Raw genomic sequence first — 65,071 nt, 5'->3', positions numbered from 1 at the left:
TCTGCCTTGTCTTTATTAATGTGGTTTATATGGTTATTATTTGGTTTCAAATAAGTACAGTTCACAGTATGGCTATTATTTGGTTTCAAATAAGCATAGATATCACCTGTTCCTGAAATCTGGATTTCTGAGCTCTGAAATTCAGACCTGGGATGATTTTTCTGGCCCTGTGGCTCCCAGCACACTGTGATGGTCCTAAGCATGGGCTGTGTTCTGCCTTGTCCTTATTAATGTGGTTTAATGTGGTTTCAAATAAGCACAGTTATCATCTGTTCCTGAAATCTGCATTTCTGAGCTCTGAAATTCAGACCTGGGATGATTTTTCTGGCTCTGTAACTCCCAGCACAGTGTGATGGTCCTAAGCCATGGCAGTGAGCTGAGACAGCAGGAAAAGCTGAGGCAGCAGCAGGATGTGCCAGGCAGGAGAATCCTTGTCCTAATCCCTGCACTGACCCTGACAACTCTCTGTGGCCTTGGCTAAATCCTGCTGGAGCCTGAGGGGTGCAGAAATGGTTCCACTGGGAGAAAAGAATAGAACAACTGAAAATCTCAGGGATTTTCATTTGTTCTCTTGCACTTCTCCTTTGGTGGGTTGGAGAATCTGGAGGGGTTTTCTCCAGCTTGTGACAAGAAGTTCTCTGCATGGAGCAGCTGGGCTTGATGAAGACCTTTGAAAGCCACCACAAGGTTCTGTGTCCAGAGATGATTTCCAGAGCAGGATATAGAGCAGAGCCCAGCCCATCCATGGCATCATCATTAAGAATCCTTGTCCTAAAACCTGACAACTTTTTGTGGCCTTGGCTAATTCCTGCTGGAGCCTGGGGGCTTCAGGAATGGTTCCACTGGGCTCCCAGGGGTTTTCTGTTGTTCTCTTGCACTTCTCCTTTGGTGGGTTGGAAAATCTGGAGGGATTTTCCCCAACTTGTGACAAGAAAGGGGCTATTCTCTGCATGGAGCAGCTGGGCTTGATGGAGACCTTTGAAAGCCACCACAAGGTTCTCTGATGGAGCAGCTGGGCTTGATGGAGACCTTTGAAAGCCACCACAGGGTTCTGTGTCCAGAGAAGGTTTCCAGAGCAGGACATGGAGCAGAGCCCAGCCCAGTGTGGTGCCATCACCCAGCCCATGTCCTTGGGGAGCTGTGTCCTGTCCCCCCAGCTAAGATGGCATTAGCCCAGCCCCTGATGCACTCAGGCAAGCAGATTAGCTGTAAGAACTTAAGACAAAAGAGCAGCTGCCCAGCCCACCCTGCACACTGCTGAGGATGCCTGCCATGAGGACCCTGCTGGCCCTGGCCCTGGTCACGTCCCTGGCTGGAGGAGGTAAGTGTCCCTTGGCTGGAGCTGTGTTTGCCTGCTAAAATTTGGTTCCTCAAAGGTATAATCACAAAAAGCATGGTAAAACGGGGGTGGGTGCGCTGCTCACGGCAATGCCATGGAATTGGGGCAGCTCTGGCTGTTTCAGGGTTTTTGGATCAAGGCAAGATGAACACTCTTGTGTTGTGAGGTCCCCAGGATGAGGTGAGAGATGAGAATTTCATTCCATGTTCTCAGAAAGCTTACATTACATTACATTATATTATATTATATTATATTATATTATATTATATTATATTATATTATATTATATTATATTATATTATATTATATTATATTATATTATATTATATTATATTATATTATATTATATTATATTATATTATATTATATTATATTATATTATATTATATTATATTATATTATATTATATTATATTATATTATATTATATTATATATTATACCATATTATATTATACCATATTATATTTTCATTATATCATATTATATTTTCATTATATTATATTCTAAAACTATACTAAAGAAAGAGAAAGGAGGCATCAGAAGGCCAGAAAAGAATGAATAATAAAAACCCATGACAGACTCAGAGAGTCCAACACAGCTGGACTGGGATTGGTCATTAATTAAAAACAATTCACATGGAACCAATGTGATGCACCTGTTGGTGAGCAACCTCCAAACCACATTCCAAACAATCAGATAAATATTGTTTACATTTTTTCTGAGGCTTTTCAGGAGAAAAATTCTGGGCAAAGAAGATTTTTCTAAAAATATAGTGACAGAACACGGCTGTACTTTTAGCTCAGGGCAGATGAAAGGCTGTGAGGAACAAAAAAGGAGACACAACACAACCCAGCAGTGGAAGCTTGGTCATTGTGGGCTAGTGGAAGGAATTTAGTGGGCTCTGACCCCATGAAATCCCAATTTTGACCCCACCATTGCTGGGTTTTCTCCCTTAGCTGGAGGTGGAAGCTCCGGCCCCGCTGCCACGAGAGGGCTCTGCTCTGTCAGCGAGAGCCGAGCTCCACCTCCAGCCCCAGCGCTGCCTTATCCAGCCCCGTCAAAATCAAAAATTCCTCATTTCGGGCAGAAGCAGCATCTTCAGGTCCGGCTGTTTCTGGGGAGTGTTCTGACCGTGTTCACAGGGGTCTGAGGATGAGGGAAGAGACGAGGATCTGACTCCATGTTTCAGAAGGCTCGATTTATTATGATATATATGACATTAAAACTAAACTAAAAGAATAGAAGAAAGGATTTCATCAGAAGGCTGGAATAGAATAGAATAGAATAGAATAGAATAGAATAGAATAGAATAGAATAGAATAGAATAGAATAGAATAGAATAGAATAGAATAGAATAGAATAGAATAGAGAAGGAATGATAAAGGTTTGTGGCTCGGCTCTCTGAGCCAGCTGACTGTGATTGGCCATTAATTAGAAACAACCACATGAGACCAATCACAGATGCACCTGTTGCATTCCACAGCAGCAGATAACCATTGTTTGCATTTTGTTCCTGAGGCTTCTCAGCTTCTCAGGAAGAAAAAATCCCAAGAAAAGGATTTTCATAAAAAGATGTCTGTGACAGTGTGTGGATGCTTTGAGGGGTCACACAGCTCTTGCACCACTGTCAGTGGGCTCCTTAAAGGACAATCTGGAGATGGTTTGTCCTTCCTGCATCTTCCTGTCACCCTCCTTGTCCCCAAGCAATCCCTTGGGCTGAATTTCCTGATTACAGGGAGCTGCTCCCACAGGTTGGATGGATTCTCCATTCTCTCCCCTCCCCAAAATACTTATTAAAATGAAATTTGGCACAAGACGACAAAGATCTAGGATGGTTTTTAAATATTATGTCTAGCTGTTTTTACTGTAAAAGGAATTCCAGGACTCTCAGGGAGTCTTTGCAGGGCAGGTTTAGCTGTCATCATTTTGAGTCACACCTGGAAGACTTTTGCATTAATTTTGTGGACAGATTCTTAAATTAATAATAATAATCAATTAATAAATTTTAAATTAAAATTGGGGATAGATGCTGCATCCTGCTGCATGCCATGGTAGCTCCTGCTCATGGGGTGCCAACCCTCACCTCCCTGGGGTCACCAGTGTGTGATTGTCGGGGCACTGGGATGGTGCATTGGTGTCACCCTCACTCCTCCTCCTCACCTTCACCCAGGCAAAGCTCTGAAATGCCACAAATGTGTGGCATCCAACGAGAACGAGTGCAACCAGCAGGGATCCCACAGCTGCCCCCAGTACGCCGACGCCTGCTCCACCATCACTGCACCCAGTGAGCGCCTGGGCTGGGGGGAAAGGGGGAACACCAGAGGGTCTTGGAGGGGATCAGAGGATCTTTAAGGGGTCTTGGATGGGACCAGAGGGTCTTGGAGGGGACCAGAGAATCTTGAAGGGGTCTTGGAGGGGGCTAGAGGGTCTTGGAGGGAGCCAGAGGATTTTGGTGGGGACCAGAGGGTCTTGAAAGGGAGACAAAGGGTCCTGGAGGGGACCAGAGGATCTTGGAGGGGGTCAGAGAATCTTGAAGGGGTCTGGGAGGGAGCCAGAGAATCTTGGAGGGGGCCAGAGGTTCTTGGAGGGGACCAGAGGGGCTGAGAACCAGAGGGTGAGGAGAAGCAGGGGACATGAGGAGGCAGTTTCTGTTTGAGGGGAGGAGAGAGATGCGTTAATTCCGCCCCGCACTGAGCGGCTCCTTCTCCTGTGCCGGTGACACCCAGGACAGTGCCTGACCCTCTGTCCCCTTGCCTTGCCTTTCCTCGCAGACAGCATCATCAAATCCTGCTCCTACAAATCCTTCTGTGACCAGGCCCGGCGCGGCGGCTCCGGCGGCGCCACCGTGCGCTGCTGCTTCAGCGACGACTGCAACGGGCCGGCGGCTCGGGGCTCCCGGAGCGGAGCGGGGAGCATCCCACCGACCCCCGGCGGGCTGCTGGCCACGGCCCTGGCCGGGACAATGCTGCTGGGCTGGCTCTGAGCCCCGCCTGCTCCTGCTCTAGCCTAGGGACGGGCGGGGATGCTCCAAGGGAGGGTCACAGCACCGCCAGTCCAATAAACGCTGCAGTGAGAACCGCGTCCGCAGCCTCTGCTTGATGGGGAAAGCAAAACTGGAAAACTGGGAGAGAATGGAACTGGTTTGGCTTCTGGTGGCACCCCGGAGGGCTTTGCTTTGCTTTTGCAGGGATTCCCTCCCCTATGGTCTAACAGAGGCGTTTTTGGGCTGCTCTCTGCAACCTGAGGCTGTGGAGAGAGACATGGGGGAGATGTGACGGTGTTCACAGGGGTTCTTGGATGAGGATCTGACTCCATGTTTCAGAAGGCTGATTTACTATTTTATGATATATATTCTATTAAAACTATACTAAAAGAATAGAAGAAAAAGTTCTCATCAGAAGGCTAGCTAAGCTAAGAAAGAAAGGAAATGATCACAAAGGTTTGGTCGGACAGAGAGCCCGAGCCAGCTGCCTGTGATTGGCCATTAATTAGAAACAACCACATGAGACCAATCACAGATGCACCTGTTGCATTCCACAGCAGCAGATAATCATTGTTTACATTTTGTCCCCGAGGCCTCTCAGCTTCTCAGGAAGAAAAAAATCCCAAGAAAAGGATTTTCATAAAAAGATGTCTGCGACGGTTTGGCTTCTGGTGCCACCCTGGAGGGGTGCGAGAGGAGCCTGGGTGTGAAAACCCTAAAGCAGTTTAGTGTTTGCAAAGGGAGGGATGGGGAGACAAGGAGGGCTCGGGAGCTCCGGGATGCCGGGGAAGGCAGCGGTGGGACTGGCGTGGCACGGACAGGGGCTGCGAGATCCCTGCGCTGCCTTGGTTTCGCTCTAAATCTTCCTCTGCACCAGGATGGGTTTCACCGCGCCGGGAGAAAGCGCATCGGGGCCAGACGGAGTTTCGGAGAGAAAGTGGGGCTCCCCCGGGGTGTTTCCTGCTCCCAAACCCACCCTGCAGCAGCTTCCCCAAGAGATGCCCTTGCAGGAATCGCCAAGGGGGCGGCTCATCTCTATCAGTGCCAGCCCGAGTGGTTTCGTGCCGAGTCTGGGGGGATCCACCGGGAATGGGGTGAATTCCCCGCCTGGGGGATGCAGAGGATCCACAACAGGGAGGGCACCGGGCTACCCCTACCCTTCCCACCGGCTGAGCCCCCCGGGCCCGCGGGAGGGAGGCGGACAGACAGGCGGCGGTGGGACGGACAGACGGACACCGACCCCCCGCCCCGAGGAGCCGCCCCGCACTCACATCCGGGGCCGGGTTTGCTAATGACAGACGTAATTAACCCGGAAAGAAGCGACGGCGGAGCCAGGGGCACACCCCCTCCGCCTCCCTCCTGGCCGTCCGTCCGTCCGTCTGTCCGTCCTCCTCCTCGCAGCGCCCGCCGCCCCCCGCCCGCCCGGGGCGCGCAGCCCAGGGACGCCGCGGGGTAAGTGACACCCGGGGGGACACGCGTGGCCTCAGAGCCGCCTCCAGAGACCCCACGGGCCGGGCTGGGAGCCTTCAATGTCCCATCCCCACCCTCCCCGAGCCTCCCCGGGCTGGAGGGTCCGCGCCCCGCGGCTCCGGACAGCGCTGGTCCCCCTGTCCCTGTCCCTGCAGCTGCACCATCCGTGCCGGGGCTGGAGCGGAGCCCTCCCGGTGCCAGCGGCTCCATGGGGGCAGCGAGGGGGGCTCTGCCCCGTGGGAGCTCCGGGAGTGCTGCAGGACCATCCTCGCCCAAACTCTGTGGGGTTGGAGCCAAGCGTGTGGTGGGGATCAGGGGTTTGGGGCTACTCTGTGTTCTCCCACTCCTTGTGGCTGATGAAGAGCTGTATGCAGCCTTCCTCCCGACAGGCTGATAGTTTCATGAAGGCAAAGAGCTGCAATTAGTAGGAGCGAGTTGCTGGGTGTCTGTCTGTCGTGGATCGGGACGGACATCGCTCCTCGCGGTGCCAGCGGCTCGATGGGGGCAGCGAGGGGGGCTCTGCCCTATGGGAGCTCCGGGAGTGCTGCAGGACCATCCTCGCCCGAACTCTGTGGGGATGGAGGCTCGTGGAGGGGATTTGCAGCTACTCTGTGTGTGGCTGATGAAGAGCTGTATGTATGAAGAGCCTCCTCCCGACAGGCTGATGGTTTCATGAGGGCAAAGAGCTGCAATTAGTAGGAGCGAGTTGCTGGGTGTCTGTCTGTCGTGGGAGCTGCTCTGCGAGCGCAGGTGAGAGGAAGCGCTGCTGCAGCCCTGCGGGGCACCAGGCAGCTCCCAGTGCTCTGGAACGGAGGGAGGCTCATCCAGGTGTGAGAGAGGAGGAGGAGGAGGACGCTGTGGCTGCCCGCAGGTGCGCTGGGTGATGCGGAGGGAGGTGCCGAGGCGATGTGATGCTCCAAGTGCCGGCTCTCCCATGGCCTCGGGTTTTTCAGAGCAGGGCACAGGCAGCCGTGACCGTGCGGAGCATCCTGAGGTGCTTCCTGGAAAGTCTGGCTGGGTGGCTGCACACGAGGCCTCTGAGCCACCCCTGGGTGCTGCACAGACAGTGCCCTGCACCTCCTGCCTCTCCCTGGGGAGCACTTCCCTTTGGTTCAGGCTGACAAGGGGGTGGTTTTGCTGTAAATCTTCTCCTGCAGCCCAATTGCTTGTAATGCCATTCACTGAACCAGGAAAGGGGTGTCTTTTTTGATGGGATATCATGATTTAAAAAGCTGGCAAGTCAGTTGCTTCAGTGGTAAGAAAGAGTCCTGGAAGTCTCTGATAGGCTTCACTAGGAAATTGAGAATTTTCTGACCCTCCTGGATGTTCTTAGCACAGCTGGAGATGCTACTTTTATTATTTTCTTATGGAAAAGTGCAGTTCTGGGTGGCTCTAAAGAGACCATTTGTGTTCTGTGGGCAGTGAGGGGACAGGAACCTGGCTGACTTGGTGCAGAGTGTGGGGCAATCCCAATCTCCTCTGCCCACAGCTTTGGGCATCTCCAAGTGCAGCCTGAGGTCAGTGTGCACAGAAAGGATGAGTTTGTAATGCAGGATGGTGGTGGAGGGGACATGGAGACCCCAAGAGGTGTCCCATGGGGCTGGGGGCTCCTCTCTGTGCTGCCTGTGGCACATTCTGCTCCTTCCTCATCCATCCCCTAAGCAGAAATCACCAGACCTTTGCTGTCAGCAGAAGGAAGGGTTTATGAGGTTTGCTCTGAACGTGTTGGTATGGTTGAAGGGATTGCCTTTCCATGTGCTTCCCCACCACAAAAATCACCCCACAAAAAAGCAGTGAGACTTGAAATGCCCACAGAAAGCCTTGTGCCAGGGCACTGTCGTTGGTTTAAAACAATCTCTCCCCTTGCAGCAGCATGGTCCCCATGATACCCATCTCTGAAATGGTGGTGGTAGCAGCAGGTTGAGTTGTTTTCTGCCTCCTCTACCTTTGCAGCTGCACCCCAGCTCTTGCACAACCCTCACCTCCCCGGGCCCCACTCCACTGCAGCTCAAAAATAGTATTTCCTCCTTTTGCTGCACGAGTTCTTTTATTTGTGTAGCTCTGCTTCTGGCACCTGCGTGATCACCACTCACTCTCCTGCCAGACAAACCACACTGGGCTCACTCACATCCTTTGGGTAACGGCTGCTGTCATCCCTGCCCTCCACCCTGTGCCCTGGGCAGGGGGACACATCCTGCACCCCTGGGCCCCTTGGTGCTGGTTCTGCTCCTCATGCAGGGCTGGGAGTGATGATGGTGCTCAGGGGCAGCCCAGGGAAGGATTCCTCCTGGGTTGGGGGTGCTGGTTCTGCTCCTCACACAGGGCTGGGAGTGATGATGGTGGTCCTACAGCAGCTCAGGGGTTTGAAGGATCTCTCCTGGATGGGAAGTGCTGGTTCTGCTCCTCACACAGGGCTGGAAGTGATGATGATGATGTTCCCACTGCATCCCAGGGGGTTTGAAGGATCCCTCCTGGGTAGGGGGTGCTGGTTCTGTTCCCCATGCAGGACTGGAAGTGATGATGGTGCTCCCACAGCAGCCCAGGGGGCTTGAAGGATTCCTCCTGGATGGGAAGTGCTGGTTCTGCTCCCCATGCAGAGCTGGAAGTGATGATGATGATGTTCCCACTGCAGCCCAGGGGGTTTGAAGGATCCCTCCATGCCCCTGGCAGAGCTGGGGGCACAGCGTGGCCCTGCTGGGATGGGTCATTGTTTTCCCTGCTGACTCGACGTCCTGGCTGCAGGGATTTTCTGCTGGAGTTGCAGATTGTTCCCCGTTTCCTGGGAGTGTGCTCAGGCTCTCTCTCTCTTTGGGATTATTTCTCAGCACAGTTCTCAGGGATCTGGTGTCTCGTGGCACATCCTTTGTGGCTGCTCTGGCCTCGCTCATGGGGTTTGGTGGCTCTGGGGGCTGGGAGTGGTGGGTTGGGTGTTGTTCCTCCCATTTCCCTCCAGAGAGCTCAGCTGTGGCTGAGCGGCTGTGGAACACCTGGGACAGGTTGGGTGCCATGGATGTGAGGGCAGAGCACCCACCTGCCCCTGCCTGCCCCCATCCATCACAGGGTGATGCCAGAAGGAGCCCGGCATGCCGTACCTGGACCGACAGAACCGCATCTGTGGCTTCCTGGACATCGAGGAAAATGAGACCTGTGGCAAGTTTCTGCGGAGGTATTTCATCCTGGACACCCAGGCCAACCACCTCCTGTGGTACATGGACAATCCTCAGGTGGGCATGTCCCTAAAGCTGGCACTGAGTCTGTGGGCACATCCCTGCTGGGGAAGATGGAACAGGAAAGCCTTATCAATATGATTGCCTGGCAAAAGATTTTGAGAATATAGAAACTATAAGTGAGATTGAAATGAAAGCAAGCTTTCAGATACCTCAGTTACTGAACAATGAGAAAATGCTGTGCCTGGCTGAAGGTAATCTCTTTTTGATGAAACAACACTCCCTGCTTGCAGACAATTCCAGAAGTTAGAGCAGACCCCACTGGCTTGGCAGAAGGGGCCCAAAGAGGAGTTTTTAGGGTTTAAAATATAACACAGTATGGTAATGTAATGATTCTTATAGGCTGTATGTAAATGCTGTAGGATTTGTATCTTGTACTAGATTGGTTAGTGAGAAGCAGAATATTCAACACAGAAGAAGATTTATTGTATTGTAATGGGAACTTTACTCTCTTACCCTTTTACTCTCTTACCCTCTCATCCTCTCTCCCCCTCTCTTCTCTCAGGCCTGCTCTGAGCTGTGGCTGGCAGCTCCCAGCAGGGCCCTTTGCAATAAACCCCAAATTCCACCACCTGGCTGCAGAGATCTCTCATCTCCATCCATTCCAACCATCCTATCCCCTGACCTCCTACACGTCCCTCCCTGCAGCAGGCATCTCCCCCAGCTCTCCCCAGGCCCCTCCCTGCTGTCTCAGAGTCTCTCATGACCAGGCTCCAGCCCTTCTGTGACCTCTGTGGTTTCCAGGGCTGTCCCAAGGAGCACAGCAGGGCTGCTCCCTCTGCTGAGGGGTCTGGGCTGAAGCAGGTGCAGGACAGGGAAGTGGCTGAGGATGGCAGCTGCTGCCTGAGCCCAAGGGCACAAAGGACAGGCTGGATTGCCCCTGCCACCTTCTCCCTGTCATTTACCTCCCACTGCTCCTCCTGTGTGTTGCAGAACCTGGCCATTGGAGCAGGTGCTGTGGGATCTCTGCAGCTGACCTATATCTCCAAGGTAACATTGGGGTGGGGCACAGGCAAGGTGAGTGCTCCCTGTTTTCCCCTTATCCCTGTGCCATTCCCTGGACAGAGAATGGCTTGCCCTGGAAGCACCCGAGGCCAGCTCCTGGTCCATCTCCCTGGGATGGAGCTGAGCAGGGCTGTGGGAAGCAGCACAAAGAACCTGGAGTGGCACGGGACAGGGTGCAAGGCTGGGCTGCAGGAGGAAGAGGAACTGCTCTGCTGAGGAAGGACACAGGGGTGTGTGGGGACACTGTGGTGTCAGTGTGAGCTGGGCAATCAGCTGAGCAGCGCTTCAGGAGCACCCCTGTGCTCAGAGGGCAGTGCCCTGAAGGATGAGACCTTCCAAAGTCACCTGTGTGTCTCAAGGGGGTTCTCCAGTCTCCTTGGGAAGGCAGGAGCAGTGCAATAAGGCAGAGCTGTGGCTGTGTGTGGAGAGAGGAGCTGCCACCATCCTCCTCCTCCTCCTGCAAGTGGCCCCTCAGCTGCTGGGGGCTGGTGGCTGCTTTATCCTGGAGCTGGATATAGCCTTGGACAGATCTTCCTGTTCCTGCTGAATCATGATTTATAAATTAAGCGCAGATGAAGCAATGCTGGGAGGCCGAGCCTTCCCCATTTTGGAGAGCCTCACAAATTACATAGGTTTTAGTTTAAATGGAAATTGCTGCAGGACAGCATTTGGTCACAAACTGTGGGGTTGGGTTCTGTCAGTGGCTGGAAGTACCAACAGTAAATACACCAGAAAAAGGGAGGTTTGCTTGAGAAAACATATTTAAAGCATTATGGACTGGCTTTGAAGGAGGAGGACTGTCAGAATAAATACTCCACGAATGTTGTTTGTGGAGCCTCAAGGAATATTATTCTTATATAAACGATTCCTACTCTTCAGGGAAAAACCACCACTATTTTCCCTCAATTCCCTTAATTGCTGATGAGAGGGACTGTGTTAATCCAGGAGAATGGAGGATGTTTTCAGGTCCTTTGAAAGCTTTCTGTCCTCTGCTGTGCAGCTCAGCCAGTGCCTGAGGGGATGCAGGGCATGAAAGTCCTGGCTCAGTGCTGACCTTCCCCTGGGAGCCAGCACCCTGTGCTGCTGCGTGTGCTGTGACACGGGCCAGTTCCCTCAGCTGCCACAGCTGTGCTGCAGCTCCAGCTGCCCCCATGTGTGTGGGGTCCTGTTTAGGGGTCCTGGCTGGGCTGGCAGAGCCCAGGCAGGGAGTGGGATGAGTAGGTAGAAACTCCCAGCTTTTCTGCCCACCGTTAGCACGTGCTGTTATCTCTAATTTTTCTCCCTTCTCTGATTTTTTTCCCTGATTTGCTCTGTCACAGGTTAGCATTGCCACCCCAAAACAGAAGCCCAAAACTCCGTTCTGCTTTGGTGAGTGAAGGGATCTCGGTGGGCTCAGTGGGGGGATACCTTCCCACAGGAATCTGCAGTGTGGGTGCCCCATGAACCCTTCTGAATCCTCCTCTCCTTGTCCTTCCCTCTCTGGCAGTCATCAACGCTCTCTCCCAGCGCTATTTCTTGCAAGCCAGTGACCAGAAGGACCTGCAGGACTGGGTGGAGGCGCTGAACAGGGCCAGTAAGATCACGGTGGGTTACTTCATGCTCCTCTCAATTGTTCCCTCCAGCATCCCCAGGGATCCTTATGGCTGAGGTTTATTTCTCTTCATTCACCCTCCCAGCCCAGCTGTGCCCCAGGAAGGTCCTGTGGGAGCCATCCAGGCCCTCCTCCTCCTCCTCCCGTTGCTGCTGCTGGCTGGGATCTGGCCTCACTGTGCCTGTCAAAGGCTGGCTTTATTGTGCTTCAGTAACTTATTTATTCAGTTTTTATTCTCCCTGGAATGCCAGCTCTTGTGACGAGGCAGCGAATCACTGTGGGGCACATCCAGAGGGCTTCATCTGCCATCTCCTGTGCTGTGCTGCTGTGCTCACAGGGCCGTGAGCTGATGGGCACTGACCCGGTGCCTGCTGCTCCTGGCAGCGTGGGATGTGCCCTGCTCCCTCCTGGGCACCACCAGGGCATGGGCTGGCAGGAAAATGAGACCTGGATGGTTTCTGCCTGCATATAGGGGGTCCCTGGGAAAGGGCTGGGGGCTTCTTCTGGGGGCTCACCTGCAGAGAGCAGTGGGGTATTGTAAATCAAAGGTGACTGTGAAAAAGGGGAGAGAATGATGCATCTGACTCCATCATCAGAAGGCTAATTAATTACTTTATTATACTGTACTATGTACTGTGATGGTGTTCACAGGGGTTCTTGGATTGGGGAAGAGATGAGGATCTGACTCCGTGTTTCAGAAGGCTTGATTTATTGTTTTATGATATTTATAACATTAAAACTATACTAAAAGAACAGAAGAAAAGGTTTCATCAGAAAGGTAGCTAAGAATAGAATAGGAAGGAATGATAACAAAGGTTTGTGGCTCAGACTCTCTGTCCAAACCAGCTGACTGTGATTGGCCATTAATTAGAAACAACCACATGAGACCAATCACAGATGCACCTGTTGCATTCCACAGCAGCAGATAACCATTGTTTACATTTTGTTTCTGAGGCCTCCCAGCTTCTCAGGAGGAAAAATCCTAAAGAAAGGATTTTCCATAAAAGATGTCTGCGACAATGTACATTGTATCCAAACTGAATCTGCCCTGCACTCACCCTTGCTCACGACTGTTCACACTGCACTCATCTCTGATTCTCCCATGACAGTCCCACACACACCTGGCCCTGACAGGCCAAGGGAACAAAACATCCTCACTTTGGGTAACCAATCTCCATATTGCATTCTACTTTAGCACAGCAAGCAAGATAAGAATTGTATTTTCCTTCCCTGCTTGTCTCACAGTTCCTCTCTGTTCAGAGGGCCTGTGAATACCACAGAGGGCCAATGCATAATGTGAGCAGTTTTATTAGGTCATGCACTGACGCGTGCTGTTTATGGTGTGTGAACTAAATGTGAGGAAAAGTGATGTAAACAGTTTGATTGGGGCTTACCCATGGGTTTTTCCTTTAAAATCCCTGGAGTGCCATGGTGTAGTCTCTGTGGGAAACTCATCTGCAAGATCAGGCCTAGCTTGTATTTTCTTTCTTTGTCTGCAAATACATTAAGTGTGACAACCTTTGCAGCTGCCACACTGCTCTGGCTCGTGCCTTCTCTTTTTTGGCCACAGACTCCATCTCCAGAGCTGTAGCCAGATTCTCCCTGGGCTCTGTGTCTGGCTGTACTGTCAGCAGCATCCTCCAGGGTCGCTGCCTCTGGGGCAGGGGGATTCTGACAGGAGAATAATGAGATGCATCTTCTGCTTCTGCAAGCAGCCGTGGTGCTTTCCATGGCCTGATTTTGGCCAGCCCTTCCCCACCCTGGCTGTGTCCCAGCTGGCCAACCGGCTCGTCCAGCCCTTCAGGGAGGAGCTGTCCCTGCCTGGCTGGCAAATCCAGGGATGTGGTGCTGCTGTCACCCTGCCCTGCTCGGGGGGAAGGCACTGCGGGGTGGCATTAGGGCAGCTGAAGTGCAGGGATGGGAAGGGAAGCTGGTTTTCATTGCTTTTTACTAAATTGCATTTTTTTTCATTCCTTTTATTAAACTTACATGGAAAATGCCTTTTCTAGGTGCCAAGGGAAGGAGAGGGGAGGATGGCAGTGTGGGAGCTGTGTTGGTGCAGCCCAGCCTCGGCCCAGGGGTGTGGGGCCAGCTCTGGGGTCACAGCAATGCCTGGCTCAGCCTCGTTAGCCAGCCCCAGCTCCTCATTAAGCCTGGCTGTAAATGGAGCGGGGACAATTAAAGGAGCACAAGTGTCCCACAAACTCACTGAGCTGCAGAGGCAAATCCCAGGCATCTGTGAAGGGATGCTTTAATCACTGAGCTCCTCTCATCTCTCCTCTGGGTGGCTCCTGCTGCCCAGGGGGGTTCCACACCCTCCCTAACTGGGGTGCTGGGTCAGGAGCTGTTTTCTGAAGGGATGTGGCTGCATTGGGCAGAGATGGGGTGCCCAGCACTGTCACCCTGTGCCCAGGGGGTTCCACACCCTGGGTGCTGGGTCAGGAGTTGTTTTCTGAAGGGATGTGGCTGCATTGGGCAGAGATGGGGTGCCCAACACGGTCATCCTATGCCCCTCATCCCTTCCTTTCTCCCACAGGTGCCAAAGGGTGGCAGCGTCCCGCCGGCCACAGAGATCACAAAGCCTCCAGTGGTGCCCCAGGCCCAGGAGAGGAAGCCTCAGGTGGCCTACAAAACTGAGATTGTAGGGGGGGTGGTGGTCCACACGCCCATCTCCATCAACCAGGTGAGCTGGTGTGCACTTTCATTCCTGGAAACAGTGTGCTGCAACCCCTTTCCTCTGCAGGTATGAATGGCTGCTCTGAGCACCCTGAATCCCTCTGCTTTTTCTCAGTCTGAAATGTGATGAGATGAGGGGGTGTGAGGAGGAAGAGAAGGTCATGAATCTGCTCAGCTTCCTGGCCATCACCACCCGCCCACGTGTCTTGGGTGCAAATCCTCTTTATGTACCCAGGGCCTGGTGTCTCCACCACAGCAGCCACAGGGACTGTCCCAGGGCTGGTGGCACCTCTTGCTGTGGCTCTGCATCCCTTCCCTGGCACGCAGCTGGGCGTGCACGTGGCCATCAGCATCTCCCATGCTTGGGCACTTGTCCAGCTCTGGGTCTCACTTCAGCTCTTATCAGTGGCAGCACTAAAAATAGAGAGGAGAATTAGATCATTGCAGCGGTTTCTGCTGGCAGATGCTTTTAACACTTCCCTGACCACAGGGTTCAGCAGGTGGTGTACAGAGGGTTGTGGGGTACAGAGGGTTTTTTTGGAGGTGGTTCATTGCGATGGTGTTCACAGGGGTCTCAGGTTGAGGGAAGAGAGGAGGATTTGACTCCATGTTTCAGAAGGCTTGATTTATTATTTTATGATATATATTACATTAAAACTATACTAAAAGAATAGAAGAAAGGGTTCTCCTCAGAAGGCTAGCTAAGCTAAGAATAGAAAGGAATGAAAACAAAGTTTGTGGCTCGGACTCTCTGTCCGAGCCAGCTGGGCTGTGATTGGCCATTAATTACAAACATCCTCATGATGCACCTGTTGCATTCCACAGCACCAGACAATCATTTTTTACATTTTGTTCCTGAGGTCTCTCAGCTTCTCAGGAGGAAAAAAACCTAAGGAAAGGATTTTTCATGAAAAGATGTCTGTGACAGTGCATCAGCTGCCACAATATTTCTGTGCTCTTGCTGCTTCCCCACCGTGTGAAATGGCCATTCCCCTGCTGCAGCTTCCTGGGTGTGTCTGTGGTTTCCTGGCTGCAGGGGGGAGTCCCACGCTCAGGAGCATCACCCCAGCCCCGGGGTGTGTGACACTCCTGGCTGCAAGAGTGTCCCCACTCCAGGGAAGTGTCCCCACCTCTGCTCTGGATACCCCCTGTGCAATGCCCAGCAGAGCTGGGTGTGGGTGGCATCCCCATCGAGGTGCTCCAGCTCTCTGCAGGGCTGGGCAGCACTTTGAGGCCACACAAGAAACTGCTGCTGTGTCCAAAAAGCAGCTGAGGAAGGTGCTGGGCGGGCAGGTTCACCCAAACCACAGTCCCCACTGTGGGGCCATATAAGGCTGGCAGTGGCTGCCATGGCAATGCTCAAACCTCAGCCCAGGGAGGAAGGGCTCTGAGGAGTGGGGAAGAAGTTGAGTGCAGAAGAGGGTTCATTTCAGCCATCCTCTGTGCTGCTGGGGGGAAGGGAGGGTGCTGCTGGGGTGGGTCTGACTTTTGGGGTGCACTGGGACCCCAGTGCTGCTGGGGTGGGTCTGACTTTTGGGGTGCACTGGGACCCCAGTGCTGCTGGGGTGGGTCTGACCTTTGGGGTGCACTGGGACCCCAGTGCTGCTGGGGTGGGTCTGACCTTTGGGGTGCACTGGGATGTGCTCAGGAGAGCCAGGGCTGGGTGCTGGGCATGTGGTTGTGACCACAGCCGCTCTGTGCTCACTGCACTTGGGAGGGACAGCTTCCTTTTCTGAACTCCTAACACCCAAGTTAGGAGTGTCCTTGGGAGAACTTACCTCTGAAAATGAGAATCAGAGACTTAATGGCTTTTCTGAGCAATTTATTCTCATGGTATACTGCCTTCTCCTGTTGGAAAGGATTCCTTTCCAACTTGTGTTTGTCTGGTGGTTCTTGTTCTCCTCATACCTTCAGTGGTGCAGCTGAGTCACCTCTGAGCCAGGCAGGTGGGCTCTGTTAACTCCCCTGCTGCAGGGGATTGCCTTCAGCCCTCTAATTGCTTCTCTGCAGCCCTTCTCATTTCTTTTATTTAACACATGGTTGCAGAAGTGGGAATAGCACCAGGGAGCTGCACACAATGACAGAACATCACTCTGGGCTCATTCCCTGCCCCGTGTTCAGCACTGCCACAAGCCCTTGGCTCACACATTTCACTCAGGGCTTGTGTCAGGTGGCTTTTCCCTGGCTGTCCTGGGTGCCTCCCTGCTGATGGTGGCTGTGATCTCTCTCTGCAGGACGGGGAGGGCAGCGAGGTGGGCACACACCCTCTGCTGCGGCGCTCACAGAGCTACATCCCCCCCTCGGCCACCAAGCCCCCAGCCGGGCCAGCCCCGCTCAAGAGCGGCTTCTGTGTCAAGCAGGGCAATGTGGTGAGTGCCGGGCATGGGCTGGGGCTGCTCTGGGGGTGCTCTGGGTGCAGGACATTCACAGAGAGGGGCAGGCTGAGCACTCAATCTCCTGCTCTTTTCCAGAGGAAGAGCTGGAAGCGACGGTACTTTGTTCTGGATGAGTTTTCCATCAGTTACTACAAGTGTGAGCAGGTGAGCAGCTTCCCCAGGACCCCAGCAGGGCTCTGGCACCTCCTCCTCCTCCTCTGGGGGAGGCACATGCCAGCTCTGGGGCCAGCCAAGCCCAGCACTGTCTCCTCTCACCTCTGCAGGACAAGGAGCCTTTGCGTTCGATTCTCTTGAAAGATGTTTGCAAGACCCACGAGTGCCTGGTCAAGTCTGGGTAATGCTCCCACCTCTGTTTCTCTGCCCTGCCAGAGGGAGCTTGGGCTGCTCCAGCTGCTTGTGTGGGGTATTTTCAGGGTCCCCTGTCTGAGGAGGCAGGAAATGAATCTGATTCCATGTTCTTAAAAGGCTAATTTATTATTCTATTCCATTCTGTTCCATTCTAATTACATTCTATTCCATTCTATTCTGCTATACTAAAACTAAACTAAAGAATAGAGAAAGGATACTTACAGAAGGCTAAAAAGATAATGAATAATAAAGAAAAACTAAGGCTAAAAACTATACTAAAGAATAGAGAAAGGATACATACAGAAGGCTAAAAAGATCCCAATGAGATCCAAGGTTTGCCTTCAATATGTTCCTCCCTGGCACACTCCAGAGATGAAGATAAATACAGGGATTTTTCTATCCATGATGGCTGCTGGGGTGTGACTCTCTCTTTCTCACTGTTTCTAGTGACCTCCTGATGCGAGACAACCTTTTTGAAATCATAACGAGCTCCAGGACCTTTTACATCCAGGTGAGCAGCTGACACCGGGATAATTTTGCGGCAGAAAGTTCAGTCCTTCACCAGTGAACATGAGCAGATGGGGCTGTTACACACGAGCGTGAGGGAGAATTGTGGCGGATTTTCTTCTCCTCTGGGATTATTTATAATAGAAGCTGTTTGTGGGAGCAGAGCTGAACTTTGGCAATGCCAGGACAGTTGACCCTCACTGGGGCTGCTGTGTTTGCAGGCAGACAGCCCTGAGGAGATGCACAGCTGGATCCGGGCAATCACAGCCGCCGTGCAGGCCCTGAAAACCCGCCCCAGGGTAGGTGACAGACTTTCAATTTCACATCTACTGTCAAACGGAGATTACGCCAACATGCAAGATATTTATTTAGTGGATTAATAAATGAATCCTGTCCCTGCAGGAGATGTCCTTTATGAGATCCACCTCCGTGGCCAGGCCCGGCGGCTCCTCGGGCCCCTCACAGCCGCGGCCCTCGGCGGAGGAGCGGCGATCCTCCTGCAGGGCGCCCTCCACGAGCTCCTGGCAGCCCTGGACGCCGGTGCCGCGGGCCGAGGGGCAGCAGCCAGGGCTGGGGGTGCTGCCAGCCCCGCTCAGGGACTCCTCGGTGCTGCTGATGGAACGCCAGGCCGGGCCCAGCACGCGCCTGAGGCACCGCTCCGAGCCGCAGCCCCTCAAGGAGAAACCGTTCGCCTTCGACCTGGACGATGAAAGCATCCGGACCTCTGATGTCTGAGCAGGGACCAAGCCTCCCTTCTTGGAGGTCTGTTTGGGGCACACGAAGTGCTCCCTTCCCTCCAGCACAGCCCTTCCCTGCCATGCAGGATCTGTCTGCACCCACGTCCTGGTGCCCTGCTCTGCAGGGCTCAGGGTCCCTGGCTGCTCCTGCCCAGGCCTGGCCCTGGTGGTTCCATGTTTGGAAGGTGCTTCTGGTGCTCGTTGTGCAGGGCAGGAGATGCTGGGGACCTGTATGAGGGGACATCTTCTGCAGTTGCATTGTTTCCCCCACAAACCGGGTCTGGAGGAAGTGGCAGGAGGTTTTGAAGGCATGACACGGGGAGTGTGGCCTTTCTTGTGTTTGTAAAATGTTTCTCTCCCCTTTTCTGCTGCTCAGATTCCCCAGGACAGAGCTGGGAGCCACCAGCTTGCAGCTGCCCACACAGGGGAATCACTGCAGCTTCCCCTCACCGTGACTTCTTCTTTCAGAGACTGGATCTTCCCACTGCCCACACAAGGGTTTATCAGCAATCTGCTGGCTTTTAATTATGTCTTTTTATACCTGTGGCTGCTGTTGAACCCCAGCCTGGGCAGGTGCTCAACCCCTCCAAAGGCTTTTGGTACTTGCTGAGCATGAGCCAGGGCAGGCAGCTGGAGCAACAGTGGCTCCCAGGTGGGAGCATCCTCAGGTGTGATGTTGGTTTTGCACTACACACACCTGGGCTGTGCCAGATGGTGAAGGGCTTTTGGTAAAAAGCAATGAAAAGCAGCCCTGATGGAGCTGGGCAGACTTGTCTGGCCAACTCCCCCACGGCCTGCCTGAGATGGAAAGCAGCAGGAGTTTCTAGAGCAATGTGAATTGTCATTTCCATAACCAAATGAGCTCCTGTAGGTGTGATAAATAGTGTGTAGAAAATCCTTGGCTGAGATCTGATACCTTCACCCCACGAGTGTGTGCAATCCCCACGTGCCAAGCGAGAACTCAGCTCCCCTTTCACTTCCCCGGCTGTGACACGTCCTCTGCTCTGCTGCTCAGCCCAGTGTGTTCCCCAGGAGCAGAACATCTGCTTTGTGCCAGCCCTTTTGGGGCCTCCAGCTGTTTGACAGCTGTGCCTGAGCCTTGATTAGCCTGACTGACCTCAATGTGATGCCAGTTGTACCTTTCTGCCTCGGTCCCCGTGGGGCTGCTGTGGGATGGGCACAGCACAGGTGTCTCCCTGCTGCTGGGGGAGGCAGGAATGGGTCCCCCAAGTTCAGGGGGAAGAGAATCCCAAAGGGGATTGTGTGCTGAAGAACACAGACACCATGAAAATGGGTGGGAATCAATGCAAACGGTACAGGGGTGAGTGTTAATGTTATTTAATTGTAGCTACCTAAATCCTGCTGTTCCTTTTTCTGCTCCTTTTTGCTTTATTTGCACTAGTGTTTGAAACGTTCATTTTTTTAGGCTGACTTGCTGTTTGGCTCCTAACACTGTTTCAAGAATGTTTTAGTAGTTTGGCAAGCCCATCCATCAGAGTTGCAGTGTTCTGATCTCAGTTTTGGAGAGCAGGGAATGCAGAGGGACAATGGAACCACAGACTCCTGAGTATTCCTGGTGCTTGATAATTGCAGAGTTTCCTCAGGCCTGGGAAGGTAAAGCAGAGGCTTGTTGCACAATTAAGGTAATTATCCAGGAGCAGAAACTACCAGCAATATTGCAACATTCCTCTTGCTGGTTCCCATCCTCCTGCATCCCCAGGACATCAAAGAGGCTGAAGATGAGGTTCAAACAAGTGTGGAGCTCAGCTGGCCTCCAGAGCTGTCCAGAGCACAGGTGGTGTTGGGAGAGAGGGATTTCCCTCCTGTTCCAGAGGGCTGGGTGCGTGCAGCCAGACCTCGATGGAGCTTTGTTATTTTAAAGCAAACTGGTTTCCCCTCAGCCCTCTGTTTGCTCCTGGTATCGCCTCAGAGCTGCTCCCTCCTGAATCTTGTGCTGTGGGGCTTTATTGGGGTGCCTTGTGAGGGGCAGAGTGGGTTTGCTATTCCCATGTGGTTCCAGATGTTTTTGGAAGTGCTGGCTGAGGATTCCAAGTGCTCTTAGGGCTGGGGCTCCCTGCCTCCCACCCCTCGCCTGTACATGCTGCAATGCCCTTTCTCCCCTGTTTTTAAATAAAGAAGGAAATCCCAGTTATGTCCATTTGTACTGTGTGTTTTGGGTCATGCTGTCTCCACCAGGGAGGGAGCAGTGCATGGTAAGGGCAGGGACATCACAACTCCTTCTGAACCAAGGTCCCAAATGTTCCTTGGGGAGGAGGGAAGCTGCTGGACCAAGGTCTTGCTGTGAGCTGGCAGTGGGGGGCTGGAGACACAGGAGCTGTTAATGATAATGGGCTTTTTGCATGTTATTTTTTATTTTGTTTTACTTTCTGGTTCACTGCAGAACTCTTTCCCCTCCATGGACTTTCCAGCCCTGTTGTTCTGCTGAGAAATGGCATTTTCAGGACAAAGCTGTCCCCTGCCCCCCACAGTTGAAGCTGCCAAACTGTGTTTTTGCTGTTTTATCTCAAACATGACTGGACATTTGCATACACAGATTTTGTGTCTGGCTCTGGCTGGGACTTGTTGCAGCTTCCTTTTCCCATTTTATTCAGCTTGCTAAGTTTTTAACCTGCAGCTGGTGGGGCTTCCTCTTTCGGGTGTGAGGTTCTTGCACCCTTTGTGTGCTGCAGGTGCCCTGTGCTGGGGCTGGAGCACCCAAAGGGTGCCTGGCACACAAACAGGAGCTGCAAAATGGCACCTCTGCTCCCTGCTCCCAGGTGTCAGGTGGCCCATGACCCCATGGCCTTCATCTCTGTGTGGCTGTGATCTACTAATCCCCAAAGTACGTGCAGTCAGCTTCTTCCAGATTTTATTGTTTGTTTGTTTGACCCCCCTGTGTTTGCAAGCTCTGATTTCTGAAGCTGTCACTATTTGCAGTGGGAAGGCAGATTATTTTAAACAAGCAAAATATATCCTGAACAACTTTGTGTCCAAAGTTGGTACAGAGTCATTATCAAGAGTAACTGTGCACCCTGAGTTCTGTAAGTCCAGTTTGTGCCAGGCTGGTGCTGGGAGCGGGCAGAGGCACCCAGGGGCTGCAGCTGGAGCCAGCCCTGCCCCTCCTCAGTACACCGTGCACCAGTTGCTGCCATCACTGGGCATCAGCCCCCCGGTGATGAGCAGAATCAGATCCACAAACCACCAGATGCCCAGACCCCCGAGGGTCAGCAGCTTCCCCACGGCGGTGCCGGTGTGGCCCAGGCAGAACCGATCCACGCCGAAGCAGCCCAGGAAGAAGGAGTAGAGCAGCGTGGTGATGAAGTAGTGTCCGGTGTACCTGCGAGAGAAGATGCGGCGGGGTCAGCGGGTGTCAGCGCTCCCCGCCGGACCAGCCGTGCTCCCGGGGGAGCTCGGTCCGGTGGTGCAGGGGGGACCGGGACTCTCCTACTTGACGCAGGGCCGGCTGCCCCGCAGGAAGCTCCGCGGCTCGGCGCACTCGATGCCGTCCAGCGCCCGGCACAGCACTCGCGTGTGATCCACATCGCCGTGGGCCTGGCCGCCGAACTGCGGCGGGGGCAGCGCTCAGCGCTCACCGGGGCCCGGGGGGTACCGGCACCGGGGCCGCCCCCGCCCCGCCCTCACCTTCACGCAGCCGTGGCCCAGCTCCTGCTGTGCCGTGGCGTTCCCGCCGTGATCCACCGGCTCATCGCACTCCACGAACTCATCGGGGCTGCGGGGAAGGAGCGGCTGGTGAGGGAGGCGGGGAGGCCGCGCTCCCCCGCGCCCCGGCCCGGCGCTCACAGGTAGGTGCAGAGGACGAGCGGCGCCCGCGGATCGTAAGCCCAGGCGGAGGCGGGCGGCCCCGGCGGCAGCTCCCGGGGCTCGGTGTCGTTGCCCGGGAGGCCGCGGCCGTGCAGCAGCAGCAGGTTCCCGAGCAGGAGCGCGGCCTGCCCGCAGAGCAGCGCGTACCCCACGGGCGGCGCCATGGCGGCACCGCCGCGCCGCTCGGCCTCGGGCAGCACGCCCGCAGCCAATGGGCGCCCTCTGCCGCACCCCCCGGCCGCCTGCAGCCAATGGGCGCCCGCCGCCCCGCTCCCGCAGCCAATGGGCTCCCGCCGCTCGCAGCCGGTCAGAGCGAAGCGGAAAAAGCTACGGAAGCGGCAGCGAAGGGCGTGGCGAAGGGAGTGCGCGCCGGACGAGGAGCTGATTGGCTGCTGAGGGAGGTGGCGGCCAATGGGAGAAGGCGAGGGGCGGGGCGTTGGTGCAGCGCGTGTCGCCTGCCGCCGCGCTCGGCCCTCGGGACCGAATCCCGGGGCCGAACCGCCTCAAACGGGGCCCGGCCGGGGCCCAGCTGAGGCCGAACCGGCTCAAACTTGGCTCGACCGGGGCCCAGCCGGGACTCAGGGACCCCGGGACCCCTCCCTCGGGGGCGCCCGCCGCGCTCACCCAAAGAGCTGATGCCTTAGCACCGGAGAAGGGCTCTCAGGGCTCTGCGTTGCCGGTAACGGGCAGCGCAGCGGCTCAGCGAGTGATTCCGTCCGAGCTGGCCGTAGTGCTGCGCGGCTCTGCCCAGTGCCACCCTGCCCTGTGGGAATGGGGAGGCAGCCTAGGTTCGGGTGTATTTGTGCTCTTTTCCCCAGTAAATTGACTCCGCTTTGCCATTACTTGTTCCTGATGTGATGGATTTATCAGGTGTTTGTTCCTGGTTTTTCTGGAGGATGATGCAGAGCTCCGAAGTTTCCTGGCAGGTTTTCCACGGGTGATTGGTGGAGCAGGGCAGAATGCCTGGTGCTTGTAGAGGAGGGCAAAGCCTGTGATGCCTTCTCATTCTGGGGAATTTCTCGTGCTCACCTGTACCTATGGTATTGCCCAGCCAGGGGCTGACACGGTGTGTTCTCATGTTCTTCCAACACATTATGAAAAGGTTCTTTCCCTAGAAGGTTGGTGGGGCACTGAACAGGCTCCCGAGAAAAGGGTCACAGAGCTCCAGGAGGGTTTGGACAACGCTCCCAAGGATGCCCAGGGTGGGATTGTTGGGGTGTTTGTGCAGGGCCGGGAGGCGGAATTGACGATCCTTTCCAGCTCAGGATATTCCACGGTCCGTGCTCAGTCCCGGGGCCGTGCTGGGGGGGTGCCGATGCCCAGGCCGGTGCTGGGTTCCGGGTCGGTGCCGATGCCCGGATCGGTGCTGGGTTCCGGGGCGGTGCCAGGCCGTGGGGTGGGCGGTCGATCGGGCTCACGGCTCCGCCCCGGGGCGGTGCAGCGCAGGCCCCGGCCCGGCTCCATAAGGCCGCGGGGCCGCCGGCCGGACCCAGCGCCCCACGGGAGGGGCGATGTGGCCAGGGGGTGTCATGGCCCGGGCCTGGAGCTGCCTCTGTCGCCTCCTCATCTTTCTCATCATCCTCATCTTCCTCCTGCCGCCGCCGGCCGCGCCCGGGCAGCCCGCGGGTGAGTGCTCGGGGCCGGGCCGGGCCTGCCGCCCGCAGCCCGCTCGGCCCCCATTCCCTTTCCCGGACAGCGCCGTTCCCCCTTCCCCGTCCCTTCCGCAGGGTCAGGCCCCCCATTGTCACCCTTTCCCTGCCCTCGAAGGGGTCCGGTGGGGCAGAGCCCCCCAGAGCTCGGCCAGAGCGGGGGTGCTGCCCGCTGGCCCCGTGTGCCCCGCGGCGGTGCCCGGGGATGGCCGGTGCCACCCACAGCAGGCGGGTCTGTGGGTGCCAGCACCACCTGTGCCCTGCCCAGCATCGCCAGTGCTCAGGGATGCTGCGGAGGGCCCGGCGGGGCTCCGGTGCCGGGCCCATGGAGCTGCAGACAGGGAGCTGATCCCGGCACAGTGAGGCTCCGGTGTCGGGCCCATGGATGGGGAGCTGATCCCGGGACAGTGGGGCTCTGGTGTCGGGCCCATGGAGCTCCGGACAGGGAGCTGATCCCGTGATAACGGGGCTCCGGTGCCGGGCCCATGGAGCTCCAGTTGGGGAGCTGATCCCGGGATAACGAGGCTCCGGTGTCGGGCCCGTGGAGCTCCAGAGGAGCTGATCCCGGCAGCAGCCTCGGGTCCTGGCACACCTGCCCGAGTTCTTTGCTCCTCCATCCTCCCGGGATCTCCACCCGGCTCTTACCCAGCAAAGCCCCAGGGATTTGGGGCTGCCCGGTCACTGCAGGTGGCCTTGGCCATCCAGGAGCTCGAGTATGGGGCAGAGCTGCCCAGGCTGCTGTCCCCGGGGAGGGAGGGATGACAGGACTCAGTGCCATCATTCTGCGTGGCTCTTAAGGACTTGGTCCCGTGCTGTCCTTAGGGATTGTTTATGAATTGAGATGGTTCTGCTTATGGGCTCTTATGGTGCTGATTCCAGGCTGTACATACATGACAGGCAGAAATGTCTCCTCTGTCATTGTTTCCCCCTCTTGAAGGGACACATGCACTGTGTAAAACTTTTGTGTTTGTCATTAATGCATGTTTTTATAGTCAGGTCTTCCCAACTGAGCAATATACAACTTGATACTGGTGCTTCATGCTGAGGACAGTGCTTATGTGGTGTGTGCCTCTCCCTGAGGGATTCTGTGCTGGAATCTCTTCCTCTCACTTGCTGTGTTGTTGCTGGAGGGTGTGTGAGCTGTGTGAGGTGAAAGTCAGATTTGAGAGGTGGTGCAGCACGTTGGGAACTGCCTGACTGGAGGCCCAGGAGTGATGTCTGGAATTATGCATCTCTGAGATGTCAGGTGCTTGGTGTTTTAGGAATAAGATTCTTGTTCCTGCCTGTTAGAAATGAACACTGGGGCTATTTCTGATGGTGGATCGTAGTGTTCCTCTTTGCCTTTGGAACCCTTTGTCCCAGCTATTAATGCCAAACCTTTCATGAAATATAATGAACCTCCCTTGCCTGAGTATGAGCATGAAGGAGAGGGTAGAAACCTCCAGCTCTTGGGTTATAATGTAAGTGCTTTTGACACACATAGGGATGTAAGGCAGAAGTGGAGTGTTACCAGAGACTATTATCTGAGAATTCCTGAATGACCATAATCACATAGTGGTGTGTAGCCTTAAGGGATTTGTGTGCATGGCTTTTCCTCTCCTGTTGGTGTCCATAGAAGCCTTCAAGATTTGATTATATGGATTCTAAAAAATTCACAGGCACAGGCTGCTTTGTGCTACTCCTCTTTCTTGATACTTGGTGTCACACACACACCAGGATGTTCCAGCCAGGCTTGACCACAATTCTTGAAGTGCCTAAATGCTTGGATTGAAATTTCTGGGGAGATAGGATGTTTGGTTAAGATAATTCTTTTGTTCAGATCACAGAAGACACAGCATGGCCTCACCCATATTGCAACAAATCTGGAACAACCAATCAGCAAAGAGTGGGTTTGTGGTTATTTATTTCCTCCATGTGAAAGGGAAAGAGAGAAAAGACATTTCAGTGTAGTTAATGTTGCCTTGCTTCTGGAAAAAAGAAACGAGGATCATGGCATTAGAGTTTCTGCGTGTCTTGATCATTATTATTTCACAAGCTAAATATATATAAAAAAAGGTAAGAATGTGCATTTCACAGTTCCCTTTGGTGGCCAGATGTAAAGGCAGTGATGTCTCCAGAGAGAAGCTTCCCACGGAGTCAGCTGAGCAAGCAGAGCTGGTAAGATGGGGAGGAAGTGAGTGGGCTCAGCATGCCATGGGTGGAAAGGAGTGACTCAGGGCCAGTGACCCCCAGGAGGGTTCATTTTTCTGTAGGTAGCTGAGCTTTACCCTGCTTCTCCTTTGAGAAAGCTCTGAGGTGCAGAGGATGTTGTGACAGTAGCAGTGCACGCGTGTGACAGTCCTCCTTGTAGAACAAGGGGAGCTGTTGTCTTGCAGACAAGTTAGGCTTTAGGAAGGGCAGAAGGAATGGGGAGAGTCTAGACAGGAAACACTTACAGCATAGGTCTGGATTTCAGCAAAGGGTGTTAGAATTTTCTAGGAAATATTTCTGTGGGAGAGCTCTGTAACCTGATCGACATCCAACATCCCCAGTGAAACACCAAAGGAAACTTCATCAGCTGCTCTGGCCAGGTTTAATGTTATCCAAATATTCCAGGTGAGCAATACACACAGAGGAATTTGCTTCTCTTGCCATGATAATTGGTCATTGCTTCCTGCACCAGCACAGCAGGAGAACACAGCAGGTTTGAAGACTGAAAGCAGGGGAGGGAGAGGTGGAAAGAAAATCCCCAAGGAGTGGTGCCTGTGGAAGAACAGCTGGCCAGATGTTCCCAGGTGTTTTGAAGATGAAGCACCACTGAGGCACTCTTTGGTGTTTGAGGTTTGGGAGGAGCTGCAACTGCTGGCTCCACAGAAGACATTCCTACATTTAGAAGGAGACTTGTTATCTTTGTGGTTTTTTTATAAACCTCTAAACATTTTTAAGTGGACTTGGATAATATTTACATGGTGAAAGTGAAGGAGTAGTCCCAAGAATAAATCCTACTTCAGCTATGACCTTAGTGCAAGAGTCAAGTGCACCAAAAAAAAGCTTTTCCTGGTGTGTCATTGCCTGGAGAAGTTAAAAAAAAAATCAAAAAGGAATTAAAAAAAGCAGTGGTTCTGTTGTTTTGAAGGACATATGTAAGTAAGCCAGGTCATGGAAGTTTCTCCTCAGACACTGCTTGGCAAACTCCTGTATGATTCTGAAAATAGGATCTGGAGAATGCACACTGAGCTGGCAGCTGGTACCTCCCAGTCAGATGGGATCCAGGCTCCATAAAAACTGATAGCAATCCCAGTGATCTGAGCATGAGAGAAGGATCTATCAGGGATAAGTGGCTTTGAAAGGATGGTGCAAAGTGTTCTGCTGAGGTGGAAATAACTTCTGTACCAGTATGAGAGGGTGAAAAATGGGGAACAGGAAAGGAAATGAGTGTCAGAGTGGGTTAAATGACAAGTGAATCAGTTGTGTGCTGTTTTGAAGGTGAGTTTAACCTGTGGAGATCCATAAACACACCGAGCATGTGTGTGTGCCTTGGTGTGTGTGAGGCCTCTCTGGGCTGTTGTGGGGTTTTTTGGGATAGTGGAGCCAGAACAGCCTGATATCAGCAGGCAGAGGTGTAAGGAAATCCTCTCCTTAGTTGCAGGAAAGGAGAGGCAAGGATGACAGCAGAAAATCTAAAGATGTGGAGCTGGAGGGAAGGGCTGGAGGAATGGAGAGTGCAGCTTGAAGCACAAGGAGCTGATGGTTGGGTCAGGAATGCTCTGTATGGAGCTGTCCTGGCTGTGTAATGCCTTTGGCACTTCTGCTGAGCAATCCCCTGCCAAAATGTGGAAGCTGACCTCAGCTATTAATTGTAATCAATTGATGATAGCCACAGTTAACCTAATGAGTTTTGGTGTTAGCAGCTGAGCTGCTCACATGCTGATGAGTTGTTTTTATGAAATTAGCTTGTTCTGTGGTGTAACAGGCCACAGCGTGAACTTTCCTCTTTTTAATTTTTTTTTTCTTCCGTTGAAGAGTGTATCTTTGACCTTCCTTGGGAAGGAGTCACAGCTCAGGAAGGATGGTGATTGAGGGGAAGTGTGAGTGAGTAAGTGCATGTAGCTGTGTGCTCTGATTCTGTAACTGAGCCAATGGGTCCAGCAAGACAAGGGGTGCAGTCTGACCTTTGAATGCAGATTTTACCTATCAAGCACCCCCAGAACACCTGAGCACCCCCAGAAGTTCCTTCAATGTTAGATTCATTATTGCTGTGATGTGTTCTGGTGGTTTTCAAGCTCCCACATGCCATGGAGCATGCATGGAATTCCTCTGGTGGATTTGGGGTGGGGAGGGGAAGATGAATCACATCTTCCTAGTTGTCTCCAGTGCTTGGTAATTAATGGCAGTCTTTAATGAGATGAGATGAGATAACTATGGTCATGGATGCAGTTGTGTTCTTCTGATCAGAAATAAAATCTCAGCACGGAAATGGGTCATCAGCATGTCCTGTCCTCAGCGGTGACGTGCTGCAGCTCCAGCAGCTGCCAGAGAGCACCTGACTATTAGAAGTCCTGTAACTTGCTGAAAAATTGATTCCAAACCCTACCTGCCCTTTGTAGAAGGAAATTGTGGCAGCAGGGTTGGCTTTTTGCTCGGCTGCACTTGTCCCTTGGGTTGGGTTTTTGTTGCACTGCTCTGTGCCCTCCCTGATGGGCTCTGTGCCCTCCCTGATGGGCTCTGTGCCCTCCCTGAGGGTTGCTGGTGATGTGTGAAATGCTGCCCAGGGCACTTGGCATGGGAGCAGCTGCTTTGGGAAGTGAGGGGCAGTGCCAAGGACATCCCTGCTGGAGACTCCCACCCCACCACCTCCCAAACTGGGCTCTGAAGGGTGGGAAGGAGGGCAGAAAGTGGGGGCAGAGCTGTCAGAGCATTCAGAGACTTGAAATTTGGCCTCTTTTAGTGCTGTTGCTCTAAGAGGATCCTCTTGGAGTTGTGCTCTTCCCAGAAATCCCTCCCAGTTGTGCTTCATGTGATGATTCACTGAGTTGTTTGCTGCTTCCAAGCTGCTCTTGGGCAAACGTGTCAGCTCCAGGCGGTGCCAGGGCTGGCTGTGCCCTGCTGTTTGTGTCACCTGTGAGCCTGCAGAGCCTGGCATGAGGGTCCCACCCCTCTGCTGAGGGTGGGAAGGGCTCTGGGGATGGGACCAGGGCAGAGCAGGAGCTCAGGGCTGGCTGGAGCCCGTGCTGGGAAATGACAAATGGACAGAAGTGATTGCTGCAGTGTGTGCTTTTGGTGGTTCATTCCAGGAAAGGAAGCAGCCCTTCCCTCCCTTGTTTTCAGGCCAGGGAGGTACTGACACTGTGTTCTGTAGCCACTGAATATCAGGAGCTGTTTTCAGGAATTTTATCTCTGCTTTTTTAATAGTAGACAAATACTTTTGTAGTATTGCATGTCTCCTTTAATACTTTCTAATACTTTTAATGTTGTATTAATTTAATACTTTTAATACTTTAATGTCTACTTTTTAATACTTTTAATGTCTACTTTTTAATACTCCTAATACTCTTAATGTCTGCTTTTTGTAGTATTGTAGTATGTGTACTTTAATAGTCTACTTTGTCTACTTCAATAGTAAATAAATACCTTCTGTTTACAAACACCATACTAATGCAAGTTCTGCTGCAGTGTGTGTGCCCTGAGAAGCAGTGGGGCTGTGCCTGTGCTCTGGTGACAGAAATGCTGTGTGGCAGAGCAGGAGGGTGCATCTGAGGTCTCCTGCCATGGCCACGTGTGCTGTGACAGGAGGGAAGCTGGCAGTGAGCTGATGGCTTCTTCTTCTGGGATAGTGGTGGGAAGTGTGGGAATCCATAAATCAGAAAGGTTTGGGAAAGCTGCAAAAGGCCCCAGAGACAGCAGAACTGTGATTAGAGCCAAGCAGCAGCCATGAGATTGGTCAGCAGAAAAATTATGTAAAATGTAGAAAAGCAAGGACAAATAGAACAATGGTCTGTGTATTAACCTTTATCTAGAAGAACTCTCTAAGCTACAGAAAGTTTATCTAGTGAGATATTAGGCAGTTTTAAGCTTAATAATGGAGCTCTGTGCATTGTGTTTGAAGGCTTACAAGCAGGTATTGCATTTGAAATAAGCAAGCATTGTTTAACCAAAGGTACCTGTGCTTATAGTGATTGGATAGAACTGCTGTCAATGTGCTTTTGCTTTGTGTGATTGGTCAAAAAACTTATAAAGTGAGTTGTAACATTAAGTTCTTGGTCTGCTGCCTGGGATGTGAGCTGGTGGCATCTTCCCATTGTCATAACCATGGAATGAGGCTGATGCTGGAAAATAAAACAGCTCAAGGCACGTTCCCAGCAGTCCTGTCTTGTTTGTGATTTGTACACAGCCCCTTGCTGGTGATAGGAGCAGTGTGCAAGGGACTCTCTTTTCCCGTGGGATGCCTTTTTGAGTGCTCCCCAAGGTGATGATGGTGATCTGTGTCAGCTTGCCAGGCATGGGAAGGCATCTCCTGAATGCCACTGCAGCCTGGTGCTTTTTGGGGAACCCCTGGCATTTAAAGCCTGCCCATTTTCCAAAGGATGGAGCAGCCTCTCGTGGAGCTTTGAGCTCACAGTGCTGTCCTGCAGCTTAGAGAAACCAAAGGCCCTTTGGACATGGAGTGTGAGTTCTGCTGTGCTCAGAGGGGCTGGTTTTAAGTGGATGCAGCATCTCAGTCCCACTTGGGAGATTTTGGAGGGTCTTGGACACCAAATACTCGCTCACCCAGACGTGGTGATGATTTCTGGAGACAGACAGTGAGGATAACTGTTCCCTTCCCCCTGCCTTTGTTGGGAAGCTCAGACTCCTCTGATGAGCTCATTGATTCCCTTGCCATGAGCCAGGAAAACTATTTCTCTGGATGCTGCCTGATCTGCCTTGGCCAACCTCCTGCTTCCTGGGTGAGTGGCTGTGAGCCAGGCACCAGCAGATGCCACCACTGATGGGAAAAGTAATTTGCATGCACAATTTATTGTTGTTTACATAGTTAATATAAAACAGCTTGCAAAAACTGATAAAGGGAGCTTGGACTGTGGGCTTGTTTGGTTCAGGGGATCTGTCTGATGTTGCATGTACAGATAATATATAAAGGGATCTGTGACAGCTTCTTTGTTGCAGGGATTTGTCTCACCTCAGTTATTTGATGAGGCCCTTGGGAGCTCTGTAAAAGCTTAATAAATAGTAGAGCAGCCTCAGGGCAGTTTGGCTGTGCTGTGCAGGGCCAGGGTTGAGGCTGAGCTGTGCCATGAGCAGAGCATTGAGAGAGGCTGCACGGGGCAGTTGTGCAGCTTTGCAGCACAGGTTTGACCCTGGGCATCCCTTGTTGTGCTGATCCTGCTGATGAGGAGTGCTGGTGCTGGTAAACCAGTATTTGGAATGTGAAGATTTCAATTCAAAACTTTCTGGGAAAATTGGTGTCTCCTCTGCTGTTTGTGTGTTGTTTTCTCTGGCCCCTTGCAAGGCAATCCAGGCATGCCTTTGAGTGTGCACTTTTCCTCAAGTAGTGTTTTCCTCCTTGTGCTTCCTCTTGGTTGCTTTGTTCCTTTAGCCAATGTTTCTGTTCTGCTCTCCAGGTTTCCAGGAGATTTCCCTGCTCTCTTCCTACGAAGTTGTAACTCCACAGAGATTGGGGAGAGAACGACGAGAGGCTTCCAACAGCTCCTCCATACAGGTACCGGGCAGTCTGAGCCACATCTTCAATTTAGTGCCCATTTCCAAATAAAATCTACCCAAAACTGACCTGAAATGCCCATGGAATGCTGCTGGGTGCACCTGGCAGCAGGGAAATGTCTGTCCTTGCAGAGAGCAGCACCTCTGGCACTGCTGGCAGCTGAGGGCCAGGAGTACCTCCCTCCTCCAGAGCTCAGGAGTTCCTGCAGTGGGTTTTTGATCTGGATGTAAAACTTGCATCATGTTCAGTAAAAAAAACTGTGTTGTCCTTTTCTGGCTCTGTCTTGGAACTTTTCTGTGGAAGTTTTAGAAGGACAGAATAAGAAAACCATTTCCATTTCTATTTTGAAACCATTTCCATTTCTATTTTGAAACCATTTCCTTCATGGGATTTTTTTCCCAGTCACACAGGAAGAGATGCTCTGTTCTCAAGGCAGGGACAGTTATAAAATAAATATCAGACTCATTTGTTGTTGGTTTCAAAGACTCTTTCATTCATTAACATGAGTAAAATGCACCTTTCTTTTTATTCAGGACAAGGTGTCATATGCCATTGAGATTGAGGGAAAAGAATACACCATTCATCTAGAAAAGAACAAGTAAGTGATGAATTTCTTTAAATTGTTAAATTACTTAAATTAAATGTTATTAAATTACTGTTGTGTCCAGATGAGAAGCTGGCAGGTAGCACATGAGTTTTGAATCCTGGGGTTCTGTGTGGGAAGTGCAGGTACACCCCAGCTCTGCACAATGGTAAAGATTGAATCCTCGTTGTCCTGGCCATCAGCCAGAGATGGTTTTTGATTCCTGCAGCCCTGGGGAACCCCCTTCAGAGCAGGAAGCTGCAGATTACTCCAAGGAGACCCAGGGAATCTACAGCTCTTTCCATTCACAGCTAAAAATAAACAAGCTGAAGTGTATTTCAAGTAAATATTTTCACTTTTGTCTGGATCTTGTTTATTGCTTTAGTTTTGTGGTTTTTTCCTGTCTCAGTAGCACAAGGACAGTAATAAATGAGGAAACTGGCTCTTTCTCCAAGGTCTGAATACTGACACCTCACAGCTGATACTGTCTGTCTGTCTGTCTGGGGTTTAAGGGCCACTTGCAGCACCAGCACATGGTCATTTACCAGGCCTCTGCTGCCCTTGTGATAGAGACACAACTGTGCAAGCCCTTGGGGAGCTCCAGCTGCCACTTGCCAAGGCCCTGACCCTCAGAAATGTGGGAATTGAGCTGCACCACATCAATGGAATGAGCAGTCTTAGTCGTGGGAGACTTTCCAGTGCACTTCCTCCTCAAACTGGGGAGGAAGAGGCATATGGAGCAGACTGAGGGCTAGAATTTTGTTTCTGCTTGGAAACAGGGTTTTAGCACAATAAATGGGTTTTGCTGCTTGTTCTACTCTCTGAGGTGAGATGGTTTGTTTGATTTCATTAGCAGTTCTACCATTCTGATCTCTTGAATTTTGCTGTGAAAATATACTATTTCTTTGTTAATTTTACAGGATTTTCCTTTTTAATATTTCCTTATTTAATTTCAATTTACATATTTGTCACATTTTTGATTACTGCTCTGTTCCAATGTCCCAGCCATCCCATGAAATTCCTCTTGTGTTCCTTGTCCCCTGTCATTGCAGAGAACTGCTGCCCAAAGATTTCACAGTTTATACCTATGACAAGGAGGGGAAGTTGCAATTGGAACATCCAGATGTCCAGGTAGGATTTCCTTCTATTCCTACCCTCACTAAAGGTGACAGGAACAGAGCATTTGTGGGATGAGGGAGTTGGGATTACAAAAGGATAATTGTATTTTCTGCTGAGCCCCCTTCATACCCACTGCCCTCTTCCTGGAGAGAATCCTTAATTTTGTATGAGGCTCTAACCTGTGAAAAACCTGTATTTTCTGCTGTGGAGGTGGTTGCTGTCTCATTATTGGGTTGCTGCTGTCCTTGTCCCAAACCCAGTGCAGGGCTGCTCTGGGGGCTGAAAAGGCAACTTTGGTTTTTTATTTTTGCACAAAATGAGCTTCTAGATCAGTCTCTGAGGCACTGTGAGCTGCATCCATTCAGCAGGGATGGCTTTTAGGAACTAAAAACTCCTCAGGGTGGGCTGCTCTGTAAGTCCTGACATGTGGGAGCTGCTGGAAGGGATGGATGGACCAAATCTAAAGGACCTTTGGGTAGAATGGGATCTGTGTAGTGTTGGAGTTATTCCACAGAAAGCATTTGCTGCCTGGCATGTTGCCTTTGGAAATGTAGAATTGAAAGCAAGTTGTGTGATACAAAATGCAAAAGAGATTTCCTAATGGTTTCACTCTTAAGGATCAGTGTTATTCCTTTGAAAGGGAAGTGTTAGTCATACATGATTCATAGGATCTTGTTCTTGAAAATAGAGCACCTGAGTCAAATGCCTGTTTGCTTCCTAGTTCAAAGGGATTGGTTACAGGAAAAATGCTTTTTCAGCATTAGGTCACAGAAGTCATGCTGGCCCTGAACAATTAGCACAAACCCTCTGTGCTTTCTTCCTTCTTGCTGAGCAACAGGGGACAGAACCTGTGTTATAGACCCCTGTATCAATGTTTAAAGATGTCCTTGCCAGAGGAAATGGGGTGTATTTCCCCATGCTCCCCCTTGTCTAATTTCCAGAATTTTTATGTCTATGTGTCAGGGCTGCCCTGTGCAGCACTGCTGTGGTTGGGGGGCACAGCAGGTCCCTCCTCCTGCCCAGAGAGGTGACAGAACAAGACAGAGCAACAGGGAGCAGAACCTGCATTACAGACCCCTATATCAATGTCTAAAAATGCCCTTGCCAGAGGAAATTGAGTGTATTTCCCCATTGTCTAATTTCTAGAATTTTTATGTCCATGTGTCAGGGCTGGGCAGCACAGCTCTGGTTGGGGTGCACAGCAGGTCCCTCCTCCCGTTGCAGAGGTGACAGACAAGCCAGAACTTTCTGCCAGAAGACTGAAGAGTAATTTGGCCCAAATCAGGAGGGAGGGGTTGGACTTGAAATATTTGAGGCAGGGTGGAGGACAGAACAGGAGAGGGATAGCCTGGGTCAAGTCAAGAAATCCAGCTGTGGTAAATTGAACTTAATACACGTTGTGTTCTTGAGTTGTGATCACTGCAGGTCAGTGGCAGCTCCGAGGCTGCCCTGGCTGTGCAGGGATGCCTGAAACACCTGATAATGCACCTTTGTTTTCCTGCCCAGGATCACTGCCACTATCAGGGCTTCGTGGAGGGGACCCTGGATTCCCTGGTGGCTGTCAGCACCTGCTCAGGGCTCAGGTAGCACAGCTCCTCCTTTGTGTCCCTGCTGTCGCTTTGTGGCTCTGAAGCCAAAACCCATTTCTGCTGCTTTTGTCACTGGCTGCACTGAGCTGCCTTGGTGCTGGTGTCCTTTTATTCAAGGAGTTCACAGATATTTGAAGTACCATCAAATAAGTTATTAATGCAGATTGTTACCAGAATGCAGTAAGTTGGTTTTGATGCATATTTGCAAAATAACTTAAAAAATAAGTTATTTTTTAACTTACACAGATAGTCATGACAACTGTGCCTATTGCAGAAGTGGAATGTTGAACACTAGTCTCCAAATTTCACAAAATTGGCTTTAAACCTTATGCACCTCAAGTTTGATGGAATTGTTTTCTGTTTTGGGCTAATTGCCATATATTGTGTGCCATATATTGTATTTTTTATAGAGCCATGTCAGAGTGGCAATAGTGTATTTGAACTAAAGCATTTCTGTTTAAGACCTGGGATGTAATTCCTAGGGCATTGCAGAGCCTTACAGAAGTATTTAATGCCCTGTATTTGTAAGGCCCTGCTCAGCCTTTGGAAATGTAGAATTGTGAAGTGTGCTGGTTCACAAGAGCTGAGGTATAGGCAGGCTTTGGTTATTCAATAAAATAAAATTCTGTGTTACTGTTTTCTGTGCTCAGTGCCACATTTCTTACACACTGCCTTATTTTAGGGGTTTGGTGACAATAGGCAATGTCACCTATGGGATTGAGCCCATGGATCCCTCCTCTGGCTCTAAACACATTTTATATCGACTGGAGAATGTGAAGAAAGAGCCCACAGAGTGTGGAGTAACCACTGCAGGCCAGGAAGGGGAACATGCAGAGGGAGAGCTCCATCCCAGCATGACCCAGCTGCTGCGGGTAAGTCCTGCCCAGTCCCACACAAGGGGTTTTGTGAGTTCATTTCAGAGTGTGCAAGCAGCTTATCAGATTTCCTGGGACTTAGTGCATACCTAAAGGTTTATAATTTGGGGGGTTTGCTCTACAGGACAACTCAGTTTCTTCCCCAAAGCTGCCACAGTCTCCTCCTGCTTCTGCACATGGCATGACCAATGTCACTGTCATATTTTCTGAAAAATCCCTTTGCCCAGGATTTTCTCCTGGGAAGCTGAGAAACCTCAGAGAAAAAGGAAAACAATAATTTTAGAATATTCCCAGAATTTTTTGGGGGACTTCTAAGGGCAGGAGCATGACCCTCATCATGGAGAGGCTTGTTAACAAAGTACTGCATCAGGAGCCGGGAGAATATTGTCATGTTTATTCCTTCCATTATTTCCATTATTCCATTTACACCATCATCACCATCACATTAGCAGTTTGGTGGTTTGGTGTGAAGTCCCCCTTGTCCTTCAAGGACTGTCTGTACAGGAACAAGATTGAAATGAAAGCAGAATGAAGAAATGTTGTATTTCACATCCAAGTCATTGGTATTTGTTGGTAGAATCTTTCTGCCCCTTTATCAAAGTGTGTGGTGACTTTCCAGAGCAATCTGTGCAGAGGTGCCTTGCTTTTGAAACAAGGGGAGTCTTTGTGCAGCTGAGTTTTAGTGTAAAACACAGAGAGTCTCATTGCATTGGATTACACTGCTTGGATTTGGCACTGTGTGCTTTGGGTGTGTCTCAAACCCTGGTGGTATCAAGTGAAATATGACAATGTCATGAGGCTTTTTTTTTTGTTTACACTTGAAATAATAAATCTGAAGTTGTTTAATTTTTTTTCTTCCCCAGAGAAAGAGGGCTGTCCTGCACCAGACAAGATATGTGGAGCTGTTCATAGTTGTGGATAAAGAAAAGGTGGGAGTTCTGTGTGTTTTTTCTTTTCCCTTCTCTTCAGGAAAGGCATGGAAAGCCCTCAGATTTCATTACTCCCACATGGATTGTTAAAAAACACTTGACAATTTACCCAAGTTGTACAAATATGCTACCCTGGAAGTGGTTAAATGTGTGCAATGCAATCCTCCTCAGAAAAGAAGTCAGCCATCAGACAGGGAGAGGTTCTGTTAGCAAGGAATCTCCTGATATAAGGAAAGCACGTAATAAAAACTGCCTTTGCTGTTGGCTTTGGAATACTGAGCTGCTGAGCAGCACCAGTGAAGATGTTGCTGAATTGGTTTGCATCTTCTTGGAGATTTGGAGCCAGGCAAAAATGTTCTGTTCCTTTTTCAAACTGTTGTCTGTATCTCTTCTCTTCATGAAACTGAGTTTCTTTGTCTTGCAGTTTGAAGATTTTGGGAAGAGTGAAACAGAAGTAAGAGAACACATGGTGCAGCTGGCAAACTTCCTTGACAGTGTGAGTAGGAGGGACTTTGTGTGCTGCAGCCCTGCTGCCTTTTGGAAATGTCCATCCTGGGTTTGTTCTGGTACCACTTTGGGGAATGCATCCCCATGGAAGCTTTTCCATCTCTAAATTCATCAGCACTTATCCACCTTGAGAATTAGTTTAGGAAACACTTCCAACCTGTGCTCTGTAAAGGTTAGAGAAAAATCATGTTTGGTACTCCACTATTTCACGTGATATTTGTCAGAATTGAGACTTTTTATTTCTGTTTGGTGTTGTCTTACATGTAGCCAGTGTGGCATTTAAGCATTGATCCTGTAGCTAATGAAGGTCTGAATCACAGGGAAAATGCATTCTGGTGCTTCCAGTTGTGTACTAGCTGTGAAAAAAATTCAAACCCAGATAGCAAAGATGGATGCTTGCAATAAGATCTATAACACCAGTGTCACTGTCATATTTTCTGAAAGATCCCTTTGCCCAGGATTTTCTCCTGGGAAGCTGAGAAGCCTCAGAGAAAAAGGAAAACAATATTATCTCATTTGCTTCTCTTGTGTTTTGCTGTTTTGGAATGTGGTTGGAGATTGTTTCATTGGTTTCATGTGAATTGTTTTAATGGCCAGTCCTGGTCTGGATGTGTCGAGGCTCTGGAAAGAGTAATGAACTTTCATTATTACCTTTTTAGCCTTCTGTCTGTATCCATGTATTCTTTAGTATAGTTTAATATAGTATTCTTTAATGTCATATAGTATCATAAAATAATAAATTAACCTTCTGAGAATGTGGAGTCAGATTTCTCATTCCTCCTGCCACGAGGGAAATACAAGACACCGGGTCACTTGTTTTTGTCTGAAGCTATAAATGAATATTTTTCTCCCCAGATGTACGTTATGCTGAACATCCGCATCGTGCTGGTTGGTTTGGAGATCTGGAAGCACGAGAACATCATCAGCACTGATGGAGGGGCTGGGGATGTGCTGGCCAATTTCGTGCAGTGGCGAGAGAAGAATCTCGTTCTGCGGCGGAGACACGACAGCGCCCAGTTTGTCCTGTGAGTGCTGCTCCTTCCCTCTGCTCCCAGGGAGAGGAATGGGGGATTTGTGTTTGCAAACAAGCTGTGGGGCTGCTGGGAGGTAAAACCAGCACTGGGAGAGGAAAGAAACAATGGGAAGGATTCCACTGATTGGTGAATGGAAAAAGAGATTTGCTGGTAAATGAAATTAGACATTGAAAAATGAAAGAAACAATGGAGAAGAAAAACCTCAAAATTCCTTAAGAATTAGAAATGAAAAGGGAGTGTTATACATTAGAGGGGAGTCTTTGGGATCAGGTGTTCTGGGAAGTCTGAACCTCTCAAGTACCTCAGAAATGGGGAAAACCCCCAAAATTCCATAAGAATTAAAAAGGAGGGTTATACATTAGAGGGGAGTCTTTGGCATCAGATGTTTCGGGAGTCTGAACCTCTCAAGTACCTCAGAAAAGGGGAAAAACCCCTAAATTCAGTAAGAATTAAAAATTAAAAGGGAGGGTTAAATGTTATAGGGAAATCTTTAGGATCAGGTGTTCTGGGAAGTCTGAACCTCTCAAGTACCTCAGAAATGGGGAAAGAGAGAAGGAAAATGTGCCTGGAAATTGGGATAAAAGGGAGGCTGCGTCCTCCAAAAATTGGAGAGATCCCAGGGGATGCCCCATGGCCTCTGCCTTTATTGGAATAAAGTAAAAGGACTCCTCTGTCTCATTTTTGGACATAAATCTCTGGTGTTTGTGGATTAATTTTCCTAACACCAGGAAGTTCATTCTGTCCCTGTGTGCTCAGCCCAGCAGGCACAGGGCCTGCAATGCCTCCATGGCTTTCAGCAGTCTAAGATAAGGAAATGTCTTGATGACTGGACCTAAGAAGCCCCTCTTTGCCTTCAGACCCCTTATCTCTCTATAAGCCCATAGGATCCTCACCATTGGATAGTTTCCAAAACTCCTTTACTCTATAAAAAGTCCTACTTTTGCCCAGTTTGCCAGAGGAGCTGTCCCTGAGACCCTTCACAGAAGATACCAATAAAGGCATCTCTGTGGAACCTCACACAGCCTCCTCCTCTCTCTCCCTGCCACTTAGCAAGCTAAAGAGCTGAAATCACTAATGAGCTGATAATCATTAAAAACTGAACTGCTTGCTAAGTCTGGAGTCTGCCTGAGGGGCCTGGACAGGTCCTGCTTAATTGGATTTCTCTGTCTTGGGCACCCACAGCAGGGAGACCCCAAAAACACCAGAGCTGCCTTACAGCTCTAGTTCTCCTTATATGCAGAGGAATGATGTGGAAGAGGCTGATTTTCTCTGTAAACACTTGTTTTAAATCCACAGAGTAAAGGAATCTTGAGCAGCCAGCAAAAGCTTACCTGGTGCCATTTGTGCTTGCAGTCAGTAGCAGTGCTAGGAAAGCTGGAGCAGCAGGGTTTGTGCCCCACAGGCAGGAGTGGTGTGGATTCTGTCTGTGTCTGTATGGACTGATGATGGTTTCTCCTTTCTCTTCATGACTGCAGGAAGAAGGGTTTTGGTGGCACAGCTGGAATGGCCTATGTGGGAACAGTGTGCTCCAAGAGCCATGCAGGAGGAATTAATGTGGTGAGATTTCTTCAGTGATCTCTGAATGTGATTTATTGCACTCTGAAAGTCTTCCTGGAAGCACAGTGTATTTCATAACAAAGCTGAAGTGGCTTAGAGGGGCTCTTATGTTGTCCCAAACAATTTCTGACACTTCCAGGGTGTCTGGATCACAACTTCTCTGTAATCTTCTGCTCAGCTCACTGTGCAGTACTCATGCAAGAGGATTTCTCTGTATTGTTTTAAGCATCTCTGCCTCAAAAGTATGTGGGAACTGTGGGTTTTTTCAAATCTGTCCTGTGCTGTGACCTCCCTGAGCAGTGCTGGTTCACTGCATGTTTTATATGGAACTGCAGAGCCTTCATGAACCAAACTGCTGGTGTCAGATAACTCACAATCCCAGAAATCTGCTTCTTTGGACCAGTGACAGAAGTGCTGGAATTTGCACATTTCAGGAGAATTGGGCTGGTGTGGAGAGTTCCAGTTTTGTGTTAATGTTGCAGCTGCTCTGGAAAGTGGAGTTTGTTGGGTAGTGTCCCAGAGAGGTTTCTCTGAGGGCTTTTACTGCTAAGCAAATTCCATGCACTTGGTTGGAAATCTGGCACTGTTGATCTGAGAATCCTGATAATGTAGAGCCAGAATGGCAAAAGAGTCTCCTTGGCCCAGAAGCAAACATTGACTTTGTCAGGATAAGCTCTGTGCTGACTGCTTTCTGTGTCTCTCCTGTGCAGTTTGGAAGGATCAGTATCCAGATGTTTGCCTCCATCATGGCTCACTTTGGTTTTGTCAGGATCAGCTTTGTGCTGACTGCTTTCTGTGTCTCTCCTGTGGATCAGTATCCAATGTTTGCCTCTATCATGGCTCACTTTGACTTTGTCAGGGATAAGCTCTGTGCTGACTGCTTTCTGTGTCTCTGCTGTGCAGTTTGGAAGGATCAGTATCCAGATGTTTGCCTCCATCATGGCTCATGAGCTCGGCCACAACCTGGGGATGAACCACGACGATGAACGAGTCTGTCACTGTGGGGCAAGCAGCTGCATCATGAGCTCTGGAGCATCGTAAGTAGCTGACCAAGGGAAGGCAAACAAAGCTCAAATTCCCCCATCCATGTGCTTTGTTTTTATGGATTACTTTCACTTCAAATTCCCCTTGCAAAGAGTCCTGCTGTGCTTGTGATGGGGGATGCAAATGTCCCCCTGTTCTGGCTTGGCTCAGTGTAAAGCTCAGCTCATTTTGTCCATTGCAGGGGATCCAGGAACTTCAGCAGCTGCAGTGCAGAAGATTTTGAGAAGCTGACACTCAACAAAGGTGGGAGCTGCCTGCTCAATGTCCCAAAGCCTGATGAGACCTACAGTGTCCCTTACTGTGGGAACAAGCTGGTGGATGCTGGGGAGGAGTGTGACTGTGGCTCTCCAAAGGTTTGTGGCTGTGTGTGTAACTTATCCCAGCAGTGCCCCTGCTCAGAGGGGACTGTTTGTGACAGAGGGGGAGATTTGGTGACATTCACAGCCCTTGTGTCCTCAGGAATGTGAGAATGATCCGTGCTGTGAGCCAGGAACCTGCAGGCTCCGATCTGGTGCTGAATGTGCTTATGGGGACTGCTGCAAAAACTGCCAGGTAGGAGACTGGGGTGGTGGTAGGAGGTTGAGAAAAGGAGAGTGTTGGTTTAGTGCATCTGTGAGAGGGAGTTGTCCTGTGGTATAGGTGGATAATGAGATGATTGGCTCTCTCAATTAAAAGATAACTATTGTGTGAATATTAAGAAAAGCTTTAATGATGTACAGTTACGTTGTTATAGTTTAGATATCCTCTCTTTTCCCCATAGTTCCCTTTTCACCATCAGACAGCCTGGGGTGTCTAGGACAGGTACAAAGAAGGCTGCACATGTGTCCCTTACCTGGGGGAAGGTGGGAATGGCAAAGCTTGGGGGTGCTTAGGGGGTGTGAAGGCAACACCTGCCCTCCAATCCAGTCACAAAGCATTTACTGATAAATGGCACAGAAGGGCTGAGTGACAGACTTTGGGAAGGGCCAGGGCTGGCTGATGCAGCCCCCAGGGGTATAAAACACTGATCATCCATCCTGAAGTTGTGATATCCATGAGGGGCAGCTCCCAGTGCTGCAGCTTTTTCCTTATGTTGTATTTTTGTCAAGGTTTAATAAACCTCTTTAAACTTTCAAAGTGAGCAGTTGTTTCTCACACTGCCCCACGAGAACACACAGATCAGAATTCAGATCATCCCTGCTCAGGTGCAGCACCACTCTCTGCTGTGAGATTCCTCTTTCCTAACACAATTCTCCCTCCCCTCTGTGCTCAGCTGCTCCCTGGAGGCACAGAGTGTCGTGCCAGCACCAACGAGTGTGACCTCCCTGAGTACTGCAATGGCACCTCCCAGTTCTGCCAGCCAGATTTCACCGTGCAGAACGGGCACCCCTGCCACAACCAGGAGGCTTACTGCTACAACGGCGTGTGCCAGTACTACGATGCCCAGTGCCAGGACATCTTTGGCTCCAGTAAGGGTTACAGTCTTTCTAAGGGGTGTAACTAAAGAATACATGAAATATTGGTTGCCTCAAGCCAGGTGTTATAAGCTCTTGGAGGTCTATTCCACACCCAAGATAGCTCAGCTACCTCAGAAGGTATAAAATTTTGTTGGAAACAAAATGGTTTTATTAAAGGCAAAATAACAAAATTCTTTACAGATAAAAAGCTCAGTGCCAGGACATCTTGGGCTCCAGTAAGGAATGCCACAGGGTTGCAGTCTTTCTAAGGGGTGTAGCTAAAGAGTACATGAAATAAATATTGGTTTCCTCCAGCCAGGTCTCATAAGCTCTTGGAGATTTATTTCACACCCAAGATAGCTCAGTTCCCAAGAAGGTATAAAATCAGCAGGATGGCTTTTGTTGGAAACAAAAGGGTTTTATTAAAAGGCAAAATAACAAAATTCTTTACAGATACAAAGCTCAATGCCAGGACATCTTTGGCTCCAGTAAGGAATGCCACAGGGTTGCAGTCTTTCTAAGAGGTGTAACTAAAGAATACATGAAATATTGGCCTCCTCCAGCCAGGTGTTATAAGCTCTTGGAGATTTATTTCTCACCCAAGATAGCTCAGCTACCTCAGAATGTATAAAATCAGCAGGATGGCTTCTGTGGTAGTGTTGGAAACAAAAAGGTTTTAATAAAAGGCAAAATAACAAAATTCTTTACAGGGAAAAACTGATTCAGGTGCAAGAGGTCCTCCTGCTTCTGGTAAAAACCTCACAAAAGCAATTTGTTTCTTTCTTCTCTTCTTTTTGTAGTAAATTGCCCAAGCAAAACTTTTTGGCTCTTATCCAATTAGCTATCCTTAAGTTTGAGGTGAAGCCCCCTCAGTCTTATGAGATGCCTTTTTACCTCATTGAAGAGAAAAACTTCTAAGCTTATTTCCTTTTTAAAAAAACAAAGGAAAGTTTTGTCAGTCCGTCCACAGGGGGCACATTCCTATAAATGCACTAAGTTTATTTAAAATATATTTATTTGCTTGTCACTAACAGAGACCAGCTGGCTTTAGCAGAGTATTTGGAGCAGTGGTAGTAATGGTTTAGCATCATGGTCATGCATTCTTCCTGTGTTACATTTAGTTTTGTGCTGGGGATCCAAGCCATAATTTTGTTGCACTTATCATTTCTGGTACAGTGGGGTTTCTGCTCTATAGGTCTGTAAAGAAATATCAAAAAATATCAGGTTAAGGAACTGTTTTTCTCAGTTTTTAGACTTGGAACCTTGTAATTCTGACATTATAACTTCTTTAGTGTTTTGCTCAAGTTGCTAAGCTCATGGCAAACACTTGGTGTAGCAGGGTGGTTGCTGTGGGTACAGGAGATCCTGTGGGAGATGTTTCTGTGCCTGGGTAACGTGGCTCCTCTCTCTGGGGATGGGCTGTTGTTTGCAGAAGCCAAAGCAGCCCCCAACATTTGCTTTGCTGAAGTGAATTCCAAGGGGGACAGATTTGGCAACTGTGGTTTCCATGGCCATGACTACAAGAAGTGTTCCAGCTGGTGAGTTGAGCCCAGTGCACTGGGAAGTGCTGAAATAAATGGTTGGGGATCTGTGTTTGGGTGCTGTGTGTCAGTTTGGGGTGTTGTAGGGGAGGGATGCAGGGCTGTGCAGGGTGTTCCACATCTCCTGTCAAGGATTGTGCTCTCCCTAAGTGATCACATATGGGAAGATGAGAAGCAAATCACCATCTTTTCCTAAATGTAGAGATTCCAACAGCTTACAGAAAGAAGGGATAAACTACTCTTGCAGCACTGGAATGAAGCCCAGTTCAGTTTTATTTGTCAAGTTGCCTCAATTTTGTTTTCAAGTAGCATCTTCCAGTAGAAATGAAAGATGGCATCAAGCACATGGTAGTGTGGTTCTCAGAATAAATTCGAGTGTCACTACAGTGTTCCTGTGTTGCTGTTGTAGGAATGCCATGTGTGGGAAGCTGCAGTGTGAAAATGTGAAAGCCATGCCTGTGTTTGGAATCAAGCCTGCTATTATCCAAACTCCCATCAGAGGCACCCATCAGACGTGCTGGGGAGTGGATTTCCAGCTGGGCTCTGATGTCCCAGACCCAGGAATGGTGAATGAAGGCACCAAGTGTGGTAATGGAAAGGTAATAAAAATTTTTAAAATGATATGCTAATGTAATAATTTGGGGCATTCATGGGAATAAAATTTTCAGCTGCACTGTTTCATGAATAGTTATGACCATTATTTTTGGATGCTTGTAGTTAAAATTTTCAGCTGCTCTGTTTCATGGATAGTTATGATCGTTATTTTTGGATGCCTGTAATTAATATAAAATGACATGAGTCCACTGATTGCCCCCACTGCCCAGTACTGCACTGCATGTGCACCAAACCTTTAATGAGCCTTTCATGTGTAGGTGAAGCGAAAGAAATTGAGTTCATTGAGAGCCAGAAACTTTGCTCTGTCAATGAGCAGGAAGAGCCAGGCCCTCACAAATGCCTGGAAGACAACTTTCAATTAAAATCCAGCTAAACTAAGGAGTGCAGAAGCTTAGCCCAGAAGCAGAGGAATGTGCATTCCACATGTCCTTACTGGGCACAATTTAATTGCTGTTCCTTTACATTCAGACTGGAGACAAAAGGCTCCAGTGCCAGCTCAGCCCCATGCTGAGAGGCCTTTTGTGGAGCAGAGTTTGTGCAGAGTTTGGAATTATCAGTCAGAGTGTGTGAGGCTTTGTGACAGCAAGCACAGCTTAGAAGCAGGGATCTGTGCAGGCAGGGAGGCACTGAAATGCCATCATCCCTCATCTGTGTGCATTTCTGCTCCCCAGATCTGCAGGCACTTCGAGTGTGTGAGTGCCTCTGTCCTGAACTACGACTGTGATGTGGAGAAGCAGTGCCATGGGCATGGGGTAAGCAGGGAAGAGAGGTGATCAGTAACTTTATTTTTCTGTTTTTTCCAACTGTAAAACTCTCTATAAAATGCCTCTAGGCAAGAGAACCTGTAGCAGTGTCAAAAAAATCTTTGACACAACTCTCTGCCAGGCAAGAATTCCCAGTTCCAGTATTGCTAATGAAATTTGACTCTGCATCTCACAAAGAAAAAAAAAACCAAACAAGTAAAAGCCATGGTGTGTAAGCTGTTGGGATAGCTAATCCTTGGAATCCTGAGCAGTGCTGTGTGTGCTCAGTCATGTGAAATCTTGGCATGCCTGGCCAAGGACTGGGGAGTAACTGGGTAAAAGTCTCCAGGCTGAGCAACAAAGGACAGAACAGGTCATGGCTGCTGCAGGCAGATTGAAATGCACACAAATGGAGGTGACTGAGTGGAGTATTTGTGTTTTGGCATACAGGTGTGCAACAACAACAGGAACTGCCACTGTGAAGCAGGCTGGGCTCCTCCTTTCTGTGACTCCAAAGGCTACGGGGGCAGTGTGGACAGTGGCCCTCCATACAATGGCAAGTGGCTGTGAGAGCTGGGCTGGGGCTGGGGCTGCCTCACGTGTTGGTGAACCCAGGCACCTCTGGGTTTCACTGGCAAAGAATTCTGGCAGAGGTTTTGTGCTCAAGGTGTTGCACTTCTGTCCCAGGGTGCTGGAGTAGGGATCTGTAAGGATCTGGTTTAGTTCAAGTGATTTCTGCCACCTCAGAACAAAAATCCTCTTGGATTTCCCTGTATCCAGGCTTGGAAGGGAAGCTCCAGTGAAGGGAAGCATGATTCCTGCACAAGAGAAATCAAATGACAGAGCTGGAAGCTTGCTTTGCTCACTGAGGGTTTGAAGGTGAAAGAGGAAGCCAGAGCCAAGCTCTAATCTGTAGCCATGATATTTTCTGAAAAATCCTTTCCTTAGGATTTTTCCTCCTGAGAAGCTGAGAGGCCTCAGGAACAAAATGTAAACAATGGTTATCTGCTGCTGTGGAATGCAACAGGTGCATCTGGGATTGGTCCATGTTGGTTGTTTCTAATTAATGGCCAATCACAGTCAGCTGTGTGTCCGAGACACAAACCTTTGTTATTCATTCCTTCTTTTTCTATTCTTAGCCAGCCTTCTGATTAAATCCTTTCTTCTATTCTTTTAGTATAGTTTTAATATAATATATATCATAAAATAATAAATCAGCCTTCTGAAACATGGAGTCAGATCCTCGTCTCCTCCCTCATCCTTGGACCCCTGTGAACACTAATCTGGAGAAAACTTGCTGTGTCCATGTGGAGTATATAAAGATGGGGTTGGCGTAACTTCTGTGGGCTGCAGGAATGATCCTGAAGACTGTTTTTCATAAGCTGGTGTGGGTTTGGGAAGGCTAGGGACTCTGATGCAATAACAGGCTGGAGAAGCAAACTGGAGCTCAGGCAGAGCCCTCAAATCATCAGCCAGAAAAAGGGAAAGGCTGTTTTGGTGCAGCCTGCAGGGGAGAAATTGCTGCATATAAAAATGTCAAAATGAAGAACCCAAGTTCTTTGTCTACAGCAAACAGTGGCTGGAGAAGAGGTAGATTTAACATCAGCCCAAAAGGCAGAAGCTCTGTTTTCCTCTCTCATAAAATCTTTAGTAATGAAACATTACAGCCATGAAAAATGAGGATTGATCTCCTAATTTAATGTGCTCCTGCAGCCCGGGGTGTCAGCTCTAACAGATAAACAGAAAGGATCTATTTGGGCATCTGTCTTCTTGGATTCTTTGGGGTTTTGTCTATGAAGAATGGAAAGCAGTTACAGAACCATTCCTACCTAAGCAGAAATTATTTATTTCTTCCCCGTGGTTTTGTGCCCTCAGACAAAGACACCTCCCTGCGCAATGGGCTGCTGGTGTTCTTCTTCCTGGTGCTGCCCCTGCTCGTGGCTGCTGCTGTGGCCTTTGCCAGGAGGGACAGGCTGAAGAGGAGCTGCAGGAGGCTGATGTCCCGCTGCCACTCGTGAGTGCCTCTCCTTTCTGCCTTCTGTGCCCTGGAACAGGGCAAAATCCATGCACGGTGTTTACACCAGTCATGCCAGAGTGTGGAGGCATTTCCCAGTCCCAGGATGTCAATGGTACATGCAGCTTGCCTCTGGCAATGACAGAAAAGATAAATCTATCCCAAATCAAGAGAGCAGAGAGTTTTCTCTTTATTATTATGTTTATTCTTGTGCATTGATGATAGAGCTTTATATTTTCATGTCTGATCTTTTTATAGAGGGGAAAAGACTGCCAGAGTCCTTAACTGAAAAAAGGTTGTTTTTATTTATTAGATTTGTAAATATTAATATTATTTGCAATTAATATTGTAAATATTCATATTGTAATATTAAATATTATCTTTCTCACACTTGATAAGTGCTAAGATGGTATAAATCCAGCTCAGGTTCACAGTGCCTGTGTTCCCAGCCTGCACTGGGTTATGTGCTCACTCAATCCATATCCATTGGATTTCAGGTCACTTCAGTCACCTCCTCCTCGGCCAGACACTGAGCCCAGGGACTACCAGCCAAGAGGCTTCTCCCGTGGCATGCCTTATCCTCCAAGAGCTGTGCCCATGGTAGGAACCAGCCACCTTCCCTTACTCCGTTTGTTACTCTCAAGCAAAGACATAGAGGCAGTTGCTCTAACTTTTGCCCTAATAAAAGCTCTAAAGTTACTTCTTCACTTCTGAAAATTGTTTGTCCTTGATAAAAAGCAGAGAAAATATTTGTTTTGTGGGGGCTCCTCAGTTTCCCAGTTTAAGTGCTGTCCCAGGCTGTGCTTGGTTTACCTGCTTTGCTGCTCCTTTTCCTCATGACAGATGCCCAGCCCTCTCTTCTTGTCAGAGCAGTTGTCCTCTGAAAGCCACAAACAGCCAGAGCACACTCCCAGAGCAAACCTAGTGCTGTTGTGATCAGCCTTTCTCTATTTTTCAAAATCCAGCAGTTTCCAGACTGCTGTTGCTTTTTCCTGCTGAGTTTCTCAGAGGAAAGAGCTCCTCTGATATTGCCAAGCTGCTTTGCAAGTGTTCTTGAACATCACTTATTTAGTGACGTAAATATTTCGATTCCCTGACGTAAATATTTCAATTCCCTACGTGCAATTGGTGACCATTCTCTTTGTGTTATTTTTTGCAGGATATGCATCCCAACACCTTTCCTGTGCCAGCTTACCCAGTTAACCAGCACCCCCAGCAGGCTTTCCACCAGCCCTACTACTCCCCACCTCAGTACCCAGTGCAGCAGCCACCGAGGGTGCCCAGCAGGTCAGTGCAGCCCCCTGGCAGGGGCACTGATGGCATTTCATGTCCTGGCTGTCACTCCTGGGGTGTTCCATCATGTGTTGTGTGTGAGTGGGGCTGATTTTTTTTATTGGGAGAAGTTTCTCCTTCACTTCACCCTGGAAGGCAGCGCGTTCATCGTGCGCTGTCACGGCTGTGTGGTGATGGATGAGGCTCAGAGCATGGCTGTGCAGGCAGATTAGCCCAGCAGGTGGATGAAAGGCCTGTTAAAATAGTCAGCTTAAAAGCAAATCACTCACAAATCTGTCATTGTGCTGATTTGTGAATGCTGTGGCCAAGTGCAAAGCCATTTCTCTGAACTTTGAGCAGGAAGTTTTCCTGTGTGTTTCATTTTACTTTTGAGTTGTGCTTGTGAGATGCAGTGCTGTGCTGTGCCACACACAGACCCAGCACGTGCCAGTGCTGCGTGGGAGCATCCTAATGCAGCTCATTTTGTGTGGCTCTTGGGCCAGGGGGTTCTTCAGAGAATTTTAGAGAAAAGGTGAGTATGGTGGCCACATTTCTCTTCCCAGAGAAAAGCAAGGCACAACTCTTCCCAAAAATATTCCTGGGTTTCACATTCTTTGGACCTCAGAGAAAGGAAAAACAATTCTTATTGTTTTTCTACTACAAAAGTAGAATGCAATATGGAGGTTGTTTCCACAAAGTGATGTGTTTTGGTTCCTTGGCCTGTCAGGGCCAAGTGTGTAGCCCCACATTTCTCATCACAGAGAAAAGCAAGGCACAATTCTCCCCAGAATATTCTTATCTCATTTGCTGTGCCTGTTCTGTGCCAAAGTAGAATGCAATATGGAGATTGTTTGCCCAGAGTGATGGTGTTTTGTTTCCTTGCCCTGTCAGGGCCAGGTGTGTGTGTGTCAGGACAGTCACGAGATTCTGTGCAGTGTGTGCAGAGTTGAGTGCCTGGCAGATTCAGTTTAGATGAAATGTAATATAGTATAGAATAATATATATAATGTAGAATAATATATACTATACAACATAGAATAATATAGTAGAATAAAGTCATTAATTAGCTTTCTGATAAGATGGAGTCAGATACATCATTCTCTCCCCTCGTTGGGGGTTCCCTGTGAATACTAAAGGTGAGTTTTACCAGATGGGGGTTCCCAGAGGATTTCAGGCCATTGAAGGCACAGTCTGAGTGTGGCATTTTTGGAATGAATCTTGGTGTGCAGGCTGTGGTGGGGCAGGGTGGGGTTTGAGGGCAGTGGTGGGGCAGGGTGGGCTGTGATGTTGTGGCGCTGACTGCTCCTCCTCTGTCCCCTGCAGGCCCCCACCCCCTCAGCAGAAGGTTGTACCTCAGGGACCGCCTCCAGCCCAGCAGAAATGTTTACCTCAGGGACAGTACTTCCCCTCCCGACCGGCGCCTCTGCCTCCCAAGTAGCTTCCTGAGCTGCTGCCTGCGACAGCTGAAATTGCAGTTCCCCTTCTGGCATCCCGTGGCAGTGCAGTGCCGGCAGCCTCCCTCTGCAGCCTGGGACAGGGCAAACGAGAGATCCCGAGCAGGAATGTAGAACTTTACACTCAATAAATACCTCGACCAAAGCTGCAGGGACTGAAACACCCAGCCTGTCCCTCGCTCTGTCCAAGCTTTGCCGCTGCAGCCGGGCTGGCAGCAGGGAAATAGTCCTGAAATCCAGCACGTGGCTTTGGGTTTCCCCATTTCTGCCACGAGCCCTGGTAAGGAAATTGTCTGATTTGGTGTTGTCTCTCTGATTGTGCAGTGAGGAATTGGAGTAACCCGTTTGCAAAGCAAGATCTGTCAGTTAATTTACAGTTACTCTGCATGGACTGAAAGTGTTTCCCATGTACACCATAAATGGAATGAGGTCTCAGAGGACTTTTCAGGAAGAGGGATATATTTTAAACATGTTTATGCATGTATATATGTTTATAGATGCATAATAATGCACTTAAATTCTTAACTCCATGCTGACTGACACTAAGCTGTGCTGTAGGAGCACTGAGTTTAATGCTTTTTAATTAGAGAGTGGCTAAACGAGACTCCTGTACTAATTCCCACTAATTCATGGATGGGCAGTGAAGATAAAGGTACGAGAAGACACGGCCATATTCTGGTTTTAAACAATGGGCTGCTGCCAAGTTTTAGTTGAGGTCTAAAGACAGCAGCAGTCCCTGCAGAACACTGGGAAGTGGGAAGTGTCTCTGCCTGGACCACCAGAGCTTCTCTGAGCACTTTAAATGGGAGCCTGGTGGCTGATGCACCCTGAATGTAACAGCCAAGCCCTTGTGGTGTCAGTCAGGGCTGCTGTGTGTCAGACTGGGCTGCCCTGTGCTCCTGCACCATGGGCTGGACTGGATTTTGGAACTCCTCCTGAGCAGAGGTGCTCAGCATCCACTCTGCTAGGGGAGGGAGCTGTAGATCCTGGTCCTGTGGTGCCATGGGTAGAAGCTGGATGTCGTGGTCACAAGTAGAAATCTATTGCACAACTTGCTAAAAGTGAGGTTCTGTTGCACAAACTTGCTGAAAGTGAGATAAGTGCTGAAGAGCCTGCTGGGCTGTTTCGCTCTGTGCTCGCCACAAGCACAGCTCAATCTGTAAAATCCCCCTAATATTGCCAAAAAATAATCTTTTTCTCTGTATATACATAAATATATATATAGTGTGTGCAGTAATAAAATACTTGAACTCCTGTGGTTTCCCATAAACTTAGATTAAGATTTATAACACCATTAAAATCTGTAAAATGTCTCCTAGAATTTCACCAACTGTACTGGTGGGGGTCTCCTTTTTGTTCCAAGATAATCAATGACTTCCTAATTGTGTTGCTGTGTCCTGCTCTGCCTGAGCGGGCAGTCTGTCTGTCTGTCTGTCTGTCTGTCAGTCACAGTGAGCTCTGCAGCTGGATGCAGCCCATCTCCAGCCCTGGTCAGAGGGTGGGGAAAGAGGAGGGGATCCAGGGAGTGAAGTCATCCCGAGAGATGTACTTAGCTGTGTGTGTGAACTAAACTATGCTGAACATGGTGCCTTCATAGACAAAGAGTTTTTGTACTCCCGGCGTGCCCGTTGGAACAGCAGGGATGTGTGGTGTGAGGAGCAATGCCAAGGACAGGAAATGGCTCCAGATTTTGGTGGTGAATGCTGAAGATGACTACTGACTTTCTTTTGTAAAGTTTAGGGATACCTGTCCCGGGCAGGTCGGGAGCTGTGTCCCCTCTGCAGCGGCCCAAGGGCTGCTCCCAACCCCTTTGTACAGCCCCAACAAGCAATAAAGATGCCAGTTTTGTACAAATCTCTGCCTCAGCCTCTGCTTTAAGGGGTGGGGGGCCTGTTACTGGTGTGGCTGTTACCTGTGGGCAGTTACTGGTGGGCTGTGGGGCCGTTACTGGGGGGCAGTTACTGGCCGGCCATGGGGCCACTCTGTGCAATGCCACCACTGCTGCTCCTGCTGCTCCTGGAGCTGCTGCACGAGGCTGGGCAGGGCCCCCCTGAGCCCCCAGCCCACCCCCAGCACTGGGCTCAGCCATGGGGGTCTCTGTCCCCTGTGGGTGGGCACGTTTGGTCCCAGATCACGGTCCCGCAGCAGCTGGGGGCCAGCACGAAAGGAGAGGAGGGGCTGAAGCAGGCACGGTGCTGGGGGGCTCTGGGGGGGCTGGGGAAGGAGGGTTCGGATAAAGAGGGGGGCTGGGGGCTACAGATGTGGCAGCTGTGAGAGAGGCTGGGGAAGGAGGGTTCAGCTGAATAAAACTGCTGGGGGAGTCCAGATGTGGTGGCAGCTGTAACAGTGGCACTGCCAGCACCAGGATGGCTGCAGCCACGCTGTGCTCCCCCTTTGCTGTTCACAGCAGGCCTTGGATTGTGCTATTCCCAACTCCCTGTTCCCATTTCTTCCTTTCTCTGCTTTTCTGTATGCACAAGGAGGCAGTGTCCTACACCCTGCGGATTGAGGGGAAGCCTTACACCATCCACCTGCAGCAGCAGTGAGTTGGCCCTGACTCTTTCCTCACTGCCCTGCTCCCTGGTGGCTGCAAGAAGCTTGAGGAGCTCTGGGTGATGGATGCTGCTGTCAGTACCTCACTTTTCACCTCTCTCTTGCAGTGCCTTTCTATCTGATGATTTCCAGACTTATGTGGCCAGTGAGCAGGGATCTTTGCACGCTGATTCTGCCCACTCTGAGGTAACCTGGTTTTGCTTTGGGCTGTGTTTGTCCATGCTGGGTTTTGTTTGTCTCTGTCCAAGGCAGCTGCTCCAGCTGGGGTGGTGGGTAGGGGGATGGTGGTTAAGGGGATGGTGGGTAAGGGGATGGTGGGTAAGGGGATGGTGGGTAAGGGGATGGCCTGCCCAGCCATGGAAGGGCTCCCTGTCCTCTCTCATGTCCCAGGGAGGCTGCCACTACTGGGGCTACATTGATGGCTTCCCCAGCTCAGCAGTGACCCTCAACACCTGCTCAGGGCTCAGGTAAAGCACCAGCCCCACTGTCCCTGTGCTGCCCTCCCTGGCAGCCTGGCCTGCAGAACAAACAGCTGGGGCAGCTGTGCCAGTGCCCAGGAGCAGGTGGGCAGTGCTGGTGCCCTGGCAGGGGTTTGCTGCAGTTTGAGAACGTGAGCTACAGCATCCAGCCCCTGGGCTACTCCCCTGCCTTCCAGCACGTGCTGTACCGAGCGGGTGAGGAGCAGATGGCAGCAGCCCCCCCTGCCCAGAGCCCCCCTGAGGCAGGGCAGGGTGGGCTGGCAGCCTGGGACAGGCTGGACAAGGCCCCTGAGGATGATGATGATGAGGTGAGTGGTGCCTGTGCTCACAGTGCTGCTGTCCTGTGAGGAGGCACCTGGTTCTGCTGGAAGGGCTTCTGTCTGTCTGTGGCCAGACACTTGGACACAAGCACAGCCAGCAGCAGCAGTGAGGCGACCAGAGAATGCAGAATCTGTCCTTTGAAGCCCATTTTCTCTTTTAGCCCCTCTCGGCCACTGCACAGTCTCCCAAATTCCTCACAGTGTATGTAGTTTTGGACAAGGCTTTGGTAAGTCCATGCCAGCCACCTTTTCCTTTTCTTTGCCTGACTTCTGTGAGCATTGAAATGGTAACATTTCCCAGCTTTTATGTGGATTTGTTTTCTGTTTTGAAAAGTTCCTTATGCTGTGGATTTTGTAGGAAATAAGGAATGTGAATTTGTAGCTCCATGGCTCAGTGTTGGGAATCATTTCAGTGTTCCAACACTGCCATGATAAGCACTTTGTCTGCCCTTGTGTCCTCTTGGGTTGTTTTTCAGTACAACTATATGGGATCAGACCCGAATGCTGCAACACAGAACGTAATGCAGGCCTTCAATTTAATCAACAATGTGAGTTCTTAATTCTGGTTTGTACTGCAGTGAGATGTGGGATGAGAGGGATGTTAATGTTGGTCACCTCTTTTCTAGCTGCTTTTAGGTTTAGGAGGATGTTGTGTAAAAAATTCCGTGTTTCCTGAGAAGGTTTTTCCTCTGGGCATGTCAGTCTGCCCCACAAGAACATCTTTCTCTGTGTGATGGCCGTGTCTCGTGCAGATGTACAGATAAACAGGCAGTTTGCCCCAGGGCAGCCAAACCCTGCATTTTGAGGACTCCTGGGTTGTTTCCCTCTCCCCTGATCTCACTGATCCAATTCACCTGCTTGCTCTCAGGTGCTTGTAACCAACTTCCAATCCTCTTTACTCCACTGCTGGTCTTAAGGTTCACTTGTGCAATGAGAAGTTATTCCCAAAACCCCTAACACTTATGAAGTTATTGAACTTTGGCCCAGGCCTCTTGCTGTATCTCTTTATTCTGTAGGTGTGTTCATTCTTTTTTGGCTACAGATGTCATTGAGGCACTGACAGCAGCAATTTACTTTTCCCCTGTGTGCAGAGTGGTGGCTCTGCATGAAGGGAAGGTGTGAGAACAGATTTCCTCTTTTATTCTTTCAGATGTTTAATCCCCTTAATATCACCATTGTGCTGTCCTCCCTGGAGCTGTGGGCAGAGGGGGATAAAATATCAACAGCAGGGGACACAGAGGACATTCTACAGCGATTTTTACAGTGGAAACAGTTGTCTCTGGAGCCACAGGCACACAACATTGCTTCTCTCTTAGGGTAAGATAAAGGTTCATTAGTGTTAAAGGTTACGTGGTAGCAATGAAACCGATATCAGTTGAAACTTTGACCAAAAATGCTTGTTAAAAATCCATATTTCCTAAATCCTTAAAGTATTTCTTCCAAGCCATTCCTCCTAGTGATGCAGCAGCTGCAATGGCGCTGTCCATCCCTCAGTCCCTGCCAGCACCAGGCACCAGACCCTGCTCCAACTCCTCTGGGGACAGCAAATAGGGGCACCAAGGGGGCTTGGGCTGTACAGAGCCATCATTCCCCACTGACCATAGCCAGAGAGGGTCCCTGGGACACCCAGCAGTGACCCCAGCTCTGTTCCAGGTACAGGCACCAAGGATCCCTCGTGGGTGCAGCAGCTCCAGGAAAGGCATGTCAGAGAGATGCTGCTGCCACCGTGGCCCTGGTATGGTCCCCCCTGTCCTGTGCTTGTCCCTCAGCAGCACACATGGCTGTGAGCTCAGCATGAGCAGGGATGGATGAAACACATGGGAGGATCTGTATCTGTGCAAGGAAAGCTCAGCTCTGGCAGCTCCTCTCTCTCCTCCCTCTCCAGTACCACGGGAATGTGACCCTGGAGTCCTTCTCTGTGCTGCTGGCACAGGTGCTGGGCCACAGCCTGGGCATGAGCCCCGACAGCCCCCGAGGCTGCAGCTGCCCTGGACGGGTCTGCACCATGAGCCCTGAGGCGCTGTGAGTTTGTCTGAGGGGCTGCAGGGCTGGGGGACATGAAGGGAGGGACAGGGAGGGCTGCACGGTGTCCCCTTGTCAGAGGTGTCCTCCAGCACTGTCATTCCACTGCAAAAATGGAATCACTCAGGCTGGAAAAGGCCTCCAGGAGCATGGAGTCCAACCTTTGACCAATCACTGCCATGTCAACTGGACCAGAGCACTGAGTGCTGTGTCAGTGATTTCCTGAACACCTCCAGGGATGGGGACTCCACCACCTCCCTGGGCAGCAATTCCAATGCCTGAACACCAGTTATCTCAGTCATTTCAATACCATTATTTCAGTGAAGAAATCCCTGCTTTTATTCCTCTAAGAAGAAAAAAAAAGGACTAATTAAATAGCAATTTAGCGCCTAATTTGACAAAAGAGACCTTTGCTCTCTAAAATGAGAATGTTTTTCAATCTCTTTTAATAATGAGCTGCAGATCAGGTGAATTAATAGACCCTGGGGGCTGTCAGTGTCTGGGTGAGCCCTTGACTTGCACAGAGCTTCAGAGAGAGAAGGGCAGTGAATGTGTAAGGTATAAACTGATGATTGCTTTGTGTAACGTATAACCTGATCATTGCTTTATTTCAGATATTTCAGCGGGTCAAAAGCCTTCAGCAACTGCAGCATCAGGGACTTTGAGTTCTTCCTGAAGCAGGGCAGAGGGGATTGCCTTTTCAGCAGCCCCCGGCTGAGCCGCCAGTCCCGGCAGAGCGGCGCCGTGTGCGGCAACGGCGTGGTGGAGCCGGGCGAGCAGTGCGACTGTGGCACGGCACAGGTGGGCACAGCATAGGTGGGCACAGCACAGGTGGGCACAGCACAGGTGGGTACAGCCCTGCCTTTGTGCTCCCAGTGCCTGTGGAGTCACCAATCTTTGTACACAGCCCCAGTGCAGCGGGGTATCGCCAGCCATGGGCTGTGTACAAATCACAAACAGGACAGGACTGCTGGGAACGTGCCTTGAGCTGCTTTATTTTCCAGTATCAGTCTCATTCCATGGTTATTGCAATGGGAAGATGCCAGCAGCTCACATCCCAGCCAGCAGACCAAGAACGTGTTGTTCTTGAATGGTCTTGAATGTTACAACTCACTTTATAAGCTTCTTGACCAATCACACCAAGCAAAAGCACATTGACAGTAGTTCTATCCAACCACTATAAGCACAGGTACTTTGCTTATTTCAAATACAATACCTGCTTGTAAGCCTTCAAACACAATGCACAGAGCTCCATTATTAAGCTTAGAACTTCCTAATATCTCACTAGATAAGCTTTTCTGCACCTTAGGGAGTTATTCTAGACAAGCATTAATACACAGACCATTGTTCTATTTGTCCTTGCTTTTCTACATTTTACATAATTTTTCTGCTGACCAATCTCATGGCTGCTGCTTAGCTCTAATCACAGTTCTGCTGTCTCTGAGGCCTTGTGTAGCTTTCCCAAAACCCTCTGATTTTATGGATTCCCAGGGAGGGCTGTGTTGGGTTGGGGATTGTTTCTGTGTGGCAGCTTCGCCCGTTTGTTCTGCTGGATATTGCCCAAGTAATATGGGGAGAGGAGGAGGAGAAGCTCAGGGGGACAACAAAATAAAATAACGTGGGCTTGCCATGTGTCCACAGGAATGCCAGAAGGACAGGTGTTGCGCTCCAAACTGTAGACTGAAGCCGAGAGCAAAATGTGCCTCTGGATTATGTTGTAGAAATTGTCAGGTAAGGCATACCTTTATAATTATGACAAAATCATCATGCTGAGGGATAGAGCCAAACTTCCTGCTGCGCAGTGGGAAAGGTTCCTGGGGTTGGGCTGCCCAGCTCAGCTCTTGGGAACCCCTGGTGGGGAATATTACCTGGGGACTGTCCCAGGCAGTGTCACAGACAGGTCACACCTGAGCACCTCAGCACAGAGGGCGCTATGTGGGCTCAGCCTGGCAGACATGGGGGGCTGCAGAGCTCCTCCTGCTCACCCTGGTGGGCCAGGGAGGCTGCAGAGCTCCTCCTTCTCCCCAGTTCAAGTGGAGGAACACGCTGTGCCGCCCGGCCGCCGATGCCCAGTGCGACCTGCCCGAGTTCTGCAGCGGCTCCTCGGCCTCCTGCCCGCCCGATGTGTACGTGCAGGACGGGCAGGAGTGCTGGCGTGGCACCGGCTACTGCTACCAGGGACGCTGCCAGTCCCCAGACCTGCAGTGCAGGAGGATCTACGGGACAGGTACCAGGCTGTGCTGGTGGCACTGGCGCTGCTCAGGGGCTGGGGTGGCCACAGCATCACCTGCCTGGTTGGGATTTTGGTGCGTATCGCTGTAATCTCATCAGGGCGAATTTCCTGGAATCCTGCTTTGCTATGCCAGGATTTCCATTCAGTGAGATTACTCAGCAGGAATTTACACATATCACCTATTAGAGTAACAAATATTCTTGCTGAACTTGCAGACTCCAAGAACGCTCCTGTGATGTGCTACGAGGAGATTAACGGGCAGCGGGACAGGTTCGGGCACTGCGGGTTCGAGCCCAACCACCATTACCGGCGCTGTGTGTGGAGGTATGCTGGCCAAGGGGCACTGGATGTGCTGAAATCCAGGTTTCTTTGGGGTTGGACAGTCAGGAGAAGTGGCAAGATTCCAGTTTATGATGAGGTTTGTGATGTGTTATGAGGAGATTAACGGGCAGCAGGACAGGTTTGGGCACTGCAGGTTCCAGCCCAACCGCAAGTACTGGTGCTGTGTGTGGAGGTATGCTGGCCAGGGGGCACTGGCTCTGCTAAAATCCACTAAGTTCTTCCATCTCTAAATTCATCTGCACTTATTCACCTTGAGAATTAGTCTAGGAAACTCTTCCAACCTGTGCTACATCCAGCAAGTGACAGGACAGATTGTTGCAATTATTACAATTCTTGTGTCTCTGTAAAGGTTAGAGAAAAAGCATGTTTGGTACTCCACTATTTCACATGATATTTGTCAGAATTGAGACTTCTTTTTATTTCTGTTTGGTGTTGTCTTACAATGTAGCCAGTGTGGCATTTAAGCATTGATCCTGTAGCTAATGAAGGTCTGAATCACAGGGAAAATGCATTCTGGTGCTTCCAGTTGTGTACTAGCTGTGAAAAAAAACTCAAGTCCACACAGAAAAGATGGATTCTTGCAATAAGATCTATAACACGTGTCACTGAAAAATCCCTTTGCCAGGATTTCTTCTCCTGGGAAGATGAGAAGCTTCAGAGAAAATTCTCCTGTGTTTTGTTGCTTTGGAATATGGTTGGAGATTGTTTACCAACAGGTGGTTGTTTCATTGGTCCCATGTGAATTATTTTTACTTAGTGACCAATCACCATCAGCTGTGTTGGACCCTGAGGAGTCAGTCATGAGTTTTTCATGACCATTCTTGTGAAGGCTTCTGTCTGTATCCTTTCTGTATTCTTTAGTATAGGTTTAGTATAGCATTCTTTAATGATATACTAAATAATATAATAAAATTATATAAAATAACATAATAAAATAATATATTAACTAATAAACAAATTAATAATTTTTAAAAATAATAAACTAATAATATCATAAAATAATAAATTAGCCTTCTAAGAGCATGGAGTCAGATTCACTTATCTCTCACCTTGAGAGAGATCCTGGGGACCCTTGCAAATACCACAAATGGTGACCTCAGATGTTGGCTGTAGCCTGTGCTGAAGAACAGACCCACATGTCTGTGCATGTTTGATGCAAATCCTGTGCAAATTGCCTTTCCAGGGATCTCAGGTGTGGGAAGTTAGTCTGCACATATCCCTCCCACAAGCCCTTCTTAGCACCTGCCACTGCTGTGATGTACGCCCGGGTGAAGCATCATATCTGTGTGACTCTGAACTACCTGAACGTGTCCACATGGCTGGATCCCCTTCTCGTCACTCCAGGGACAAAGTGTGGCTCTGGAAGGGTAAGGAGATATTCTGTAATCACCTGGAATGACAAATAGAAACTGTGAATATTAACAAGATCATAGAAACACAGATTGCTTGACTAAAATGACCTGGCCTCAGGGCAGAGCTGCGGCTTTGTCTTTTTTTGTCTTTTTTTTTTTTTTTTTTTTTTAAATAGTGTGTTTTCATTTCCCTTTGGGCCACAGCCTGATGTGCTGAGCGCTGTATGGGTGAGGCAGTGCTGGGCTGGAGCTGCCATGGTTTTTCCCAGGTGTGTATGAACGGCACATGCCACCCAGTGTCGGTGCTGGGACCGATCTGTGACAGCAACAAAAAGTGCCACGGCCACGGGGTGAGTGCCAGGGGTGCTGGGCTGGGGAGGGCAGGCTGTACCAGCCCCCTGCACACCTGTACCCCTCCCTGGCCCTGCAGGTGTGCAACAACAAGGGCAACTGCCACTGCAACATGGGCTGGCAGCCCCCCGACTGCCAGTGGAGGGGGTCCCGCCAGGGCGGCAGCATGGACAGCGGGCTGCAGTTCACAGAGGGAGGTGAGTGGGCACCCGTGGGATGGCGTGGGCAGGGCTGGCAGGGGCTGTGCGGGGCTGGCAGTGCCCATCGGGGCTGGCAGTGCCTGTGCCCATATGGGCTGGCAGTGCCTGTGCCCAGCAGGGCTGGACAGACAGGGCTGGCAGTGCCTGTGCCCAGCAGGGCTGGCAGTGCCCATGCCCATCCAGCTGTCTCCCCCCAGGCCTGCATCGATCACTGGATGATGGTGACATGGCCTGGCTGGTGCTGGGCTCCTGCCTCATCCTGCTGTTGCTGACGGGGGCCCTGGGGCTCGGCCTGTGGCGGCAGCAGATGCCCAGCCAGCGCCACGGGGAGCGGGCACTGGGCACCGAGGGGTGAGTGGGGCCCCATGGCTGTGGGGTCTGGGGAGGCAGGGTGGGCCAAAGGGGGCTGAGGGCATCCCTGCAGAGGGGAGGGGATGGGGGGACTCCCATGGGGACATGAGGACGCTGCCCAGGGCTGAGGTGACCTCAGGCTGAGGCACTCCCTGAGCCAAGGCAGGGCCAAGGCCCCACTGCAGATCCCCCACAGCACCAGCCAGGACACGGGCAGGGAGCTGGAGCCAGACCTGGAGCGAAATCTGGAGCCAGAGCAGGAGGTAAAACGGGAATCAGGCCTGGAGCTACATCAAGAGCCAGGCCTGGAGCAAAATTTGGAGCCAGACCTGGAGGTAAAACGGGAGCCACACCTGGAGCTAAAATGGAAGCCAGGCCTGAAGCTACATCTGGAGCCAGGCCTGAAGCTACATCTGGAGCCAGACCTGGAGCTAAAATGGGAGCCAGATCTGGAGCTACCGGACCCAGAGCTGGCCCCAGAGCTGCAGACAGACACAGAGCTAGAGCCAGAGCTGGAGATGAAGCCAGACACGGACCCACCAGCAGAGCCAGCGCTGGGGCAGCACCACAGGCACTAATTAAAGGTGTTGGGCAAAGCAGGTGTCATGGCCAGTGCCCTGTGGTTTTCTGCTTACGTAGTTTATGTTTTTTATCAGAGTTGACCCTGCTCTTGGGGCTTAGGGGCCACAGCTGCTGAGATTGTCCCCTTTTCTCTGTGGGCACACGATGGTGGTTGGGATTTGGGGATTTGCTCGTCTGTGAGGGCTGTGAAGCTGCTTGAGGCTGGGGGCTGTTCAGTAGGTGCTGGGGCTGCCTCTGAAGTGGAGCTCTCCTGTGTGACTGTGGATGTGTGTGGTTCATGTCCCCCTCCTCAGAGCTGGGGACCAGGGAAGGCCTTGTGTGGTGGCCCTGGTGCTGACTGTGAGTGAAGGCAACACCTCTGTTTTATATGTGAAATATATGTTACCTGCAGTGCCCTCAGACCTGCACCCCATGGGGATGTCAGTCCTGCTGTTGTACCCCTGCGCCCCACAGGGATGTCAGTCCTGTTGTACCCTGGCCCTTCCCTTCCCCTGCACCCCCAGTGCCCCCAGCCCCAGCCCCTGCCTGCACAGGCAGCGCTCTCAGGGCTGATTTTCCCCCAGAAAGCTGCTGTTTGGGAAGGCCCTGCTCAGAGCATCCTGCTGGACCCCACTGGCAGCCCCAGTGACCCCAGCAGAATGGGGAAAGCAGCAGCATCCACTGTGCTTATGCATCTCTGGCCAGGTGTCAGCATCCACCACCCCCAGGCTGGAAGGGGATGCCCAGGCACAAGAGCAGTGTCCCTGAGCTGCTGCCCCAGGCCACCTCCTGTTGGAACCCAGGACATTCCTCTGGTTGCCCTGGAGGACTTGAGACCCTGCCCAAGGGGCTCAGAGACCTTGGCACAGAGCCCAAGACCCCTGTGCCTTTGATCTTGACCCATAGTAAAAACAATTACCAACTTTTATATGAAGAATTACAAGTCAAGAGAGTTTAAGTACAATAATAGTTTGTTACAGGGTGAAAAATAGATTTTTGAGGTTTTTAGAATGGGGGTTCAGGGGGTAAGATGGAGGAATCTGGGTGTGTCCAGCCTTTCTCCTCCTTCTAATTCTTGGCCTCCATCTTCTGCTGTGATGGTGGCACTTTGGGATTGGTTTAAGGTAGAAACTCACTGTCTAACAGAGGTGATAGGTATTGGGAAGTTATTGTAAATAAAGTACAGGTAGTTTTTAGTATAAAAAGATAACACTCCTGGGTGGTCAGTGTGCCAGACAGAACTCAGCAGGTCAGAGAAAAAATGTTATGCATAAGAAATAATAAACAAACTTGAGAATGAGAACAGAGGAATCCTGACTTCTTCTTCATGTGCTGGGCTGGGAAGAGGAGACTTGCACATATCTCAGAGTCTGTGACCAGCAGAGATTCTGAGAACCTCCCACCACACGGGAGCCTGGCAGCCCTTTGGGGCAGCCCTGGGAGGAGTCAGCTCACAGCCCCTGAGACAGGTGACCCAAGGCTTTCCCATCCACAGGAACAGAGTTGAATGTTTGCAGCAGACAAAGCCTTATCAGCAACCTTTAGCCGTGTTTGCTCAATGACCCTCTGGCCATTGGGCAGCCAGGCTGACCCCCCAGGCCCAGGTGCTGGCTCAGCACATTCTGCCAGCGGGGTGGCCAGGCCAGAGCAGCCCTGGCAGGCAGCACCAGCCATGGAGGGCAGCGCTGACACCGAGGAGCCCCCGCTGCTGCCCCTGGCACTGAGCAGGTTCCACATCTCCGAGGAGTTTGGCTTCCTGCTTCCCAATCCTCTGGTAGGAGCTGGCTGTGCCTCCCCATCTGCGTGCACAGGAAAGAGAGGGGCTGGTGAGCAGCTTTCTGCTGGGGGAGCTTGGATTTAGCATTTTGCTGTAGCACTTTACAAAGAAATACGAGGAAGGCAGTTGTTATTCTGGCACAGGCAGTTTCATAGGACAAACCCCTACCCTTTAAAATTATGAAAGCAGCTGCAGCAAGCAGCACAGAGGAGAGGTGAAGGAGCTCTGTCTGGCCTTGGCTCTACAGGATTTTGGGGAGCACAAGAAGTGCAGGTGTCCTGTGCCCAAAGTGGGGCTATTTATCCCTTATAGGAATGTGTTTCTTGGTGGCAGAGTGACAAAACTATCTTTTGTTTTTTTAAAAAGGAAATAAGCCTAGAAGTTTTTCTCTTCAATGGTGAAAAGACATGTCATAAGACTTAGGGGACTTCAAACTTAAGGATAGCTAATTGGACAGAAGCTAAAAAGTTTCGCTTAAGTCATTAATTTGAAAAACCCAAAGAAATTAATCACTTTTTAAAAGTATTTTACTAAAACGAAAAATGTTTAACATCTAACTTAGTTTTTTGTTATTTTACTTTTTATTAAACTTTTTTATTTTTAACGCTGTAACAAAAGCTATTTTGTTAATTTTTATGTTTTTAAAAGTAGCTAAGTGTGTTACAAGTCTCTGAAAACTTATTAAACCTAACTCAAAAAAGCTGCTATAACAGCTGGGAGCCTGGGCACGTTCACAGCCCTCCCTCTGCCTCTCTCCACCAAGACAGAGCTGCCAGCACCCTACAGTCCCTGGATGGACATTGCCCATGAGCTGCCCCAGCTGATCACGAGCCACCAGCTCCGCTCACGTGTGCACCAGGTATGGGCTTCTCCTTCCTGCCCACCGGGTATGGGCTTCTCCTTCCTGCCCACCAGGTATGGGCTTCTCCTTCCTGCCCACCAGGTATGGGCTTCTCCTTCCTGCCCACCAGGTATGGGCTTCTCCTTCCTGCCCCCAGAGCTCTCTGAAACCTTGGTCTCAAGCTTTACAGACACAGCAGTGTCTGAAAAACCTGCCAAATATGTGCTGAGCCAGGACAGACACCAGGCGACAGCAAAGGCTTAACTTTGGCACAGAAACAGCTCCTGCAGCGGATCCAAGCGCTCAGCAGGCAGCAAGGGATGGAGCAGGGCCCCTCTGGGTGTCACAAGAACCATGTCTCATCCCAGCCATGATCCCTGATGCAGCTCCTTTTGGGATCAGCTGCCCCATGGGCATCCCAGCACCAGGAGGAGGAAAACCCCATGGATTGCTGTCGCTGCTCACAAAGCAGTAACAAAGCACAATTCCTGCAGAGAGGGTGGGAAGGGAGGCATAAAGAGAAGGACCAGGAGGGTTCTCCCCAGCTGGCAGGGCAGCCCCTCCAGCACAGGGCCCTTGGCATTGCTGGCTCTGCTCCTTGCTCCCAAGGGTTTCCCTGGCAGATGCCGCAGCTGAGCCCGCAGCAGCTCCGAGGGCGTGAGGAGCTGCACTTGGCACACCTGGTGCTCAGCTTCATCACCATGGGCTACGTCTGGCAGGATGGCGAGGAGGGCACCGTGCAGGTAAAGGCAAGGTAAAGCAGGGTCACCTGCTCCTTGGGCTCTGGGAGCTGCTGCTGCTCCCTTAGCACTTCCCCATGGGAGCAAATCCCCTTTCCTGTGGCTGCAGCAGGAGCTGCTGCCACCTTTCCACAGCCTGACCACATCCCCACCTTCCCCTGTGCTTTGTGACACTCAGGTCCTGCCCAGAAATCTCGCTGTGCCCTTCTGGGAGGTGTCCCAGGCCCTGGGCCTCCCACCCATCCTCAGCCATGCAGACTTTGTGTTGGCCAACTGGAGGAGGAAGGACCCCAGTGGGTAAGCAGCAAATGCCAGTGGGCAAGCATGGTTCTTCCTGCAGGTGTCAGGGACAGATCAGTGATCAGCAGGACAGACTGGTCCCAGACTGCTCCTGCTCTGCCAATGCCCCTTGAATCCCATCTTTGCTGGGCTCAGCCTCGTGGGTGTGGACACAAGGACTCTGTGGGGATGTGGGTGTCTCTGGGAGCACCCCCTAGGAAAAACTCCTCTGTTCCCTGCAGAGCATGGGGCCATTTCAACTCCATCAAATGAAAAAGTTACTCCTCTGCTGGGTATTAAATCCACTTTGCACAGCAGACAGTCTCAGAGCAAAGGAAAACACCTTCTGTGCCCAGCACAGATCCCAAGGTCCCTCCAAACCCTCCCTGCCCCAATTGTGCCCAGATTTGCTCTTTGCACACATGAGTCACACGCTGAAGTCAGGAGCTCCCTTCATGTCCAGAGGGAGGAAAAGAGGGAAAGTGGATGAAGAGCTCTCCTGTGCAGAGCCAAGGTTACTAGAACAATTGTTACTAGAACAATTTATAATCTCTCTCTCTCTCTCCTTTTCTTGTGCATTTTGTTGGCCATAACTGCAACGCCTCCAGGCCTCTGGAAATGGAGTAAGTACTTACTGCTCATTTATTTTCTAACGGTGTTGGTTATTGTTTGGATTGGCTCAGCTGTGTAGCACTGCTTGGGCTGAACCTCTCTTGATGTGCATTGTATTTGTCACACAAGTGCCACTGCAGTGACAGCACAGACCATGGGGAGGGCACAGGGAGGATGGCAGGGCCCCTAAACCACAGCAGTCCTGCTCTCCTGTCACTGTCATATTTTCTGGAAAAATCCCTTTGCCAGGATTTCTTCTCCTGGAAAGCTGAGAAGCCTCAGAGAAAAATGAAAACAATAAT

At 50.5% G+C, this 65,071-nt stretch overlaps 5 protein-coding genes across 6 annotated transcripts in view; 4 read left to right on the top strand and 1 right to left on the bottom strand.

The window, feature by feature from the left end:
* The first annotated feature begins 5,644 nt into the window (after positions 1-5,644).
* Positions 5,645-20,875, top strand: PLEKHA2 (pleckstrin homology domain containing A2). 2 transcript variants are annotated; one of them, XM_064731111.1, is made up of 12 exons: positions 5,645-5,775; positions 8,854-9,017; positions 9,954-10,010; positions 11,345-11,393; positions 11,512-11,609; positions 14,153-14,299; positions 16,527-16,661; positions 16,764-16,832; positions 16,952-17,022; positions 17,484-17,547; positions 17,765-17,842; positions 17,946-20,875. In XM_064731111.1, the coding sequence occupies exons 2-12, from the start codon at positions 8,877-8,879 to the stop codon at positions 18,276-18,278; spliced, it is 1,242 nt and encodes a 413-aa protein (XP_064587181.1). In that variant the 5' UTR covers positions 5,645-5,775; positions 8,854-8,876; the 3' UTR covers positions 18,279-20,875. The 2 variants fall into 2 exon arrangements, with proteins under 2 accessions (XP_064587181.1, XP_064587179.1); XM_064731109.1 differs by having other exon boundaries at positions 9,954-10,037.
* Positions 20,876-21,132: 257 nt separating this feature from the next.
* TM2D2 (TM2 domain containing 2) lies at positions 21,133-22,320 on the bottom strand. The gene is made up of 4 exons (XM_064731135.1): positions 22,082-22,320; positions 21,923-22,010; positions 21,729-21,844; positions 21,133-21,617 (listed from the first exon to the last, which is right to left on the bottom strand). The coding sequence occupies exons 1-4, from the start codon at positions 22,264-22,266 to the stop codon at positions 21,404-21,406; spliced, it is 603 nt and encodes a 200-aa protein (XP_064587205.1). The 5' UTR covers positions 22,267-22,320; the 3' UTR covers positions 21,133-21,403.
* A 1,213-nt stretch (positions 22,321-23,533) lies between these two features.
* Positions 23,534-51,010, top strand: LOC135456900 (disintegrin and metalloproteinase domain-containing protein 9-like). Its single transcript, XM_064731088.1, has 22 exons — positions 23,534-23,728; positions 31,347-31,444; positions 31,978-32,042; positions 33,080-33,158; positions 34,653-34,729; positions 35,418-35,607; positions 36,474-36,539; positions 36,964-37,035; positions 37,902-38,071; positions 39,556-39,637; positions 40,541-40,674; positions 40,863-41,034; positions 41,141-41,233; positions 41,934-42,129; positions 43,550-43,655; positions 44,068-44,257; positions 44,945-45,025; positions 45,467-45,572; positions 46,892-47,030; positions 47,528-47,630; positions 48,190-48,317; positions 49,626-51,010. The coding sequence occupies exons 1-22, from the start codon at positions 23,614-23,616 to the stop codon at positions 49,738-49,740; spliced, it is 2,577 nt and encodes an 858-aa protein (XP_064587158.1). The 5' UTR covers positions 23,534-23,613; the 3' UTR covers positions 49,741-51,010.
* Positions 51,011-52,227: 1,217 nt separating this feature from the next.
* On the top strand, positions 52,228-59,975 carry LOC135456841 (disintegrin and metalloproteinase domain-containing protein 18-like). The gene is made up of 15 exons (XM_064730960.1): positions 52,228-52,298; positions 52,417-52,495; positions 52,700-52,776; positions 52,898-53,096; positions 53,270-53,335; positions 53,585-53,656; positions 54,994-55,130; positions 55,745-55,931; positions 56,772-56,861; positions 57,159-57,357; positions 57,579-57,687; positions 58,889-59,072; positions 59,327-59,407; positions 59,488-59,605; positions 59,806-59,975. Exons 1-15 carry the CDS (start codon positions 52,228-52,230, stop codon positions 59,961-59,963), a joined length of 1,827 nt encoding a protein of 608 aa, XP_064587030.1. The 3' UTR covers positions 59,964-59,975.
* Positions 59,976-61,744: 1,769 nt separating this feature from the next.
* LOC135456910 (indoleamine 2,3-dioxygenase 2-like) overlaps positions 61,745-65,071 on the top strand; it is a 9,222-nt gene continuing 5,895 nt past the window's right edge. The window contains exons 1-5 of the mRNA XM_064731106.1: positions 61,745-62,294; positions 63,061-63,156; positions 63,762-63,881; positions 64,057-64,175; positions 64,766-64,780. Of these exons, the coding sequence (XP_064587176.1) occupies positions 62,028-62,294; positions 63,061-63,156; positions 63,762-63,881; positions 64,057-64,175; positions 64,766-64,780 (617 nt within the window). The 5' untranslated portion in view covers positions 61,745-62,027. The remainder of the gene's footprint in view (positions 62,295-63,060; positions 63,157-63,761; positions 63,882-64,056; positions 64,176-64,765; positions 64,781-65,071) is intronic.

This window comes from Zonotrichia leucophrys, chromosome 22, assembly GCF_028769735.1.
Source record: "Zonotrichia leucophrys gambelii isolate GWCS_2022_RI chromosome 22, RI_Zleu_2.0, whole genome shotgun sequence".
Classification (NCBI taxonomy): domain Eukaryota; kingdom Metazoa; phylum Chordata; class Aves; order Passeriformes; family Passerellidae; genus Zonotrichia; species Zonotrichia leucophrys.
Note: the sequence above shows the minus strand (reverse complement) of the source record. Positions and strands in the feature narration are given on the sequence as shown.

What these genes read in the sequence shown, in the direction of transcription:
- PLEKHA2 (XM_064731109.1), top strand. Translation starts at nt 8,877, where the DNA reads ATGCCGTACCTGGACCGACAGAACCGCATCTGTGGCTTCCTGGACATC. An exon ending in GTGTCAAGCAGGGCAATGTG is followed by an intron (nt 16,662 to 16,763) that starts GTGAGTGCCGGG and finishes GCTCTTTTCCAG; the next exon opens with AGGAAGAGCTGGAAGCGACG. An exon ending in CCAGGACCTTTTACATCCAG is followed by an intron (nt 17,548 to 17,764) that starts GTGAGCAGCTGA and finishes CTGTGTTTGCAG; the next exon opens with GCAGACAGCCCTGAGGAGAT.
- LOC135456900 (XM_064731088.1), top strand. Translation starts at nt 23,614, where the DNA reads ATGTGGCCAGGGGGTGTCATGGCCCGGGCCTGGAGCTGCCTCTGTCGC. An exon ending in AGCACCTGCTCAGGGCTCAG is followed by an intron (nt 34,730 to 35,417) that starts GTAGCACAGCTC and finishes GCCTTATTTTAG; the next exon opens with GGGTTTGGTGACAATAGGCA. An exon ending in GACAGCGCCCAGTTTGTCCT is followed by an intron (nt 38,072 to 39,555) that starts GTGAGTGCTGCT and finishes TCATGACTGCAG; the next exon opens with GAAGAAGGGTTTTGGTGGCA.
- TM2D2 (XM_064731135.1), bottom strand. Translation starts at nt 22,266, where the DNA reads ATGGCGCCGCCCGTGGGGTACGCGCTGCTCTGCGGGCAGGCCGCGCTC. An exon ending in CTCGTCCTCTGCACCTACCT is followed by an intron (nt 22,011 to 22,081) that starts GTGAGCGCCGGG and finishes CCTTCCCCGCAG; the next exon opens with CCCCGATGAGTTCGTGGAGT. An exon ending in TGGGCCACGGCTGCGTGAAG is followed by an intron (nt 21,845 to 21,922) that starts GTGAGGGCGGGG and finishes CCCCCGCCGCAG; the next exon opens with TTCGGCGGCCAGGCCCACGG.
- LOC135456841 (XM_064730960.1), top strand. Translation starts at nt 52,228, where the DNA reads ATGCACAAGGAGGCAGTGTCCTACACCCTGCGGATTGAGGGGAAGCCT. An exon ending in TACCGGCGCTGTGTGTGGAG is followed by an intron (nt 57,688 to 58,888) that starts GTATGCTGGCCA and finishes TTGCCTTTCCAG; the next exon opens with GGATCTCAGGTGTGGGAAGT. An exon ending in AAAAGTGCCACGGCCACGGG is followed by an intron (nt 59,408 to 59,487) that starts GTGAGTGCCAGG and finishes CTGGCCCTGCAG; the next exon opens with GTGTGCAACAACAAGGGCAA.